This window comes from Lotus japonicus, chromosome 4, assembly GCF_012489685.1.
Source record: "Lotus japonicus ecotype B-129 chromosome 4, LjGifu_v1.2".
Taxonomy (NCBI): domain Eukaryota; kingdom Viridiplantae; phylum Streptophyta; class Magnoliopsida; order Fabales; family Fabaceae; genus Lotus; species Lotus japonicus.
The window spans coordinates 48,256,943-48,314,335 of NC_080044.1; the positions used below are offsets into that span (position 1 = coordinate 48,256,943).

Here is a 57,393-nt window from a genome sequence, read left to right on the forward strand (position 1 = left end):
AAAATGAAACTGATGTCAATCAACCACCCAGTACACACCTAAGAAAAAACTAAAAGGAAAATAAGAATGATCCAGCTTCCTAGGCAAAATAGGTTGTAAAAAAATTCTAATTTCAATAAACCACTTAACTCATTTTCAAGTCCAATACATTATGTGATAAATTAGTATTTATTAGTCTATTTAAAATTTAAATTATTCTTGCCTTTTGGTTCCTTTCTTTGAAGTTAGAATCCACACTCTTGATCTCTATATATAGATACAATAGTATGTGCATAAACATCAAAGCAAGAGCTAATATTTTGTCATGACTAAATAGCCAAATCAGATGTGGGCATGTAACCAAGCTCCCCCTGTGCTATGCTAATATTGGCATGAGTAAACCTCACATCTCCATTTCTAGGCATTGGCATCACCTTCCTCTTGGCCTTCACCTTCAGAAGCTTCTCCAATATGCTCACAAGCTCACTCACCGACATCGGTGAAGTGTAACCCATATTGAAAATCCTATACTGCGTAGGCCCCTTCTTCTTGCCGCCGGTACCGGTACTCTTCTTCGCCGTGTCCAGAGCCCCCAAAAATAATTGTCATATATTATTAAATATTTTTTTTTAATAATTTTACCTAAATTAAGTAAAATCTAGAACCCTAACTCTTCACTCTTCACTTTTCACTTTCTCACACTTCACAATCGTTCTTTTCTTATGCTATTTGATACTACAATAAATTTACCAAATTTTTCTGATTGTTTTGAATTTTTAGTATTTCATATTTATTTTTATTTTTATATAGCGATCCAATCAAGGACAATCATTAAAATAGGTGGGGTTATATTTGTCAAAACAAGTGTTTTCACATGGCCAATTATATGTAGCATTCTCTAGAGTCACGCACTGTAAAGGATTAAAAATTCTCATCAAGAAGTCGTTTGCAATGTCACATAAAGAAGATGTTTTTACAGGAAATGTGCAACGATACACTCTCAGTTTATTCTCAATCTAATTATTCCAATTGCAAAAAAAAAAAAAAAACATTTTCAGTGGCTACTTTTAGCACATACATGTAACTTCAACTCTCTCTAATAAATTATTCAATAGATATAAAAAAAACCATAAATCGAGCATTTAGGAAAACAAGTACAAAATATAAAAATAAAATAACAACTAAAAAAACTTTTAGTGAAAAAAAAAAAGACAAATTTATTATTTCATATATCTTCAATAAAGGTTTAATTGCAACTTTGGTCCCTGACGTTTACCAATTCCACAATTTTAGTCCCCCACCTAATTTAATTACACGGATGGTCCCTGACTTTGCTGCCCGTCTGCAATGTTGGTCCTGTCGTTTATTTGTTAACGGAGGAGGCTTACGTGGATGTCCAATTGGAGAGAGAAAGAAGGAATAAAGAGTGAGGGGGCAAGTGAGTTGCACGTGAGACCTGCAACAGTCATCTTCTACCCTCTTCCTCCTTAAAAAACCGAGCACCATGAGGAAGATGTTTCGAAGCTTGAGATTTAGCGAAAAAGGAAGAGATAAAGAACGAACGAGTTCCTAGAGGCGAGGAAGAAGGTTGAATCAATTGTTGGTCTCTTTCTCTCTCCACTTAACTTCCACATCAGCTAAGTGACCATCCACGTAAACCTCCTCCATTAACAAACAAACGATAGGACCAACGTTGCAGACTGCCAGCAAAGTCAGGGACCATTTGTGTAATTAAATTAGGTGGGGGACTAAAATCATGAAATTGGTAAATGTCAAGGACCAAAGTTGCAATTAAGCCTTCAATAAATTTAGTTCTTTTAATCCATAAAATATTTTTTAAAAAAACACACAGATTTAAAAATAATACATAAAAAACAAAAATGAATATCCCCGTGCATCGCACGGGTAAAAGTACTAGTATAAGCTTACTTTAGATGCTAATTGTTATTCTATTTGAATTAATAAAAAAACGAAAATAAATTAAAAACTAATATTATATTTTTAGATGATAAATAATTTGAACCAAATTAAAATATTTAAAGTGGTAATTATTTTAATATCATATATGTAGTGATGTATAAATAAGTAATGTTAAATGTAAAAAGAATTATACAAGTGTGTTATTTTATGTCATTTTACAATTTCAGCTTGCTAAACAGCTAGTTTTACCAAACTTTTTTTCTTTCAATAAAGTAGCTTTTCTGCTAGCTTATCAACTTTCAGCTTTCAGCTAGCTTCTTAGCTAGGCATGCCAACAACTAGTGAAGAAATGTTTGATAGCAATTGCAAAGAATGGAGTACTGCCAACAACTAGTGAAGAATGAATCGTAACCATAATGATGTCATAAACCATATTCGAATATAAAATGAGGATCTTACACTTAGACATTTTTTCATTCTTTACCTTCCATTCTCGACACGGTTGGTTTCGATAGCCACTTCCCTTAGCTCTTTGTTGGAGTAAAATTTCATGTCAACAGTGTAACGTCCCGATTTTTTCGAGGGTCACTTTAGTAACCTTCATCCAAACTAAATATGCTGACTAAACTTTTGGAGTCTAAAAATGCGAGTAGTCTTTTTTCCAAAACATGCTCTAGCGAATGCACAGTAATTTCCCAATGATATATAACTTTATATCCAAAAGTATAGGTACAATTGAGTCTTCAAAAGAAATATTAAAAGACTTCTTATGCCTGACAAACTCCTTTTGATCTCCATACATGTAGACCATAAAATAGCAAAACATCGAACCTACCCGTTCTCTAAATAAAAAACAACACAGACTCATATGATCATCCTACGAGCTTCAACCAACAACGGTAAGCTCTCTACCTAAAAGGCTCTAGCCTTACACAAGTCTCAACTTCTCCTCTGAGTGAGTCTCCCCGACGGTCGAACAATCAATCTCTAATAAGGTTGCAACAGGGTTCTCACATCAACAAACATGTAATCAATCCCACGAACGACTCACAGTGCACTTCACCGAACTCTGATACAAAGGCATGGTACTTCATCACATCATCATGGATCCTCCTCAATATCAGCACCATTGCGACTTCCCCAAGAGCATGGTAGTTGATCATGTCGTCACCCATCACTGGCAGTCGCCGGCCGCCCAACACAAGCAATACATACAATGGCGTGCGAGGGTCAACTTCCAGAATATATATATATATATATATATATATATATATATATATATATATATAATAGGTCACACAATATACACACAAGCACATACTTATATGTACTCATACTATATGGTATATTTACAAGTCAACCTATTCACGTTTACTCACGTCGATCTATCGATCGCGTGGCCTACATAAACTATATAAGGGTCATCCATGACAAACCTCTCGAACACACATAACAATTAAATCACATTTAGTTTATCTCAAGCATATCAAAACTCATAGCACATATCACATCCTCACCAAGCCCAATCGACAACCTAAGGTTAGTCTATATGCTCGTACAAATGTAATGTCACACATGCACATCAAATGATACAGATATAAACACCATTTCCATATGAGGTAGGCGGGACAACACTTTGTCGGTCCGATACCCACTCCAATATTGACCTCTGACTAGTGAATGCCACTTAGTTGAGAACCGCTCCATTATCAACATAGTTGATAACCTCTCCATTATCAACATCTGAAGGTATGACTAGTCCATCGTCCTCAGAAGACAGGCATGGTCACTCCACCATCCTGACAAAATGTATGCATGCATGATATGAATCATGGTTAGCCAAACAAACAGGAACGCCCTCTCCAGTGTTCGTGTTTACTGCTAACAAAATAGTCAAACTAGGACACCAATCTGGGTCCATCACCAACGGTTGCACTCCGCTCCAAGTGACCGAAGTTTACACTACGAAAGGTCACTCCACTCTAAGTAACTGTGTCGTCGAGTCTCGTCTTTCTTTCCTCTAAGTCATCAAATAAAGTCCCCCTTTGAAATTCTCTTTTCTAAAAAGGATTGAAGTCCCCTTTGAAAATATCCTTCTCATTCTTTAAAAGTTTTGCAATGCAAATAAAATCTTTTAATTTACTAAATATGTGTACAATTTGATAATTTATTTTAGATGAAGTTTGTAAGACCCTAACCTTTACTATGTAATGCTTAAGTGATTTATTCAATAAAAATGAAGTTTGTAGTGAAATTTGACTTTATTGCTAATCTGCCTGTGACCTTGTATGAATTTTTGAGAGGTCTTAACGACCTTTTCTGGAGAATCTTCCTTCATAAGAGTTGCCGCTCTCTGAGTCAGCTAAATTCTCTAATTGGTTTCGTGTCAAACCGATATCTGTAGCCCAAGATAATTGAATTTTTGTGAGCGAAGGTCTGGCTGTACAGTGCCAGCGATTTTTGTTGAAAATAATAATTTTTTAATTTCGAATTTACCTTTGATTTTAGAGAAAGGGGGAGGGTTTTATTTGGGTTCCAGGTCTGATTACTTGGAAATTAGTGGGTCAAGAGAGTTGACTTGGATCGGGCTTGAAAGAAAAAAAAAAGAAGCCCTAGCCCTTGAAGAGGGGGAGGCCGCGGGCTTAAGAGGGTTTTGGGGCCGGGGGGGGGGGGGGAAGGGTTTTCTTTTCACACAAGTCTGAAGATAGAAACCCTTGTGCACCTCTGCAACACGTAAAACAGAAGAGAGTAAGTGAGAGAAGTCTCCTTCTTGCATCCTTGCCGCCGCCGCTTGGACCCTTGCCACCGCCGGCCGTGTACGTGCGAGAGAGAGAGAAGGGAACGCGAGCGAGAAAGAGAAGAAGGGAGACGCGTGGGAGAGGAAGGGAAAAACCAGAATTCTACTCTTCATCTTCATCCTTATTTCAAGCCTAAAGACCAAGGTAAGGGCTGGTCTAGGAGGGGTAGGTTGTTAGGGAGTCTTGACATGAATTGCCATGCATGAATCTATGATTATGGTGGTTTTGCATGAGGATTTGAGTTTGTGATGTTTGCTGTATTTTTGCAACATGATTCCATGCTCCACTATTTTCTAAACTATTTACTTGATTGGGATCTTGATGACATGTGAAAATTACTTGCGTGCTTGCTAAATTGCCATGCAAAAATTGTACGCCATAACATGATGGTTGAGATGTGATGAGATCTGGATTTTTGATGATGAATATGTGTGGTATGTTACTGTAAAATGGTTTAGGAGACCTGAACTTGAATTTTTAGAATTTAAATTTGAGGCAGAAGTGACCCTGCCAGTTTTCTGTACTGGACAGCGAACTTCGTGGCCTATTGTCACCTAGTTCTGGTCTTCAAATGAAACAGTGTTAAACTAGAACGTTGTAGGATTTTAAATTAGCTTTCCATACATGTGTATAATGTAACTTTTGGTTGAGAAATGAGTTCTGGAGATCGTTTTTAGCGATCGCTGTATCTGCTGTTTTTTTTTTCAGAAAACGAATGTGACCCTTGATATCAGAAATCTTGTGTCTATCTGTTATTTAGTTGGGTGTTCTTCTGAATTTTGAATATCTAACTTACTGGTACTGTTTTTGATGTGATTTGTTACTGGCTTGAATATTCTGAGAAGGTTGCTCATCCAGATGTAATTCCTTCTACCATTGATTATATTTCTTGTCGTTTATGTTTTATCCGACGTTGAACTGTTAAGACTCTAGGTTGACTTTAGAGCCTTTAACAAAGAGAATGAGATTAATCGCTTGCAAGTGAAATGGGAATTAATGGAACATAGGTCTAGGTGAGACTATGTGTAATTCAGGTTCCCTCTAATACGATTGTCCTGCACGATGCTGGAACAAGAGGTTTGACAACCCCTTAACAGTAAAACATAACTTAACAACAGAAACAATAACACACAGTAATTGTTAACCATGTTCAGTGAAATACTTTCACCTACGTCTGGAGGGTTTGCACCCAAAGAAAGGAAATCCACTATCTCAAGATTCAGGAATTACAGACACTCATGAACAACTCAGTTCATAGTTCACTTCCTAATCTACCTAGTATATTTCTACTTAGAATCTCAACCTAAGTATGAGAACCCCTCTCACTTTCTCTCAATCACTGCCACAGTGATTGGTGAACACAATGAACAATCAGAGTTTGAACGCAATCAAACAACACAGAATCCTTCTTTGCTTTATAGAATCAGTGAGCAAAGAGGATTCACAACTAACAAAGGACAAAGTACAAACACAAATCCTAAAACACTTGATCTCTCTCTATTAGCTTCGGTGGTATTCATGTTTTAGGTCTTCATCCTTTTATAGACTTCAGCAGCGGTAGCATGGGCTTTAGGGTTAGCATGGGGTGAAGAAACAGATTGCAGCAACAACAATTCAAAACGCTATCTTGATAGATTTGGTTTCTTATTGCATAAGTAAAGATAGAAATCAATCTTTTAACAAAGATTGTTTCAACAAATAACAACCCAACAATTTAAAACCCTTATGGAATAGCTACTTGCTCCTCAAGTAACTCTAAATCTTCAGAGGGCCCACAACAGAAACACAAGCTGAGGACTGATGCCCTAGCTTCACGGAATCAGATGCCACGACATCTGCTTCGACAATCGGTTGTTTTGACAAAATGCATGGCAACATGTTCCAACACTATTTACCATGAGAACGATGGTGCCGTTAGAGACAAACGGTAAATTGCACGCGAGGGAGATTTTGTGGATCATTGCGGCTCCACGTGATTTGGTTGACTGCGGTCACCGTGAGACTTTTGTGGATCATTGCGGCTCCACCTGATTTATACATCTGCGGATGCAGGTGATTGGAACTCCACGAGACACAGCCACATCATCAGCCCTGAGTATCTGAGGATGCTGATTTAGAATGATCTCAGTAAGAAGTGAAGGAAATGAAACAGGCAGCTTCACAGCACAAGTATCAGCATGCTTCAATGTCTGCTCAAAAACAAAAGTTCCAAAATCAAAAGCAATAGACTTGCCTATTCTATAGATCAATTTGGCAAGCGTTGCACAAACACCAGAGGTATGATGAGTAGGAACCCAATTCACAGCACCAATCCTGTTAAGGATAGCATACTTCACACTCAGATTGCCAGTGGACAACAACTTCTTGCTCGACCACTTCTTCACATGACCTGCAGTAAGTTCCTTGGCAACATCATCCATGGACACTTCTTCATCAACAAATTCAATAGCACTTCTTCCAAGTGCTTGATTGATCACAGCAGGTGAGAACATCACACATTCAGCCCGCACAAAAACTTTCCTGAATTCATCACTATCAGGAAGTCCAACATCAACAGAGAGATTCACCAAGAACTCTCTCATAAGCTTCTCATATGACCGTCCAACATTCTGAATATTCTTCATCAGACCTTCTTTCTCAATAAGTGCAATAACATCTCTGCATTCAAGAACATCAGAGCCAACTTCCCTTTCCTTGGCCATTCTCCTCTTGCAAACAAACTTCAACTTCTGGACATTCTCTTCCAAATGAAAAGACACCCTATCAATAGGAACAACAAGAACATTTTGAGGGATACGCTTACCAGAAAATTTCCTTTTCTCAGAGGGTCGACGGTCCTGGACATCAACTTCAACATGTGACTCAGAGTCTTCAACTGGAATCTTCCTCTTTTTCTTCTCATTGGGAGTCTTTTCTTCCTTCTGCTTTCCCTTTCCCTTCACACTGGCCTGTCTAGACTTGTAAGTGATAGGTGAAGACTTGGATCTCTTTGGTGGAGTAGGAGTGACTTCAGGAGAAGAAACCCTTATTTTCTTCTTCATCCTCGCAGCAACACTATCAGCAAAGGACTCAGTCATAGGAACATCATCAGAATCATCATCATAGATGTCCTGAACAGGGGCTGGAGTCTGGATTGGCTCTTCAGAATTGGTATCCTCAGAGTTACCATTCTTTGGATCAGCATCATTTGAAGAGGATGAAACAGAGATATTAGGCTGGGTAGCATCGCCTGAATCTTCATGAGAAGTGGAATCCTTTCTAGGATTTTCTTGAGCAGAACTTTCCTTAGACCCAGATGTCTCAACATCGGGCACAACATCAGGGGGTGATTTCACAGGAGAATCTTCATCATTGATTTCCTCTCCGTCAGGAACTTCTTCAAGGATAGGAACATTCGTGGGTTCGTTGTTCTTGACCTGGGATTTGTAGACCTTACAAGTTGGGTTTCTTGATCTCATCTTCTTGGGAGCTTTCTCGGACACAGAAGATGGTAGAGAAGAACCACTCTTCAAACCCATACACTTGACTCCTTTAGCAGTTCTTTCAATCTTGGCCTTGACAGATTCCTTCTTTCCAGAACTTTGAGACATGATGAATCGAGAGCAAGCACAAACAGAGTACAGAACAATGAAAAAGAATTGCAAATGAGAGATGATGAGTCTTGAAAAAGATAGATGTACAAGAGGTTGAGAGAACACAATTTGCCCGTTGGAGGTAGTTATACGATGAGTGAACCATAAGGCAACCTTTTCTCTGCTGATGTCACAACGGCAGTTAATGATGACCAAGAATAAACTAGTCGTTAACGCACTAGGGCACGCTAATTGCTATGCATCAAAAAGACAAATCCCTAGACTTCCTCTTAATTTTTCAAAAGTGATTGCATCAAGGGGTTTTGTGAAAATATCAGCCAATTTCTTATCAGTTGTAACATGCTCCAAATTGACAATTTTATCCTCCACCAAGTCTCTAATAAAATGATGTCTAATGTCAATATGCTTGGTCCTGCTATGTTGTATGGGATTCTTAGAAATATTAATTGCACTGAGATTGTCGCAGTACAATGTCATGACATCCTGTTCAACATCATACTCCTTCAGCATTTGCTTCATCCACATGAGTTGTGTACAACTACTTCCTGCTGCAATATATTCTGCTTCAGCTGTAGACAATGAGACACAATTCTGCTTCTTGCTAAACCATGAAATCAAATTATTCCCTAGGAAGAAACATCCACCAGATGTGCTCTTTCTATCATCTGCACTACCTGCCCAATCTGCGTTACATAATCCAACTAAAGAGGAATTTGTATCATGAGTATAGAGAATACCATAGTCACTTGTGCCATTGATGTACTTGATAATCCTCTTGACTTGTAGCAGATGACTTGCTTTAGGACATGCTTGATATCTAGCACAAACTCCGACAACAAAGGTGATGTCTGGTCTGCTAGCAGTGAGATACAACAAGCTTCCAATCATGCTTCTATAGAGACTTTGATCAACATCTTCCTCTTGCTCATCCTTGAAAAGTTTGATGTGTGTAGCAGCAGCAGTTCTCTTGTGACCAGCCTTTTCAAGGCCAAACTTCTTGACTAACCCTTTAGCATACTTACTATGTGATATGAACATAGAATCCTCCATTTGTTTGACTTGTAGTCCTAGAAAATAATTCAATTCACCAACTAGGCTCATCTCAAATTCAGATTTCATTTGTCGGACGAAATGCTCCACCATTGAGTTCGACATTCCTCCAAAAACAATGTCATCCACATAAATCTGTGCTATCATGAGCTTTCCTTTGTCATTCTTCATAAACAGAGTTTTATCAATTCCTCCCTTACAGTAACCATTGCTTACAAAAAACTCAGTTAACCTTTCATACCAAGCCCTAGGTGCTTGCTTCAAGCCATACAAGGCTTTCCTCAGTTTGTACACATGATCTGGATGATGTGGATCTATAAACCCTTTAGGTTGTTCAACATAAACTTCTTCACTCAAATAGCCATTCAGAAAAGCACTCTTCACATCCATCTGGTAGAGTCTGAACTTCAAAAGACAAGCAACACCTAACAAGAGTCTTATAGATTCCAGTCTGGCTACTGGAGCAAAGGTCTCATCAAAATCAACTCCTTCTATCTGAGTATATCCTTGAGCAACTAGCCTTGCTTTATTCCTTGTGACTGTTCCAGTTTCATATGATTTGTTCTTGAAGATCCACTTAGTGCCAATGATGTTTACTTCTTCAGGTCTAGGCACTAACTCCCATACTTCATTTCTCCTGAACTGCTCAAGCTCCTCTTGCATAACATTTATCCAGTATTCATCAGTGAGAGCTTCATTGACATTCTTGGGTTCTATCTTAGAGATGAAACAACCATGAGCAATAAGACTTCTGGATCTGGTAGTCACCCCTTCTTGAAGATTACCAATGATGTTTTCTTGAGGGTGATTCTTCTGAACCCTAATTGATGGAGCTTTATTTGATGGGATATCTTTGTCTTCTTTTTCATCAGCACTTGTCTCTGAATCATTGTCGGGGGCGGTTGTTGGAGCATCGGCTGGAACATCTGCACCATCATCATCTTCATTCAAATTTGCTTCTTCCTTCTTGCTTGGTTCATCATCCACAGTCACATTCACAGATTCCATCATGGTCCTTGTGCGAGAGTCAAAAACTCTATAAGCTTTGCTGTTCATAGAATACCCCTTGAAAATTCCTTCATCACTTCTAGGATCAAGCTTCCTCTTAGGATCACGATCTGCAAGGATATAACATTTACTTCCAAATATGTGAAAGTATTTTACAGACGACTTTCTACCTTTCCATAGCTCATACTGTGTAGAGGATGTCCCTGCCCTGATGGTGACTATGTTATGTATGTAACAGGCAGTACTCATAGCTTCAGCCTAGAACTGGTGTGGAATCTTCTTAGCATGTAACATTACTCTAGCTGATTCCTGGAGAGTTCTATTTTTTCTTTCAACAATTCAATTCTGCTGTGGAGTGATGGGGGCAGAAAATTCATGGCTAATACCTTCTGTTCCACAGAACTCCAAGAATTTTGAATTCTCAAACTCCCTTCCATGATCACTTCTGATTCTTACAATCACACAGTCCTTCTCATTCTGAAGTCTCAAACATAGATTCTTGAATATTTCAAAAGTCTATGATTTTTCTCTCATAAATTCAACCCATGTATACCTTGAAAAATCATCTACGCAGACAAACAAATACCTTTTTCCTCCCAAGCTTTCAACCTGCATGGGACCCATGAGATCCATGTGTGGCACATTGGTTTGCTTATCAATCTGACATTCTCCACATAGCTTTCCTTCTCCCAAGCTCAAATTGGGCAATCCCCTTATTGCTTCCTCAGCAATAATCTTTTGCATGCTCCTGTAGTTGAGATGTCCTAGTCTTTGATGCCATACATTCACCTCATCTTCTTTAGTTAACAAACGTCTAGAAACATGAGCTTTTTCTTCTGATGTCCACATATAACAGTTGTCTTTTGATCTGACTCCTCTCATCACAACTTTCTCATCATCAGTGGTCACAACACATTCTATCTTATTGAACTTCACATCATACCCTTGATCACACAGTTGACTTATGCTGATTAGGTTGGTAGTTAAACCATTTACAAGTAACACATTGTTCAAGTTAGGAGATTCTGTGCTAACAAGCTTTCTTACTCCCTTGATCTTTCCTTTAGCTCCATCTCCAAAAGTAACATAGTTGGTGGAGTGACTTCTGATGTCTTGCAAGAAGCTCTTGTTTCCTGTCATGTGCTTTGAGTAGCCACTATCAAAATACCAATCTTCCTTTGATGATGCTCTGAAAGACGTGTAGGCTACCTGACATCTGACCTCACCCTTGGGCTTCCATTGCTTCCTCATCTGAATAGGCTTTTTATCGTGCATCTGAAGATAACCATATAACCTGTAACAGTAAGGCTTTATATGACCATTCTTACCACAGTAGTGACACTTCCAAGGTACAGTTTTGTCAAGCTTAAGCTGGGGTTTCACATGCTGAGGTACATGTCGAGGCAATGGATCTGGCAACTGATAATTTCTGGGCTTCTTGAATTCAGTTTGTTTTGCAGCAGACACAAATTTCTTTGAACCTTTCTGATTTTATTTGTTTGTTGTTCTATAGTCAAAGCCAATTCCCTTTCAAACTCCCTCCTTGCTTGCTAGTTTCTTTCAGAATTTCATCAAGCATATCAGAATCACTGTTTAACATTCTAACAGATTTATGAGTGGCTTCAAGTTTTCTTGTCAGAGTTGTCACTTCCTCTTGAAGTCCTGCATTAATCAACATTAGGTTAACCTTTTCCATAACATCAGCATTATTAAACTTACTTTGCCATTCCTCCAGATCTTCCTTCAGCTTAGTGCTGAGCTCTTTCAACCTTTCATTCTGAGAAACAAGTTGTTCTATCTCACTTTGCTTTTCTCTTACAAGTGTGCATGCTTCTTCCCACTTGTTGTGTAGCAGCTTGTAAGTTTCAGCCAATTCCTCATCAGAGATGTCCTCATCACTTGTCTTAGACTCACAGATAGTTCCAGAGAAAGCATTGACTTTGTTTGCAGATATCTCCTCCTCATCTTCAGTGTCTTCATCTGACCAAGTTACCATCATACCTTTCTTTTGCTTCTTTAGATAAGTGGCACATTCAGACCTGATGTGACCATATCCTTCACATTCATGACATTGAACTCCTTTGTTCTGAACAGGTCTTTCTTCTTCCTTGGTCTTCCTCTGTGAATTTGAAAACTTGGGTTTGTTGTCGAACTTCATGTCCTGGACATTAGGCCTGGTTCTTTTGTCAATCTTCCTCAAAGATCTGTTGAATTTTTTTGCTAGCATAGGCAGAGCCTCAGAAAGGTTTTCACCTTCACAGTCTTCATCATCACCTTCATCAGTGTTAGACACAAAAGCAATACTCTTATTCTTCTTCTCAGATTTTCCACTCAGTTTCAACTCAAATGTCTGCAAAGAGCCAATAAGTTCATCAACCTTCATGTTCTCAATGTCTTGAGCCTCCTCAATTGCAGTGACTTTCATAGCAAACTTCTGAGGAAGAGATCTCAAGATCTTCCTTACAAGCTTCTCATCTGACATAGGTTCTCCCAAAGCAAATGAAACATTAGACAAGTCACGGACACGCATGTGGAATTCTGAAATAGTCTCCTCTTCAGTCATCATCAAATTTTCAAATTGAGTAGTAAGCATTTGAAGCCTTGACATCCTCACTCGAGTAGTTCCTTCATGTGCAGTTTTCAGAATTTCCCAAGCATCCTTTGCCACAGTACAGGTATTGATCAGCCTAAACATATTCTTGTCAACTCCATTAAAGAAAGCATTTAGAGCCTTTGAATTTCCAAGAGCAGCTTCATCTTCAACACTGGTCCATTCCTCTTCAGGTTTCTCCACAATAGTGGTAGAGGTGCCTTCAACCTGGGACTTAGTAGGGTGCTTCCAACCCTTGACAATAGCTTTCCAAGTCTTGTTGTCAATTGACTTGAGAAAGGCTGTCATGCGAACCATCCAGTAGTCATAGTTAGTACCATCCAGAATGGGTGGCCTATTGACTGATCCTCCCTCCTTGTTATCCATGAGAACTTGAATCAAACTCCCTGAGCTCACCCAACCAGAACAGGGTGCCTGCTCTGATGCTAATTGTAATTCAGGTTCCCTCTGATACGATTGTCCTGCACGATGCTGGGACAAGAGTTTTGACAACCGCTTAACAGTAAAACAGAACTTAACAACAGAAACAATAACACACAGTAATTGTTAACCCAGTTCAGTGAAAAACTTTCACCTACGTCTGGAGGGTTTGCACCCAAAGAAAGGAAATCCACTATCTCAAGATTCAGGAATTACAGACACTCATGAACAACTCAGTTCATAGTTCACTTCCTAATCTACCCAGTGTATATCTACTTAGAATCTCAACCTAAGTATGAGAGCCCCTCTCACTTTCTCTCAATCACTGCCACAGTGATTGGTGAACACAATGAACAATCAGAGTTTGAACGCAATCAAACAACACAGAATCCTTCTTTGCTTTATAGAATCAGTGAGCAAAGATGATTCACAACTAACAAAGGACAAAGTACAAACACAAATCCTAAAACACTTGATCTCTCTCTATTAGCTTCGGTGGTCTTCATGTTTTAGGTCTTCATCCTTTTATAGACTTCAGCAGCGGTAGCATGGGCTTTAGGGTTAGCATGGGCTGAAGAAACAGATTGCAGCAACAGCAACTCAAAACGCAATCTTGATAGATTTGGTTTCTTATTGCACAAGTAAAGATAGAAATCAATCTTTTAACATAGATTGTTTCAACAAATAACAACCCAACAATTTAAAACCCTTATGGAATAGCTACTTGCTCCTCAAGTAACTCAAAAACATATCTTCAGTAAATCTTCAGAGGGCCCACAACAGAAACACAAGCTGAGGACTGATGCCCTAGCTTCACGGAATCAGATGCCACGACATCTGCTTCGACAATCGGTTGTATTGACAAAATGCATGGCAACATGTTCCAACACTATGTACCATGAGAACGATGGTGCCATTAGAGACAAACGGTGACTTGCACGCGAGGGAGATTTTGTGGATCATTGCGGCTCCACGTGATTTGGTTGACTGCGGTCACCAAGAGATTTTTGTGGATCATTGCGGCTCCACGTGATTTGGTTGACTGCGGTCACCGTGAGACTTTTGTGGATCATTGCGGCTCCACGTGATTTATACATCTGCGGATATATGTGATTGGCCAAGGAGTTTTGGTGGGTTGTGTGTTGTGAGGATGCATTAGTTTAACTGACTAATTGTTATAAAAATTAATTCCATGAACGAATGATTAAATGTGTATTATGATATGGATTATGTTTATGTTGTTTGCGACCTGGCCCTTGCGCTACTTGTTTATTTGTTATTTGTGGGGGGGGGGGAGGGGTAGATGGTCGTGAGAATATCAGCGAAGACGCATTCCTGGGAGATGAAGCTCTACAATGAGAAGCGGGACCAGGCCTGGACGTCCGACACGTCCGGGGTTCGCCGTGTGTATGTCGGCGACATTAGACTTATCGGAGAAGACAAACAGGGCAATCCAATGGAAGTTCAGACCATTACGGGAAGGATCATTATGCCGTATCCACCACCACGGTTTTCCTATCCCGATGACGTTGGTTCACAAGCTGATTCGGTTGAGTCGGATCCATCAGAAGAGGTAGACGTTGAGGTTCAAGCACCAGCAGAGTCGGTTGTAGCTCCAATTCTGGTGCCAGTGGAGGAACCAGAACTTGATGACGACATTGCAGAAGATGGCCAAAAACCTGAGCCGCCGGTGAAAAAGCGTCGCTGGAGTGAGGTTCCGTCGGAAGCCGATGTCCTGGAGATCTCAGGTGATGAGGAAGACTAGACGGGATTGCTACTTTTTGGTTTTCCGGGAAGAGATGTCGAGTTTATTTATTTTCATTCTGTTGAACCTTCTAGTATGTTTTAAATACTTTTATTTCTGTTGTAACCCATTTTGAGGATTTGAAAATGTGGTATTTCACACAAGGGTGTGGTCACCGTACTATGCTTTAATTACAATGTTTCATTTTGGTTAAGTTGTTCATCCGTTTTATTCCGCCGTTTATTATTGGTATTTTCACATCCGAAGTTAACAGGTTTCATCTAAAAAGAATCTTTGTCACTAAGAAGGTTTAATGAATTAAGCGACGAAAATTCTTTACGAAAATACACGTGATTAGTTACTGTGTGACACTCGAGAAATCGGGGCGTTACAAAGTTTATAAGTAAATCATGACTAAGTTTGTTCTTTTTCAAAAACGTTGGAAAGTTAAATAAAAGTCCCACACTGTATAACTCTTTTAGAGAAAAACCTCTTGATCCAAAACCCCAATAGATCTAAAGCATAGTTAGAGTCTCCTCTAATCGACACTCGGAAAAACCCTCCGGTTACACAAGCGATAGGCCGTCAATAGATAATCAAATATCACAATGAAAGTACAAACATCATCACAACAAGCCATTATATCAAATAGCAAGCATCAAAGTGGTTTCACAACAATCATATAGCATATATACAATGATATAAATAGCCTAAGAGAATAACCCTCTCAACAAGCATATGTTCAGAAGCGAAGTGCCCTAACCTTTAAAGCTTATATTCAGGTTTTCGTCACTCAAATCAAGCACCAACTTGCTCCTTGCACTTGGATAAAGCTAAGTGTATCCTGAGTTCCTTTTTCCTAGTATGTATTTTCTATTTGAACTCCTAATGATCGAAAGATGTAATCATTACTCTAAGGTGTTTTTAATTTCTTTTATTTTCCTCCTATTTAATTACTACTCTGCATTCAGTTTTGTGTTTCCGTTTTCTTTCATTTGCAGCTTCAAACTCCTTTATATAGCCATGAGAAAAACTTTCAAGCAGCTGGATCATGCTTAATCCAAAGTCTTAGGCTTGCTGCACCTGTCCTCTATTTTCTGCGAGCCACCAGTCTGCTTCCTTCTTTCACTTTATTTTTCTCAACAACTCATGGTTACTACCTGCACGTGCAACTTGTTCTTTTCTTCTGTTTCCTTACATGCTCAGGTTTACACACCTCATGCTTAACTTAGGCTTAGTCATTCGTTTAGAATCTGTGATTGTAAATATTTCTTACACGTTCAGTTCTTTTTCATCCTTGTCATGCATGCTTACAAAGCTGGAAGATTGCAATTGTGATAGGATAGCAGCTTAGTCATGTTGTTGGCAGAGTAGACTCTGCACCCTCCTTCTTATCTTCTTTCTTTCTTTCTTTTTTGTTTAGAGAATAGAAATCATAATTTTAAGGTGATAGGTTATATATTCTCAAAGGGTATAGTTTTATTTAGGTAGTGTAGGATTTAACTCATAGAGCTATAGAAAAAATATAAGAAAGATGAATCATTATCCTAAAAATTATGAGATATTCTATAATATAATTTAAGATCACTTTGAGCAAGTTTAAGTGATCAAGGGTAGAAGTGTTAACAAGTTAGATATATAGATATATATCTATTCTTACACTTCTCTGTACGTATTCTTCTTCTTCTCTTTTTTTATTTTATTTTCTATTCTTGGTCCCTTACTTCTTATCATTTTCTAGTCTTACACAAATAGAATTGGTCCCTTACGTGACCTCTTTCTTCTTCTATATTTTATTATTATTATTTTATTTAGGAAGATAAATTTAATAATAATACTAATAATAACATATTCATTTATCACCAAATCAAATATACATCCTCATAAGAATGTATAAGAAATTAAATTCTCGCTGTAACGTAAGTTGGGGTTTGGTGACCTACCAACGACGAAGAGCCGTTTCTAAACTTTTCGGGAAAAGTGAACTAATCTAACCATGTCGTTCTGAAACACATCATGGAAAGATAATTTCATTTGATTTGAGTCAGAAACATATATTCTTATATAACACACAACGCAAAATAAATAAATAAACTAGTTAATTAATCGTATAAACTATCAGGGTCTTACAAACAGCTTGTGATTCACAGGAAGCAACAAGTTGCTAACAATGATGCTTGCTACAGAGAGAAAGTACATTTGCATATCATAAGAAATATTTGATTTTTCTTGAGTATGTAAGAAGTGAAAGAAGTCCTGTTGATCTTCTTGCTAAAGGATTGACCAAGAAAGTTGTATTGGATACGTCGAAGAGGATGAACCTTAAGTCTTAATAAATAGAAAAGTATGGTGGATACCCATTTGTATGTCAAACTAAGCCATATGATTACTCTTATGCATTACATTTTCATCCTTATGACGTGTGGCAATGCTACTTTGAAGAGATAGTGGTGCTATTAAGAAGCACTTATGTATCAATTGTAAAGTGCTTTGAGACACACTCGATGTACTTAAAGAGATACATTGTCATTTAAGTTGACGGTGCATAAGCACTTATATATATATATATATATATTATAATGTGCTTTTGAGATGCACTTGAAGCTTTTGAAAGAGATGCATAACCAATTATGGTGGTGCTTTTGAGACGCACTTGATGTGTTTGAAGAGATACAATGATTTTAGATATGCTGTTGAGAAGCACATGATATACTTATTTGAGAAAGTGCTTTTGAGACGCACTTGATATATTTTCAAATAAATTATAAATAAAGTTTATTCAGAATTGTGAAAGTGCCTTGTGAGACGCACTTAGATGCTTATTAGACGCATTTTATAATTATGTGAGCAAATATGTGAGTGAGATGATAAAAGCTGTTGTCTATGAAAAACTTGAGAAATCTTTCTAACACAATCACATGTATCCCTATGTATCCCTAGGTTTTGAAATGACTTTACTTTTATCGCTGAGTCTCTACATTTTAAAGTTATGGTGTGTGCAGTGGGGGTTCCAACCAAGTAAAACTAGTTCAAGATTAGTTCACGCTTTTTACAAAAGTTGTTGCCTCACTTCACTACGTCTTAATTCAATCTTTTGGACATTAACACTTAAGCACAAATATTAACTTTCTTTGCCCAGAAAAATTCTCAATCACTTACATGTCATTAGTGGGGCTGGGGGGGGGGGATTGTAAGATAAATGACATTTAAGTGATTTCCACCGTTACAAGGTTTTAAGGCATTTGTAATTTGTATTATTATTTTGATTGATTAGTACGTTGAAGAGGGGCTTACTCTCATTTTAATGGCTTTAAAATACCATCTTTATGCTGCTTTGATGGCTATTGACGAGGAAGGATGTAGCACAGCTATTTGAGAAGCCTTGGTACACTTTGGTCAATTGGGGAAAAAAGGATGAGATATATAAATATATTAGGTTTTACCTGTTAACGGGGTGGAAGAATGGGGTTGGTAGAGATCGAATAAATTCAAAGATCTTTCTTTTCATTTTGAGATTCTGAGCAATGTTGTAGAGACTCTGGCATAAATTACAAGATAAAATTTGGCAATGTTCTAGACAAGAATATTTTGAAATGAAAACAAACTTGCATGAAATAACAAGATAAAATTTGGCTACACGAATAACATAACTTGCAAACTTTATTTGAATATAGTAATGGACGAAAGAGCAAGAGTTTCACAAGATTCATACTCTTTTCCTTTGGAATTGCTTATAGTCATTGTGTTCGACTGAAAGCTATTAGAGTAATTGAATCGTGAACCCCGATTACGATGTGAAACCTTCTATTTATAGACCTATAAGACTAACTTGCTTCCAAAGGCTAAATGCTAGTTCTATAACAAGTGTCCTCTAATCGCCTCCGGCTTATACACGTGTTCTTCAAGTTTTGAACTTCTGATAACTGACTTTGGCCAGGTCGAATTCTAAAACTTGAGAAATTCGAATCATGAAGCTATTGAACCATGTTCGTCACACCTATCTTTATACATAGTAAAATTAAACCTCTATAAACCAAAATTTTCGATCCTTATATAAACAAGCCGAAATTATCAAAAATGCGAAGCCAACAAGACCTCAAGCTAAATTATTCCAAGTCCCAAGTTTACGGGTGCAACATAAGCCAAGATGACATTTGCCGGGCAGCAGAGGTTATAGATATTGAGGTGGGAGCACTACCTTTCAATTATATTGGAGCTTCGCTTTGTGATAACCCTAGAAGAAAAAGGTTTTGGCGCCCCATTATTGAGAAGTTGGTAACCCAGATACCCGAGGTTTACTTCACGTCTCTGAGGAGCTTTGCATCAAGCGTTGGGAACGAAGTTGAGATTGAGTTCCGCTTATCATCCACAGACGGATGGGCAAACCGAAAGGACTATTCAATCCTTGGAGGATTTGCTACGGGCTTGTTGTAAGATCAAGATTTGGTCATGTGGTACAACTCTATGTTTTGATGATAACAAGTATTTATTAGTGGATGAACAACTATGGTACTCTAACGTTTGTCTTGAGTGTTTTGACAAACATGTTCTGATTCTGATACTAGAAGATCAGAAGATCTGAGGATCAGAAGATCTAAAGACCAGAGGCTCTGAAGGTCCAGAAGCTCTGAAGGTCCAGAAGCTAAGAAGTGAAGACTCTGAAGTCCAAGAGTAAGCTGACTCTGAAGACCAAGTACTTTCTACTCTGAGGTCCAAAAGCAGAAGTTACGAAGGTCAGAGGATCCAAGCTTCCCTCTGACTCTGATCACCAAGCTTCACAAGTTCCAACATGAAGCGTCGTCAGATCAGAAGTCAATGGTTAAAGGCAAATGTCTCTATCAAGTAGTACAAGAGCAATGTACTATTCTGACAAGCCTACCTACCAAGGTTCAGCCACAACAGGTTCTGGAAGTTCCAGAAATGCCCTCCAACGGTCACATTCTCTCAACAGAAATATCCTTTGCACCTTGGACTATTTCAGGCTGAAGAAAAGAAGAAAGTGAAGGTATGAAAAACGGTAGAAAGGGGGGGTTTGAATAACGTTTTCAGAACAAAACTTCCACTTAAGATTTAAAGTAAATCTTTTCGGTTTCTCTGAGATAGATGGTGCACCGGATAAAGATAGAGAGAAGAGAGAAAAACCAAGAGCTGCAATACAAGAAAAGATTCAAGCCTCTACTTTCTTCATCTATTCTTATTTGGTTTACACTCAGCTTATTTAGAAGCAAACCTTTGTAAACACCAACCTCAAACAGTTGTTTGATTTTCCTTAAGGGACCGGGTAGGTCAGTATCCTTAAGAAGACTAAGAGAGTGAATCTTAGTGGTGATTCCTTTAGGAGATCAAGGTTGATCGGATCCTAGAGAAGACTAAGAGAGTGAATCTTAGTGATAGCTAAGTCAGTGTATTGTTAGTCACTTGTAGGTTTCAAGTGCAGTTGTAACAATTATCTGATTAGTGGATTGCCTTCATTCTAAGAAGGAAGAAATCACCTTAACGGGTGGACTGGATTAGCTTGAGGGATTTATCAAGTGAACCAGGATAAAATACTTGTGTGCTTTTCTCTCCTCTCTATCTTTATCCGCTGCACCATCTATCTTAGAGAAATCGAAAAGATTTACTTTAAATCTTAAGTGGAAGTTTTGTTCTGAAAACGTTATTCAAACCCCCCCTTTCTACCGTTTTTCATACCTTCAATTGGTATCAGAGCGCAAGTTCTGATTACCACACTTAACAGTGTTCAGTAGATCCGGGCCAGTGTGAAAAACTCATGGATTCCACCACTACTACAAGCAAATATCAATACAGTGCAAGACCACCTATCTTTGATGGTCAGAGATTTGATTTCTGGAAAGATAGAATCAAAAGCTTCTTTCTTGGCTTTGATCCTGATCTCTGGGATTTTGTTGTTGATGGTTACACCCCTCCTGTCGATGAACATGGTGTAAAGATCCCAAGGGAGAAGATGAGTGAAGATCAAAAGAAGGAGTTCAGAGATCATCACCGATCAAGAGCTATTCTGCAAAGTGCCATTTCATATGAAGAATATGAGAAAATTACTGATCGTGATTCCGCCAAGGGCATCTTTGAATCCTTGAAGATGTCTCATGAAGGAAACAAGAAAGTGAAAGAATCAAAGGCACTGTCTTTGATCCAGAAATATGAATCCTTCTAAATGGAACCTGACGAATCCATTGAGGATATGTTTTCCAGATTCCAGTTGATTATTGCTGGAATAAGACCCCTCAGCAATAGCTACACTACTGCGGATCATGTCATGAGGATCCTTAGAGGTCTTCCGGAAAGCTGGATGCCTTTAGTGACTTCAATAGAGCTTACAAGAGATGTTGAGCATATGAGTTTAGAAGAACTCATCAGCATACTGAAGTGTCATGAACTAAAGCGTGCTGAACATCAGGATCAGAAGAAGAAGTCTATAGCCTTGAAATCCAAATCTGAAAAGGCTAAGGCTCTCCAAGCAGAAGCAGAAGAATCTGAAGAAGCCTCTGAAGATTCTGATGAAGATGAGCTGACTCTGATATCCAGAAAGCTCAACTGCATCTGGAAGCACAGGCAGAGCAAATTCAAAGGCTCATCAAAGGACGAAAAGTCAAAGAAGCATTTCAAACCAAAGAAAAGTCTGATGGTGACTTTTGATGAATCAGAATCAGAGGATGTTGACTCTGATGGTGAAGTCCAAGGACTCATGGCTATTGTCAAAGACAAAGGAGCAGAGTCAAAGGAAGCTGTTGACTCTGACTCAGAATCAGAAGGAGATCCAGACTCTGACGATGAAAATGAGGTATTTGATTCTTTCTCAACTTCTGAACTTAAAGATGCTTTGTCTGAAATTATGGATAAATATAACTCTCTCTTGACTAAGCATAAAAGGTTGAAAAAGAATTTCTCTGCTGCCTCTGAAACTTTTGTTGAACATGAGAAAATCATATCTGATTTGAAAAATGATAACCATGCTTTAGTTAATTTTAACTCTGTGCTTAATAATCAAATTGATAAGTTAGTAGAAGTTATTGCCTGCGATGCCTCTGATAGTAAGCATGAATCTAAGTATGAAAAATCTTTTCAAAGATTCCTGGCTAAAAGCGTAGATAGAAGCTTGATGGCTTCATTGATCTATGGCGTGAGCAGAAATGGAATGCGTGGCATTGGGTATTCTAAACCAATTAGAAATGAGCCCTCTGTGTCTAAAGCTAAATCTTTGTATGAATGCTTTGTTCCCTCTGGTACCATATTGCCTGACCCTGTACCTGCTGAAGCTGCTAAACCTCCTCTTTTAAAGGGATCTTTCTTCATGTCTAAATATCATGCAAAAATTCCTGTATATTATCCTGTTGAAAGACCCAAAGTTGTCAGAACTTCTGGGCTAACTAACAAGAAAGGACCCAGAAAGTGGGTACCTAGGGATAAGATTATATATGTTGCAGATATCTTCAGTAGGTCCATCGAAACTCCAACCATGGAACCTGGACAGTGGATGCAAGCAACACATGACGGGAGAAAGGCATATGTCCCAAGATCCAAAACTTGAACCTGAAGGTGAAGTTAATCTTGGAGGCATCAGTAGAGTAAGATTTGGTCAAGTCAAAGCTAGCTGAAAAAGCTTGCAGAGATGAGCATGACCGTTTCAGAAAGAAACAAAGACTCAGAACTTGTCGAACCAGAAGCAACAACATCAGAAGATATGCTAATCAGAAGCCAAGTATCCCTTGGTATTCCTTCTGAGGGGGAGTATTTCGTCTTATGCTCTTACTATTTTTTTCCACCTTCATTCTTTTTGCTTATGACAAAAAGGGGGAGAACTTATAGTATCTTGACAACTCCTATTTTATTTAGCTCAGAATCTAGATATTACTAACATTGATATTAAGTATTAAATTCAGGGGGAGCTTAGCTCAGAATCAAGCACGAGTCTTGGATTCAGAAGGAGCAAGATAAACTATACACATCAGGATAAGTTTTAACTCTGATACCTTATACTCTGAGTGTATTCAGTTTATTTGTTTAGAGTTGTTCATCAAAATACATGGTTTTGTCATCATCAAAAAGGGGGAGATTGTAAGATCAAGATTTGGTCATGTGGTACAACTCTATGTTTTGATGATAACAAGTATTTATTTGTGGATGAACAACTATGATACTCTAATGTTTGTCTTGAGTGTTTTGACAAACAGGTTCTGATTCTGACACCAGAAGATATATTCGTCAGAAGATCAGAAGATCAGAGGATCTGAGGATCAGAGGATCAGAAGATCAGAGGATCAGAAGATCTGAAGATCAGAGGATCAGAAGACCAGAGGATCAGAAGATCTGAGGATCAGAAGATCTGAAGACCAGAAGCTCTGAGGGACCAGAGGCTCTGAAGGTTCAGAAGCTCTGAAGTTCCAGAAGCAGAAGTTACGAAGGTCAGAGGATCCAAGCATCCCTCTGACTCTGATCACCAAGCTTCACAAGTTCCAACACGAAGCATAACTCTGATCAGAAGTCAATGGTTAAAGGCAAATGTCTCTATCTAGAAGTACAAGAGCAGTGTACTATTCTGAAAAGCCTACCTACCAAGGTTCAGCCACAGCAGGTTCTGGAAGTTCCAGAAATGCCCTCCAACGGTCATATTCTCTCAACAGAAATATCCTTTGCACCTTGGACTATAAAAGGCTGAAGAAAAGAAGAAAGAAAAAGAGCAAGAGAGAAAAACCAAGAGCTGCAATACAAGAAAAGATTCAAGCCTCTACTTTCTTCATCTGTTCTTATTTAGTTTACACTTAGCTTATTCAGAAGCAAACCTTTGTAAACACCAACCTCAAACAGTTGTTTGATTTTCCTTAAGGGACCGGGTAGGTCAGTATCCTTAAGAAGACTAGGATCTGTGTATCTTAGTGGTGATTCCTTAAGGGACCAGTTAGGTCAGTATCCTTGAGAAGACTAAGAGAGTGAATCTTAGTGTTTACTAGTTCATTGTATTGTTAGTCACTGAGCAGGTTGCTAGTGCAGTTGTAACAAACTCTGAATAGTGGATTGCCTTCATTCTAAGAAGGAAGAAATCACCTTAACGGGTGGACTGGATTAACTTGAGGGATTTATCAAGTGAACCAGGATAAAATACTTGTGTGCTTCTCTCTTCTCTCAATCTTTATCCGCAGCACCATCTATCTCAGATAAACAGAAAAGATTTACTTTAAATCTTAGGGGGAAAGTTTTAATATTCAAAACTCTATTCAACCCCCCCTTCTAGTCGTTTTTCACACCTTCAATTGTGTGCTAGATCATCAGGGAAGCTGGGACGAGTTGTTGCCGCTGATTGAGTTCACCAACAACAACAGTTTTCATGCAAGCATAGGGATGACACCTTACAAAGCTTTGTATGGTCGGAGGTGTCGTACGCCCTTGTGTTGGCATCAAGACGGAGAGAACTTGGTCATTGGACCTGAGTTGGTTCAGCAAACTACAGAGGAAGTGAAGAAAATCCAAGAAAAGATGAGGATCTCGCAGAGTCGTCAGAAGAGTTAGGCTGACAACAGGAGAAAATTGCTGGAATTTCAAGCTGGAGATCATGTCTTCTTGTGGGTTACCCCGATGACAGGCATCGGAAGGGCGATCAAGCCCAAGAAGCTTACTCCAAAGTTCATTGGACCGTACCAGATTATGGAACGTGTTGGGCCAGTGGCATATAGGATTGCGTTGCCGCCATTCCTATCCAATATTCATGATGTACTTCATGTGTCGCAGTTGCGAAAGTACATGGCTGATGATTTTCATGTTCTCGAACCTGACGACATTCAGCTGAAGGATGATCTGACGATGGTGATGTCGCCCATCAAGATCGTCGACAAGAGTACCAAACGCTTGAGAAACAAGGAAGTGTCCTTGGTGAAAGTGATTTGGAATCAAGCGACGGGTGATGCTACCTGGGAGCTTGAGAGTAAGATGCGGAAGTCACATCCTGAGTTAATTGTAGAACCCTAGTTTCGAGGTCGAAATTATTTTTAAGGAGGGTGGTATTGTAAGACCCTAACCTTACATATGCATTGCTTAAGTGATTTATTGAATAAAAGTGAAGTTTCTAGTGAAGTTTGATTTGATTGCTAAGAATTTTTGAGAGGTTTTAACGACCTTATCTGGAGAAGCTTCCTTCATGAGAGTTGTAGCTCTCTGAGTTAGCTAAATTCTCTTGTTGGTTTCAGGTCATGCTGACCTCTGTAGCCCGAGATATTCATGTTTTAGTGACGGAAGGTCAGGCTGTGCTGTGCTAGCAATTTTGCTAGAAGGAACTTTCTTAATTCCGAATTTATTTCTTTAAAATCAAGGGAAGGAGTTTTCTTTGATTTATTTTATCCTCTTAATCAGTAATTAGGAGGGTAATTAGTTGTGCTTGGGCCAAGTTATGAAGGGAGAAGAGAAAAGGAAAACCTAGCCCATGATGTATGCTAGCCGATTTTACTTAGGGAAGGAGAGGAGTGTTTGTTGACTTGGTTAGCTTGAGTTAAGGGGATTATTGGAGGTTATGTCTCCTAGTTAAATGCTAATCAGAATTGTGGAAGGAATAAAGGAGAAAATGATGAGCAATCAATGCCTTGTCCCTTTTCAAATTGAAATTTTTTGTGAAGGCTTGGTGAAGAGGTGTGTGTGGCCGCGGGTTGGGGACAAAAAGGGGAAAGGGTTTTCAGTTTTTGAGAGATCAAAAGGGCTGAGTTAGAAACACATTCCCACACCTTCATTCTCATCACAAATTCAGAAAAAGAAAAAAAGAAAGAAAGAGTGAGAGAGAGATAGAGGAGAGGCGGCTAGAGAAGAAGAAGAAGAAGAAGAAGAAGAAGAAGAAGGAGAGAAACCAAGAGAGATCAAGGGAAAGGAAGAGGATTCGATTCCAGAGCAAGGGAGAAGGGATCATCTTCTCTAAACCATTCAAACTCATTCCTTTCCATCCTTCACAAAGGCTAAGGTAAGGGCTGGTCTAGGTTGGGTAGTTTAACTAGGATATTTGACATGTTTTGCCATGAGAAGAGCCATGACTTTGATGTCTTTTGCATGAGTTTTTGTGATGATGATGCTTGGTGGATTTTCTACCTTGGAATACCATGTATACAAACCTCTATTCGTTGTTCATGTCGTGATCTATGATTTTATGTGGATTTGCTATGACAACTTGCTAATTTGGCTTGTTTTTCACTTGTCATAACATGATGCTTGATACATGATCTTTGTTGTGAAATTCTGGAATTTTGATGATGAGTATATGATGTTTGTTACTGGAAAATGGTCTAGGAGGCCTGAACTTGAATTTTCGGAATTTAAATTTGAGGCAGAAGTGACTCTGCCAGTTTTCTGTACTGGACAACGAACTTCATGGCACATTATCACCTAGTTCTGGTCTTCAAATGCAAACGTGATAAACTAGAAAGTTGTAGGTTTTTAAATTATCTTTCCAGGAATGTGTAGAACGTAAATTTTGGTTGAGAAATGACTTCTGGAGATCGTCTTAGTGATCGTTGTACCTGCTGTTTTTTTTCCAGAAAACAATTGTGACCCTTGATTTCAGAAAACTTGTATCTATCTGTTATTTAGTTGGGTGTTCTTCGGAATTTTGAATATCTAACTTACTGGTACTGTTTGGATGTCATTTGTTACTGGCTGGAATATTGTGTAAAGGGTCGCTCATCTAGCTGTAATTCCCGTTGTGACTGTGATGATTTTGTCGTACTTTTATTCGACGAATGTTGTAAGACTCTAGGATGATGTTAGTGCCTTAACAAAGAGAATGAGATTAATCGCTTGCTAGTGAATGAGTAATAATGGAACATAGGTCTAGGTGAGACTATGTACCATGAGAACGATGGTGCCGTTAGAGACAAACGGTAACTTGCACGCGAGGGAGATTTTTGTGGATCATTGGGGCTCCATGTGATAAGGTTGACTGCGGTCTCGTTGAGATTTTTGTGGATCATTGCGGCTCCACGTGATAAGGCTGACTGCGGTCTCCTTGAGATTTTTGTGGATCATTGCGGCTCCACGTGAACTGTGCTTCTGCGGATGTACGAGAATGGCCATGGTGTTTTGGTGGGTTGTGTGATGTGAGGATTCGTTAGCTTAACTGACTAACTGTTATGAAAATAATTCTATTTGCAAATGATTAATGTATATTGTGAAATGGTTTATAATATGTTGTTCTTGCGACCTGACCCTTGCACTACTTGTCTATTTGTTATTTGTGGGGGGGGGGGGGTAGATGGTCGTGAAGATAACGGCGACGACCCATTCTTGGGAGCTGATACTCCGTGACGAGCCACTACCGGATGACGACTACAGTTCTGATGAAGAGGAAGAAGATAAAGAGGAAGAGGCCAAGGAATAGGGTTGGGTTAAGAGACATCCATTTTCTCTTTGGGTTGAGAGTACCGAGTTCGGGAAGCATTGAACAATTATTTTGTTTTCATTTGGATAAATAAAGTTGATGTAATTTACTTTGGTTTTAGACGTATGTTTCATGCTTATTTTATTTAATTCAAAAGTTTTGGGATGATGTTTACTTCCGCGAGATTTGTAAAAGTTAATCTTTCAAGAGTTTCACAATTAATGAACCTTTGTCATTAATCATAGATTAATAATTGAATCGACGAAAATTCTTTACGAAAATTGGTGATTTGGTTACTGTGTGACACTCGGGAAATCGGGGCGTTACAAGTCATACTTAAACGTTTTCTTAAAAGAACTTATATTCTTTTCAAAAAACAAAGTTTTAAAACGTAAATTTCAAGTACACAATTCAAACCCCCCTTTCTTGTGTTACTTATTTGCATCTCAATTGGTATCAGAGCTTAGTCTCTAGAAATAACATCTTAAACAGGTGTAGAGTAAAGATCCATGGCAGAAGATCTAGCAATAGCTACGGGCTCATCCACCAACAAGCCTCCATTCTTTGATGGAACTGAATATCCCTACTAGAAGACCCACATGCAACTATTCATTGAGTCCTCAAACTACAAACTATGGGACATCATTGAAAATGGCAACATCGTTCACAAAGATGATGCTGGAGAACCCATAAAGAAAGATCAACTAACAGAAGCACAACGCAAAGATTGTCAACTCAACGCTAACGCAAAGTTGTTTCTTCTATGTGCACTGAGCAAAACTCAGCTGGACAAAGTTGATGGACTAGCAACAGCCGAAGAAGTCTAGGAAGCTCTAGGGCTTGCCTATGAAGGTACAACAAATGTCAGACAAGGCAAAGTGAACTTACTTGTGGCTGAATATGAAACCTTCAAGATGAAAGAAAATGAAAGCTTTGATGACATGTTTGGAAGATTCCAAACCGTCGTTAATGGACTGAGGAATCTTGATCTCAAGTATGAAAATGTTGATCAAATCACGAAGATCCTAAGATGCCTTCCTAGGCGATGGAGACCCAAAGTCACCGCCATTCAAGAAGCTAAAGATCTTAGCACACTAAGATTGGAAGATTTCCTTGGATCTCTAAAGGTTCATGAAATAGAACTTGCCCATGACGAAGGACTAAAGAAGCAAAAGAACACTGCGTTCAAAGACAATAGTTCCAAAGCCAGTCAAGCAAAGGAACAATCGGAAGAAGAAGAATCCTCTGAAGAATTGTCAGATGATGAACAAGCACTCTTCAACAGAAAGTTCAAGAGGATGTGGATTAAACAACAAAGAGGAAAAGGTACATCAAAGAAAGACAACAAACGAGAATCAAGTCTGAAAAAAAAAATTTCACTCACAAAGGTGAAAGCGGCTCAAATGCAGACAAAAGGAACATTACGTGCTTTGAATGCAAAAAGTCGGGCCACATCAAGCCGGATTGTCCAAGACTAGCTAAAAAGTCAATCAAGAATCCATACTACAAGAAAAATAAAGCCTTAGCAACTGGATGGGATGACTCCGAGGACGGTTCAGAAGATGACGATGATGAAGATGCACACTTTGCACTCATGGCATCTGCAGACAGTTCAGACGATGGTGAGGACGATGAGGTAAAACCGGAAAACCTTAAAGAAGAATTCAATGAATTACTTGAACACTCATATGCCTTATCTGAAAAATACAAAGCTTTAAAGAAACAGTTTGCTAAGCTTCAACTAGAACATGAAAAGGTTTTGTCTGAAAAGAACCACATAGTTAAAGAAAATACTGCCTTAAAGGAACAAGATTCTGCTAAAGAAGTAGTTGCCTTAAAGAAAAAATTTAAAATATTAATTGACGATTTATCTACTTTCACCATTGGTCATGATAATCTAGTTAAACTGTGTGGCAACAGTCGTGAACTGTACGATAAGAGCGGATTAGGTTTTGATAGTGAATCACCCTCATCTAGTGAAACCATGTCCGATATATCTTTTACATCTTCTGATTCTGGTCAAACTAAATTTGTTGTGAACTTCATAATTGAGCGAGATGAAAGGAAAACCTCTTATGAAAAGAAGGTTCCTCCGAAGTATGTCACTAACCCTTCAGGACCAAAGAAAATCAGGGTACCTAAAAAGTTATTCATCTCTGTTGCAGACTTACTCAACAGAACAAAGGAAACACCAACAATGGTACCTGGACAGTGGATGCTCGCGGCACATGATGGGAGAAAAGTCTATGTTCCAAAAAATCCGAACTGAAAAGGATGGTGGCTCAGTCACGTTTGGAGGGAACCAAAAAGGACTCATTGTCGGAGAAGGTAATGTTGGTAAGGAACCACTTCCTGTGATTAATAATGTTTTGTTGGTTAAAGGATTAAAACACAATCTACTTAGCATAAGTCAATTTTGTGATAGTGGGTTCACTGTTTCCTTTAATAAAGTGAAGTGTAGTGTCACTGATACCGATGACAAGATCATCTTTGAAGCTCAGAGACAAGGGAATCTATATAAGACGAACTTGGAAAATCTAGCAAATCAAAATGTAACTTGTCTAGTATCATCAGAAGACAATACTTGGCTTTGGCATAGGAAGCTAGGGCATGCTTCCTTAAGGACTGAAGGTGCGAAAAACACTTGAAAGGGGGGGGGGTTTGAATAGAGTTTTTGAACAAAAGTTTCCCCTTTTGACGTTTTGACAAACTTAAAGATAAGAACTGGGTGCTAGCGAATATGAAGTAGAGCACACAAGTATTTTATCCTGGTTCACTTGAGATAAAAGCTCAAGTTAATCCAGTCCACCCGTGAAGGTGATTTCTTCCTTCTTCTGATGAAGGCAATTCACTAAAATCAATGAATGTTACAACTGCACTTGCAACCTGCAAAGTGACTAACAGTACACTGATTTTCTCACTAGTATACTCTCAAGAAGCTGATCTACCGATCCTCTCAAGACTAGCTAAACACTGAACCAAACTTGATTCAGTCCTCTCAAGATCCGACCAAACTTGGTCTCTTAAGGAACTTTACAAAGTGTTTGTAAAAGGTTGTGGGTTTACAAGAAATGCTTCTGAAAAGCTAATGGTAAACTCAGATGTTCAAGAACAGTGAAGAAATATTGCTAAGAGATCGGTTAGAATGAATTCAAGAATATCAGCAAAGTTTCTTAGCTTCTTTCTTCTATGTTCAGTCCTTATATACTCCAAGGAATATGGTGTAGCCGTTGCTAGGGTTTTACCCGTTGGAGTGGCAATCTTGTAATATCAGACTGCTAGGCTGAACGTGGTAGGTGGCGGGCAGGCTATGACTGTACGATGTGTACTTTGACAGCGACCTGTCCTTTCACCAGCTGACTTATGATCTAGAGTGCTTCAGATGGATATTGGTGAAGCTTCTGATCAGAGTCAGACGGAAGCTTGGATCCTCTGACCTTGCAACTTCTGCTTTTGGGCAAGTTCCTCAGAACTTCTGAACGCCAGAGCTAGAATAGCTTGGGTCTTCAGAGCCAACTTCTTGCAGGTCTTCAGAACTTGAGTCTTCTACTTCAGGACCGTTCCTTCTGGAACATCTGGTCTCCATAACTTCTGACTCTGGTCCATCAGTACCTCTTGAGAGCTTCTATCTTCAGAACATCTGAAGAATTTGCCACTGTTTTGAACGAACATGGTGAGCTTTAGAACTCTCTTTTGGTTACTCTTGGGTCTTCATCTTCTGATGGAATTGGCTTGGGTCAGAATTAGAACCTGTTTGTCACAACTATAATGGACAAACGTTAGAGTACCATAATTGTTCTTCCTCAAAAACCTTAATTGTAATCATCAAAATATAGAGATGCAACCACTGATCAAATCTTGATCTAACAATCTCCCCCTTCTTGATGATGACAAAACAAGTATTTTGATGAACAATTCTTAGTCAATAAACTGAATACACAAGAGAGAAGAGATCAGAGTTAAACTTATCCTTGTGTAACGGTTTATGTTGCTCCTTCTGAATCTAGGATTGCACCTGATTCTGAGCTGGGGTCTCCCCCTGACTCCCCCTGAATCTATGACTTGATGAGATGATGAAGAGTCTAGATTCGGAGTCTTGTGAGGTGATCAGAAGATACGCATAGAAGAATGTATACTCATCAGAAATTGATGGTTCAGAACTTGCGTAGATCACATGGAAACATAGAGTATTGTCCAGATGTATTGAGATAGGGCGTCAGAGGCAAAATGTATTCCTTGTTTAGGACGCTTGGCAATACCTATGTGCTATAAGTATTTGATACTTATTCTCCTCAACTGGTTTTATATTATATAAATAAAATTAAAAGTTTATCAAAAACCATTTTATGTACTCTCCCTTTTTGTCATAAGTAAAAAGAGTGAAAAACAAAAACAATAACAACAAAGAATTAACTTAGATAAAACGCATGTTATTATTAATGAACGGAAATGAGTACAGAGGATAAGAAAATACTAGGAGAAAAATTCCTAGACACATAAGAAGGCACGAGATTCCTTCATTGAAAGAAGCTGAAGGTGCAAAGGACGAATGTCCTGATCAATGGAAGCTAACTGGGCAGCCAGTTCTTCCTTCAGAATCTCACTCTTATTGATGGTAGGAGTGGAGGCAGCAGCTTGAAGCACTTCACCTACTTCTTCTTGATCTTCTCGTTCCCTCTTTTCATGCTCAATGAGCAGACAAATGCTCTCGAATTGAACTTCAAGATCCTTCCGGCGAGAGGCCAGGCGAAGGAGTTCTTTCAGAACTTCCTGAAGAGTATGCAGACAGTGGGTCTGATTCGATGTCAGCCAGCAGTCCAGCAAATACTCAATTTTCCCAAGAGTTTGGGAGATTTGAGTGAGTGAAAGATTGACACTCTAGGGAAAGGTCCGGTCAAATACCAGAGCCTTAAGTTCATAAATCAAATCAACAGAAGACATTTTGATTTGAGGAGAGAAAGGAATGAATTGAATTTTGATGGAGAAGAAGGAAAGCAATAGATTATAAAGAAGAGAAGTAACAGAAAAAACATGCATAAAACTCATCGAACATAAATGCATGTGAGTTACTAAGAGATGTGGACGGTGCATTAAATAAGTTGTAGCAGAAACACATAAGAAAATAAAACATGGTCAAACATAGAATAAGTTCACAGACAGATAAGATGAATAAATATGCATGAAGGATAGATGGGAGGGGTTCAAGACTTTGAAGAAGATGGTAGATTCTCAATCAGATACTTCATCATATTCTCCATTCTGCTTGTAGATTCCCGAATCTGCTGACCTTGTTCATTCTGAATGATGCCTTGTTGCTCAACCATCTGAAACAGCCTCTGCTGATCATCTTGTATCCTATCAATTATGGCGGCCAGGAGAGCAACTTCCGGATGTGGAGCTGGTCTTGGAGCTTGAACAGGAATAGGAACTTCAGCAGCAACTGGAATAGGTTCTTCCATCTGAACCTCATCAACCTCTGCAGCCTCATGAATGATAATCTCTTCAGCACTGTCCTCTGCAACCTCTGCTGGAATCATCTCAGCATCTTCTGAGGTACGTTCAGAGACAACATATGTTCTTGCAGCCATTGCTCTTCTCATGGGTTCACAAACCCTGTGTAACACCCTCTGCCTCTGCTCATAAGCTCTCTCTGAGGCATCATGAACTCTCTGACGCTTCTCTCTGCTAAGCTGCTTCTCAAGCTCATAAGCTCTACTTTCTGACCATCTTCCGAAGGCAGGCCACATACCATCAACCAAAGATGCATCAAATTGATTATCAGTTACCTGATATAGCCATTGCAGTCTTCTGGTTGCTTCATCAGAGAACTCCTGAATGAGTTGAGTAAGACTTTGTGGTCTGAAGGAGGGTGCCAAATCCATGATTGGCTGAGGAGTGTTGGTTGCGTTAGAGCTTGATGCATTAGAACTTTCAGTTCTCATTTGCCCTGAAGGTGCAGATTCATTCACATGAGCCTTCTCTTGTCCTGAATGATCTGAGTCGTCCATATGCTCAATCTCAGGAATGGTCTTTTGTCTTTGCCTGGATGTACCTGTCTTCTCAGGCGAGGTGAAACTCAGATCTCTTAAGTTTACTGTGGAGTAGTGAGACAAGGACACATAAGAGGACTCAGCAGCAGCATCTGGGAACACATCTTCAAAATAGGAGGCTTCCTGCTGGATAGGTAGCACATTGAAAGGAGGTTCTAGAATCTGAACATCCTCATCTCCTTCGTCTTCCACAGCAGGAATCTCACCAGATTCAGTTACCAGAAGGGTTCTTGAGGTGGATGGAGGCTTAGGTGTGAATTGTTGAACCAAGTCCCTCAAGGTGGCCTCACTCTGAGCGATACCCTTAATGAATGAATTAAAGAGAGGTACAGACTCAGTGGTGGTAGATGTGGAAGAGGTTTGAATTGGGATGGATGGAATGGAAGTGGTAGCAGTTTGGATATTTAAGTGGGGAGCTTGTGTTTCGGCTTGAGATATGGTTTGTGTGTGAGGTTCTATTTGAGGTGGAACTGTTTGGATTGAGGTTGGCAGGGATGTAGATATAGGTACAGGTTGTTCAGGAATAACTACTAAAGCAGAATCTAAATTAATGCTTTCAGTAAGTTCCTTACTTGAATCTCCGAGGATGGTAGATCTGGTGAGTCTGGCAGTCCTTGCAGGATCAGAAGCTATCTTTGATCTCCTTTCCCTTTGTACCTCTGAAGCACTCTCAGATGCTTGCTTTGGTTCTGGCTCCTTCTTCTAAAGTGGACCCTTCAGAGGCAGTTTCTTCCTCTTGCCTATGGGCGCTTCATCAGAATCGGTGGATTCTTCAGCTTCTGGAGATTCCCTTATAACTTGGAGCACATGCCCAATAATCTCACTATCATCCTGCTCAACTTCCTCCTCAACTTGAATTACCTAAACTCTTTGCCTCTTGATCAGGGGAATATCATCATCTTCAGTTTCCTCACCAGAAGATTCTTCCATGACAGCTTTCCTCTTGACATTCCTTCTGAGTGAACCTTCTTCAGAGTTAGAGTGAACAGCTCCTCCTCTGTTGGTGTCATCTTCTTCTTCTTGAGTTCCAATGGAGGAAGTCATAGAGCTCTCAGAGCTATCAGACTGAGATTTCTAAGGTGACTCCACTAGAGTTCTTTCAGGAGAGGGTTCTGGATTTGGTTCCCTGATGACCACAGATTTTGATGCAGCTTTCATCTTCTTGGTTTCCTCTATCAGAATCCCTTTGCCCTTGGGATCTGAAGGCTTGCTGCTAATTGTGCTCTTGGACTTCCTTGTTGGTACCTCAGGAGGACTATCAGGAAGTCTTTTGATAAATTCCTCGAGAGTGATTGGATCTCCTTCACTTCTGAGCATTCTCACATATTCCAGAATGCTGGCTGGATTATCCATCTTAGACCAGAGAGGATAGTCATCAACAGGGTGGTTCTTCTGATGAACTTCTTCAGATGATTCTTCTTCAGGTTCAACTTGAACTTTGTCAATGATCTGCATTCTCTTCAACTTAGTCCCATTGAGAGCATCTCCAATGGACATAGCCAGATCCTCATGAAGTCCTAGGTCAGACAGAGTCTTGACCAGTTTGTTCTGAGTGAAAATATCTGAGAGCAGCCTGCCATAAGGAATGTAGGAGATAGACCTCTTGGTCTCAATTGCAGTAGTTCTTGACTTCTCAACACATTCCTTTAGATAGTTGAAGAGTAGAAATGGAAGACATACAGGCTCACCCTTAGAGATATAGTACATGATTACCTTTTGAGTTGCATTGAGGTAATCAGTTCCTCCTGTTCTAGGGTGAATGCAGTAGATGAAAATCTTCTGCCAGATCTTCATTGTTGGCTTCAATTCCTTTATGGTATACTTTGTCTTCTCCAAAGACCAATTGTCATAAATGACCTTATTTACTAATTTCCTCATTCCAAGAACATTAGCATCCACATTCTTGATTCTCTTGCCCTGTTGGAACTCCATTCCCAACAATTTTGCAATGGATTCCTCGGAGATAACAATTTTTCTATCCAACACATGAGAAACGACGTAGTAGTCCTTGCATACAGCATTCTTCCAGAATTCCACAACTAGTTTGTAATAAATAGGGCCATAAAGTCGATTGAAATAGCCAGACCAACCTTGCAGATTGACTTGATCCCTGATGTCAAACCCATATTTAGCCAGGTTGTCGAAGTCTACTCTTGACTCGTTGCACACAACCAGTTCTTCAATCTTCTTGACGCAGGTGACCGCATTGGCCGCGTTCAGAATTTGCTGAGCTTCTTCAAATCTTTGCTTCTCTTGCTCTTCGACAGTCAGTTTGGAAGAAGCAGTAACATTTGCCTTCGATTTCCTTGATTTGCCCATGATTCTCAGGAATGCGAGATTTAGGGTTCAGAGAGAAAGAAAATATTGGAGGGAGAAGAGTGAATGAAATGCAATGCACACAAGAGTTTTGAAAACCGTTTGAGTAAGTGTGTGGATTAGATCGTGTGTGAGATCGTGCGTATAGTGGTTTTAATAGTAACCGTTGAGATTTTAAGAAGCATAAGGCAAAAAGCAAGATCAACGGTTTGTAAAATAATTAGTCAGAAAATAGCACAGTAGAGGAGAGTAGGTATCATCATTATAGCAGATACACTACGCGACACAAGGAACTATGTCACAAAAGAAGTGTCACGTGTATTGTTGTCTACCACAGAAGTTTAACCGGTGGGTTAAGTGCTTCTGATCGAGTACCTTCTGAATAGGTAACATCTGATGACTTCAGAAGCACCATGGTCAGAGGTTCTGAAAATACCTTACTCTGGACAAAAGTCCATGTTCAGATTTTCAAGAATAAATAAAAACCGATCTTCTGCCAAGGGTTTAGTGAAGATATCTGCCCATTGATGGTCAGTATCAACATACTCTAATGATAGAGTGCCCTTCTGAACATGATCTCGAATATAATGATACTTTACCTCTATGTGCTTTGCTCTTGAGTGTAGGATGAGATTTTTGCTGAGGGAGATGGCAGCTGTGTTGTCACAGAAGATTGGAATCTTCTTCAGAAACAAACCATAGTCCTCCAGATGATTCTTCATCCATATGGTTTGTGTGCAGCAAGTGGCAGCTGAGACATATTCTGCTTCTGCAGTTGATAAAGCAATTGTGTTCTGTCTCTTGCTTGACCAAGTGACAAGATTTGCTCCAAGGAAATGGCAACTTCCTGAGGTGCTTTTCCTTTCCACTCTGTCTCCAGTAAAGTCAGCATCACAAAAACCTGAAAGTGTATACTCTGATGTTTTTCTATACATCAAGCCAAGGTTAGTGGTTCCCTTCAGAGATTTGAGGATCCTCTTAACAGCTGTTAAGTGAGTCTCTCTAGGATCTGATTGAAATCTAGCACAGAGATGCACACTAAACAATATATCAGGTCTGGAAGCTGTTAAATAAAGAAGAGAGCATATCATTCCACGATAGAGCTTATGACAAACCTTAGAGGAAACTTCCTCTTTCTCAAGAATGCATGTAGGATGCATTGGAGTCTTTGAGATGTTGCAGTCACTCATATTGAACTTCTTCAGAAGTTCCAAGGTGTACTTCTTCTGATGGATATAAGTGACTCCTGATCGTTGATCAATTTGAATTCCCAGAAAGTACTTGAGCTCTCCCATCATGCTCATCTCAAATTCAGCTTGCATCATCTTAGAGAATTCCTTGCAGAGAGAGGGATTAGCAGAACCAAATATAATATCATCAACATAAATCTGAACTATAAGAATATCATCCTTATAGGTTCTGCAGAAAAGAGTGTTGTCACCTTTACCCCTTACAAACTCATTCTTCAGAAGAAATGAGCTAAGCCTTTCATACCAAGCTTTGGGAGCTTGTTTCAGTCCATAGAGCGACTTCTTGAGCTTGTATACATGCTCTGGATGCTTGTCATTTTCAAAGCCAGGAGGTTGCTTGACATACACTTCCTCTGAAATGTAGCCATTTAGGAAGGCACTTTTGACATCCATCTGATGAAGAATTATGTTGTCATTCACTAAGAATGAGATCATTAGCCTTATAGCTTCAAGCCTTGCCACAAGAGCAAAGGTCTCAGTGTAATCAATCCCCTCTTGTTGACATGGAAACCTTCGGGTTTAGGCATTAAAGACCAAACATCATTCTTGGTAAACTGATCTAGCTCTTCTTGCATTGCCAGAATCCAGCCTTTATCTTCAAGAGCTTCATCAACTGATTTGGGCTCAATGAGAGATACAAGTCCCTTCAGACTCAGAAGAGTCTCTTCTGAAGATTTGAGCATGGACCTCGTTCTGACAGGAGCATCTTTGTTGCCAAGAATCAGTTCTTCTGGATGAGAGGCAGCTATTCTCTTCTTCTTCTAAGGTTGATCAGAAGTTGTTGGAGCATCTTCTGATGCTTCTGCCTCTGGAGCAGCATCCTCTGGGCTGTTCTTTGGTTGATCTGCTTCCGATGGATTAATGCTGAGATCTGCAAATCTTTCAAACAGCTTTGACTTTTCTGAGCCAAGCTTGTCATCAAATCTAATTTGGATAGATTCCTCAACAGTTTGAGGGACAATATTATAAATTCTAAACCCTTTAGATCTTTCAGAATAACCAAGAAAATAACATTTTAAAGCTTTAGAATCGAATTTACCCAATTGCTCCTTTGTGTTGAGCATGTAGCAAGTACTCCCAAAGGGATGAAAGTAAGAGATATCAGGTTGTCTTCCTTTGCACAGCTCATAAGGAGTCTTCTCCAGAATTGGTCTGATGGAGATTCTGTTCTCGATATAGCATGCAGTGTTGATTGCTTCTGCCCAGAAGTGCTTGGCCATACTTGATTCTTGCATCATGGTGTGAGCCATCTCCTGAAGAGTTCTATTCTTTCTTTCAACAACTCCATTTTGTTGAGGAGTGCGAGGACAAGAGAAGTTGTGAGAGATCCCTTGAGAGTTGAACAATTCTTCAAAAGCTTTGTTCTCAAATTCTCCACCATGATCACTTCTGACAGTAATCACTGAAGTTTGGAACTCCTTCTGAACTTGAGGTAATTGGCGCTCAGGCACTCAACAGGAGCGTCACGCGCCAATTCCTCTCTAGCATGATGTAAACATCGAACCAATTCGCGCTCAACACGAGTGCCTGAGCGCTCTCTACATGCTAGAAAGCCTCTTGACCTTCTTCTTAACTCCTCTTTAAGCCTCCCTTCAATTCTCCAAGTCTTTGACCTTCTTCCTTCATCAGTTTCAGACCTGGTAACTTAAACACAAAGCAAGGGAAATATCCAGGAGCTCCAAGAGTTTATTAGCAAAGAGAACCCTCAATTAAAATAGAAAAGATATGCAAGTCCTAAACTTACTTAAAATGCAAGAAAGGTCCCTATAAAACTACAAAATTACCAAAACAAAGTAAATACACAAATAAAGATAAAAATGCACGAGAGTGCATGAAACACTACATGAGACTCAACAAAAAAACTCAAAACAAACTAAGAAATGACCCTAAAAACACTACTAAAATAGGGTCTGAAGGTATGAAAAACGGTAGAAAGGGGGGGTTTGAATAGCGTTTTCAGAATAAAACTTCCACCTTAAGATTTTAACAAATCTTTCGAGACACAAGTAAAGTGCTTAAGATAAGAGATAAGAAAAACACACAAGGATTTTATCCTAGTTCACTTGATGAATCACTCAGGCTAGTCCAGTCCACCCGTGAAGGTGATTTCTTCCTTCTTAGAATGAAGGCAATCCACTTATCAGATAATTGTTACAACTGCACTTGAAATCTACAAGTGACTAACAATACACTGACTTAGCTCACACTAAGATTCACTCTCTTAGTCTTCTCTAGGATCCGATCAACCTTGATCTCCTAAAGGTAAACTAAACAACTGTTTAGAGAATATTGTTTACAAAGAAATTGCTTCTTAAAAGCTTGTAGTAAACTCAATGAATTCAATGAAGAAAGAATGCTTAGAAGATTTGAATATAGCTTGCGCGTATGAGTTTCTTCCAACCGCATCTTTCAGTCTTCAGCCTCTATATATACTCCAAGGATTAGGGTTTGAACGTTGCATGGGAATGCTACCGTTGGAGGGCAGATCTGGAATTTCCAGCTTCTGCTGTGGCTGAGAACGTTAGGTTAGGTCGTCAGGATAGTACATTTGCTTTTGTACTTTGGATAGTGACTTGACCTTAAAACCTTGTTGACTTCTGATCAGAGGAATGCTTCGTGTTGGAACTTGTGAAGCTTGTTGATCAGAGTTAGAGGGAAGCATGGATCCTCTGACCGTTGTACCTTCTGATTCTGAACTCAGAGGAGAAGTACTTGGTCTTCAGAGCCAGTTTGCTTCTGGACTTCAGAGTCTTCACTTTTCAGCTTCTGGATCTTCAGAGTATTCTACACCATCAGAACTTCTGAGCCTTCAGAGTGTCTGGGTTGTCAGAACGTCTGGATCTTCAGAACTTCAAGTGAACTGAGTCCTTATCAGAGCTTGATTAACTTCAGATCTTCTGAAGCTTTTCTACTGTTCAGATTGAACATAGAGATTGCGAAAGCGTTGCTAGGGTAACTCTTAAGCAAAATGCTTCTGATTTGTGTGAGATTATATTAAGGTCAGAGCCTGTTAAGAGCACACTCAGAAAACACGTTAGAGTACCATAATTGTTCATACTAAAATGTTAACTTGTAATCATCAAAACATAGAGTTGTACTACTCGATCAAAACTTGATCTTACAGGGTCATCACACCACTATACTCAACGACAGCTCGCCCTCGAGCGTAAAAAATACTCGCTTGCCCTCAAGCACAAGAAATGCTCCCAAAACAAGTGCTCTCAACAAGGAATACTTCACACAAAACAGGGGGACAAAGCAACCACAACTGGTTCCAAGAGAAAGATCCAACAACCTACTTCATGCAACTTTTAGACAAAGGAGAGTGTAGAGTCCATCATGAGAAGCATATAGATCTAAAATTCCTAGGATGAGATAAATATTTAGTGCACTGAGAACACAAGCAGTTCACAGGTTCTAGATATCATTCACTCAAGAGCAACAGAGATCAAACATGCACAAATTCAATGAGACTTCAAAGGGTTGAAATGTTGGCTTGGTGAAGTACAAGGTGGTTGGTACCTAAGGAAGTCTAAAGCTTCAAGCATCTTGAGTGTGGTCCTATTAGTAACCCCGGAGCTTTCAACAACAAACTTCTTAAGCACAAGTCTCTTGACCCCTTTTTCAACTTTCTTTTCTTCTATTTTTTTCTTTTTGCAACTCGAACTTGATTAGGAGTCTTTTTTCTTTTTCTTTTTCTTCTTTTTTACACTTGGGACAAGAGACATTTCCAACTTTAATTACTAGCTCCAACACAATGCAAGGACCAACACTCCCCAAAATCCAACCTATCATCCATCCCAATCATTTAGCTAACAAAGAAATCTTCAATAGGCTCAAAAGGGACAACTAGGGACAAATGTTCAAGCCAACAAACTTTGAAGCTCATAAACCTACAGGTCTCAAGAATTGTGCAAGTATCACAAAACATGCAAAGAGTGAAATCAATACAGAACCAAGAAGTACGAGTGAGTCAGGATCCTCCAGCGAAATTTTATGTTGAAGGGTCAAAGATGGACCCTTATGGACTCACACCAACTCTATCCTTAAGAAACACTCGGAAGACCGAAGTCTCAATCTCTCTTCCCCAAAGCATGCAATCACTCATCCCCCCAAAAAAAAAAAAACACAAGTATTCACAAAAACATTTTAAAAACAGCACAAGTATGAAAGCATAACTACGGGCAAAAACACGTGAGTATAGGGAAGTAAAGACCCAAAACGACTCTAACTAAACAATGCATGATCAAAAGAAAAATAAAAGCTACAAAGGAAAAATATGCAAAAATGCATGAGCTTAACTAAGGGAAAGAGTCGACCTCCTTTACAAGTTACCATGGAGGCCTTAGATACACCTCCTACTCCAGAATTCAGGCTCTCATTCCCTGTAAAATGCAACAAACAAAAAAGAAAAATAAAACAAGACTTGGGTTGTCTCCCAAGCAGCCCTAAGTTATAGTCCTAGGTGGACTCTCCTTCCTTTGGTGTTAGGAAGGAAATTCCTTACCATCAATCTTTCTTCCACATGTGCAAGGTTTCTACCTTGCACAAAACCTTTGGAACATCTCCTCCCAAGAGAGGGTATCATCTAAACCATCGTACCAAATCCTTGCTCCCCCCTTCAAGGAATGAGGGAAGAGCTTAATCTTGAGCTCATCACTAGTCACACCTTCCATCTTTACAAGTTGACTAGCTTGAGTGAATCGGGTCATGTGGTCTTGGAAATTCTCATCTTTAGACCCCCTATACTTGTTTTCACTAACAAGCTTGATGAGAGCTTGGCTAAGCTCAACATCTTTTTCACTGAAGACCTGGACAAGCCTTTGATCATATCACAATCAAAATCCTCATGAAGGTTTGTTTGCGAATTAGGATTGAAAACCGCAAATCTTACCTTGTCCTTACCAACTCGAAGGATGAGCTGACCCTTATCAACATCAATCTTAGCCCTACCAGTGGCTAAGAAAGGTCGGCCTAGAATGAGAGGAATCTTTGCATCCTCCTCCATGTCCAGCACCACAAAGTCCACAGTGAACACATACTTGCCCACCTTCACGATAACATCTTCCACAATCCCATATGGTGTTTTTAGGGATCGGTCCGCCATTTGTAAGGAGAGCATGGTCGGGGTGACCTCTCCTAAGTTCAGCCTTCTAAACATACTAAGCGGCATGAAGTTGATGCTCGCTCCCAAATCACACAAGGCTTCAACAACAGTCAACCCCTCAATCTCCACTGGGATAGTAAAACTCCCAGGATCCCTTCTCTTCTTAGGCATTTTTCTTTGCAAAATGGCACTACACTACTCGGTGTAACGCCCCGATTTCTCGAGGGTCACTTTAGTAACCTTGTTCCAAAAACGTGTGTAAATTTTTGTTGAAATAAAACTTTTCAATAACATTGCTTACAAATAAAAAGTAGTAACATGAGAAATAGGCTGAATAATTCATTTTATTAATAAAAGCTTTGGAAGCGTACAATGATTCTTTCAAATTACAACATAATGATTAAACTAGTGTTTGACAGCCCCTGAGCCAACACCACAAGAAGGTCTCTAGGTTAGGTTCAAACCCTATAAATAAACTCAGCCCACCCCCAAGTACAGACTCTATTATCACCCTCAATACCCGACTCATTGGTCGCGTGACCTCCAAGGCCTCCTCCGGCGCTCGCATCATATCGTCTCGCATCCTCTGCTCTCGCCAATCCCATAGCTGAACCATAAGTCGCGCAGTCGATGTCTCGAGCCTTGCCGTCGTCCACATCAAGCAGAGATAGGGTCGCATCTCGACTGATCACACGCATGCTTGTTGTCTAGGCGTTAAGCGCCCCAAACAACAAACAGCAAACAAGCAAACAAGCAAGGCTCAACTTCTAAAACACACACATCATAAGTAGGGTATACTACCCTATCAATCACGAGTTCTTCACTATGCTACCATTCACAAATATGGGAACTATATTAAGTTCTAAGGTTCACAAGTATAGGGAACTATCTCATAATTCTAAGTTTCACAAGTATAGGGAACTATCTCATAGTTTATTGTTAGTCAATGCTCGTGCACATGCATGCAGACGCTTTGGATATCCATAAGCCAATCCCTCATGGAAAGGCAGGACGAACACGAATCCATGATCGGGGTTGGATACCTCCAACACACCGCTGCCCAACAGCTTGATGATCGGGGTTAGACCTCTCCAACGCACTGCCGTTTCACGTTCGTCCTTTGTTCAGGTTCATCCCCTGAACGTCACCACTGACTAGCCCAGTCCAGGTCACCAGCCGTGGCCAACCAAGCCCAGTCTAGGTCACTTGGCCCACAAATGCATGACATGCAAGTCAGTCATCAACACTAGGCCCTAAGCCCATCACGTTCATCTCTTATGAACAACATATCATCGCATAATAACTTGCATGCATAGCAATAAATATAGCTAACACCCTAGGCATATAGGCATGTTCATAATAACACTAGCTAGCATTTATTGCATCATCATATAGCATATCTAGCACATACATCATCAATAGTCCTAGCATCATGCTTGCTAACAATCACAATCACAAACAATTTATCTAGGCCGAGGCCGAAGTGCCCTTACCTTAGTCACAGCAGAACACGTCCTAGGACTTTGGATTTGGCGGGGTCACGCTCGCTCCGAACTTCCTAGTCATGTGGACAGAGTAACGGTACGAATTAGAAGTCGTTTAGCGATAATATATCCCTTCCCCGTCGTTTATAAAATACTATCTTAAAAACCTCGAAAAATCAAAACTTTATCTTTCATAAGATCAAAACCTCTTTTCTAAAATAATTGTTTGAAGATCATAAGAACGTTATAAGAACATCATGAATTTCTTAAGAAAAACCCCCAAAATCATAAATATTCCTAAGCAACTCGATCAAGATCATTCTCTTCTGGTTTTTGGCAGATCAGCTTAAGCTGCAACCACAGAGCATATTGAGAATGGCCTTGCTCAAGGCTTAGAAACTAAAGCAATAAAAATAAAGAAAGACAAGAGAGGGAGGAGAAGCTCACAGCTAAGGAGAGAAGATAGAAAATGAGCTTGATGTGAAGAAAATGAGAGGGAGGAGCTCTCTATTTATAGTGAAAGGTGAGAGCAAAGCATTAATTGCTTTTCTTCCTCTCTAAGTGAGGCCCATGGCCGCCCCTTTCTTCAGCCCAACCCAGGGTTTCTAGAGCTTTCGAAGCTCCGCACATTTAGCCCTCAAATTTAGGTTTATTTCCTAATTAAACCCCAGAAAAATTAGCATTTAAATCCCTAATTATTTAAAATAATTAAATCTGAATCACAAGGGTTTCTAATCAGATTTGGAGAGATCCCTTAGGTTGTGTTTGGATGGGGGAATATTTGAGGGGAATGTAATTTTAGAGGGTATTTCAAATCTCTTCAATTAAAATACCTTGTTTGGATATCTAATGTGGAGAATTCTCAAATTACTAGTAATTAAATGAGGTATTTTACTCAATAGGATTTAGGGTAATTGAAATCACCTCAAAATAGGAGGAATTTCAAATTCTTCATCTCTCCCTTAACCCTATCTAAATTCAGTAAAAAAAATTAATCTCGGCTAAAAACCCTAAAATCGGCCATAAACTCGAAAGTCAACCAAAAACTCAAAAATCGGCCCAAAACCCTAAAAATTGGCCTGACACTCAAAAATCGGCCGAAAACAGAAAGATGGTCCAAAACCCTAAAAATCGATCCGACTCTCAAAAATCAGCTGAAAACTCGAAAGTCAGCACAAAACCCTAAAAATTTGCCGATAACCCTAAGAATCGGCCGAAAACGTGAAAGTCGGCATGAAACTCAAAAATCGACCCAAAACCCTAAACTCGGCTGAAAACTCAAAATTCGGCCGAAAACTCTAAAATCGGCCCAAAACCCTAAAAATCAGCCAAAAACTCAAAAATCAGCACAAAACCCTAAAAATCGGTCTGAGTTTTCGGCCGATTTTTTCGAGTCGGGCCGATTTTTAGGGTTTTCAGACGGCTTTTGAGTTTTCGGCCGATATTTGAAAGTCAGGTCGATTTTTAGGGTTATGGGCCGATTTTTGAGTTTCGAGTCGACTTTCACGTTTTCGGCCTATTTTTAGGGATTTCTTGTCGTTTTAGGGTTTTGGGCCGCTTTTTAGGGTTTTGTGTCGACTTTTGAGTTTTCGGCTGATTATTGAGAGTCGGGCCGATTTTTAGGGTTTTTGACTGATTTTTAGGTTTTCGGCCGATTTTTGGATTTTCGGCCGACTTTCGGTTTTTCAGCCACTTTTTAGGCTTTTATGTCGACTTTTAAGGTTTCGGTCTATTTTTGAGAGTCAGGCTGATTTTTAGGGTTTTCGACTAATTATAATAAGATAAAAACAATTAAATTAAGGAAATTCATTTATATTACCCAAACAAAGAATTTTACAATTGATCGAATTTCAACATTTTATCCAAACAATAAAATTTGAAATTCAAGGGAATTCAATTGAATCATTTGGATTCCCTAGCATTTAAAATCCCTTGAATTTCTACAATCCCTCATCCAAACACAACCTTAAAGTTTTAAAAATTTAGAAATCAATCCCACATCAATTAGAAAGTCAAAGAATCAAATCCCTAATTTCTCTCCATCATGAAACCTAGCTAGAAAAGGAAATTTTTGCAAAAGTCTTCTTTTTCCTTCCTCCACAAGTCTTGGCCGACCACACACTCTCCATGCTCAGATTTTCACCAAAAATTTTTAAAATAATAATTTAAATAAAAACCCCAAAATAATTAATGCATTAAATGCACCATTTCCCTCCTAAATGCACCCAAAACTTCAATTTTAAAATCAAAAATCCTCATCAATAATTTTTGGCTCCAAAAATTCGTGCACCAGCTCCATGATGCCTCAAAAATATTTTCAGAATTAATTTTGATATTAAACCATAGGTTGAAATTATTTAAATGCATTTTATTTAAATAAAACCTCATTTTATTTAAATAAAACCTTCAAAAATAAAACCAAGGAATATTCTCTCCTAGAATATTCTTAAAATCATGCCCAGCACCTCCCCATAAGGTGCGGCCCACGAAATCGTCCTCGTCGACTCGATTTGCCAACTCATCGCTGCTGTCGGGTCAATTTTGACCTAAAAGTCGCCGTCGCCGAACCCTAGCAATATTATAGTCAAAATGCGCGTATCGTCACGCTCATCAACGTCTAGAGGTTTCTAGGACTTAATATTTCTTCTAACAATTAATCACCTTTTTAAAAGGCATAATATCACATATAGCACAAACAATTCACAGAATATTATTTAATATTATTATTAAAATAGTATGCCCTAAAACCGGGTCTTACACTCAGTCATCATGATAGTTTCATCAACCTCACTCAACTTCCTTCTTTTACTTAGGATATTCTTCATGAACTTAGCGTAGATTGGCATTTGATCCAAGGCTTCAGAAAAAGGAATATTGATGTGGAGTTTCTTAAAAACCTCCAAAAACTTAGAAAACTGTTTATCCAGATTTTTCTTAACCAAAGCCTTGGGGAATGGAATCTTGCTAAGTTCAGGAGAAGGAGTGCTTACAACTCTAGCTTTCACAGGTTCACTCACTCCCTTCTCCGTAGCACCCTCATATTCTTCCTCTACTTCCTCATTTTTCTCTCCCTCAACTTGTTTTTTTGACTCATGTAACATTCTCCCACTCCTAGTGGTAACAACAGCAGAATTTTCTTGTTTAGACAAAATTAAAGAATCGGGAGAAAACTTACCTTGAGGTATCTCGGTCATTTGCTTGGCCAGCTGACCAAATTGACTTTCCAAGTTCTTTATAGCTGCCTCTTGTTTCTTATAGTTGCTCACCGTGCAGTTGATAAAGCTCTCCAATAGTTCCTCTAAGCTCTTCTTGCCACCATTTTCACCAACTTGCTCTTGGTCTTGGTGAGATAGTCCATAGATTTGATCTTGGAAACCTTGACTAGTCATGGTACAAAAATCACTAACTTGAGGCCCTCCAATAGCCACACACTCCACTTTGGCTACTGTAGCACCGACCAAATTCGACGCCTGAATGTGATTTTGAATCTCTGCCATTCGTTCGGAGAGTTGCTTGTTGGAGGCCAAGAGCTTGTCATAAGCTTCAACTTCAAACATACTCCTTCGAGTTTGACGATCATTTTCAGAGTTCGTGGCTCTCGCTGCCATCTTTTCTATTAAGTCATACCCCGCTTGTGGGGGAAGAGCATGGAACTCCCCACTTGAAGCCGCATCTAGGCCAAACCTCCAAGAGTATTGTAGACCATTGTTGGTCAATTCGCAAGTGTACGAATACCTCCGGGTTTTAAAATATCAAACCACAGGGATTGTGAGTGAGAATTGTTGATTTAAGCCTAAAGTTTTCAAGTTTCTAAAGCAATAAAATTCAGAAATTGGTTTTGGTAGTTTGTGACAAAAGTTTTGCAAAAGAGCAATGTTGATAATGTTGTAAATGACAATTGATAGAAAATTGCCTTGGGTTGTTGATCATCTAAACCACTTTAGTCCACCTATCCTATGCATGTGACACCTTGATTTATCTCTTGTTGCTATAGCCTATGTACTTACTAGTTGATTCCTCACAAAAGTAATTCTCTCAAACTGAAAGTTAAGCCCAATTCCTTGTGTACTTAAACATTCATACGAGGTTTATAAGCATGTATATTCAGGCCAACAAAACCCTCCCCTCACTCTAAACTAAACATGCATAAAGGAATTGAAATTCAAGATTAAATCAAGAACTCATGCATATGGCTAGTGAATTCATGCAGAAAATGTAATGAAAACCTGATAAAAATACAAGTTGGAAGCCTCCCTAGGCCCCAAAGTTCTCCTCAGCTCTCAAACTTAATCCAAAATGAGTAAAAATGTCTCCTCCCCCAAAGAAATTGGCCTAAGCCTTATTTATAGCCACAAAATACGAGTTTGGGAGCTCAGGCGCCAATTCAGAGCGCCTGAGCGCCAATTGCATGCCCAAAACATGCTCTCTAGAGCTAATTGGCGCCTAGGCGCTCAAGCTCGCTTGGAAAAGACTTTTTGGCTTCTGTAACTCCTCCTTCAATCCTCTTTAAGTCCTCCTTCAATTCCATGCTTCTTGGCCTTCTATTACCTTCAGTTTCTGCTCTCCAAACCTAACCAACAAGTCAAGGGAAGAATCTAGAAGCTCAAAGAGCTCATTAGCACAAGAGGTCCTTCATTTAACACAACAAAACCATGCAAGTCCTAAACTTACTTAAAATGCAAGAAAAGTCCCTATAAAACTACAAAATTACCAAAAAAAGTAAAGACTCAAGAAAAGATAAAAATGCATGATAATGCATGAAACACTACATGAGACTCAACAAAAAGACTCAAAACAAAGAAAGAAATGACCCTAAAAACACTACTAACATAGGGTCATCACACCACTATACTCAACGGCAGCTCGCCCTCGAGCGTAAATAACACTCGCTTGCACTCAAGCGCAAGAAATGCTCCCAAACAAGTGCTCTCAACAAGGAATACTACAAGAAAAACAGGGGGGCAAAGGAATCACAGCTAGTTCCAAGAGAAGGACCCGACAACCTACTTCATGCATCTTTTGAAAAGAGAAGAGTGTAGAGTCCGTTCATGAGAAGCATATAGAACTAAAAATCCTAGGATGAGATGGTGATTTAGTGCACTGAGCACACAAGCAAGTTCATAGGTCCTGAATGTCATTCACTCATTAGCAACAAAGATCAAACTTGCAAATATTCAAAGAGACTTTCAAAAGGGTTGAAACATTGGCTAGGTAAAGCATGGTGGTGGTTGGTCCCTAAGGAAAAACTAGGCTTTCAAGCACATTGAGTGTGGTCCTCTTCTAATAACCCCGGAGCTTTTCCCAACAAACATTTTTTACAAGTCTCTTGCACCCCCTTTTTCAAACTTTCTTTTTCTTTCTTTCAATTCCAACTTTTGTTTAGGAGTTCTTTTCTCTTTTTTTTTTAATAACTTTTAACTTGGGGCAAGAGACTATTTCACACTTTTTTCCAGCTCCAATCAAATGAAACAAGGACCAACACTCCCCAATATTCCAACCAAACATCCGTCCCAACCACTTGGCTACAATAAATTCTCCAATAAGGCTCAAGTGGGACAACTAAGGGTAATGTTCAACCAACAAATTCAGAATCTCAAGAAATCCTACAAGTCCCAAGAATAAAGCAAGAATCACTAAGCATGTTATGAGTGAAATTAACGCAGAACCAAGAATTGCAAGTGAGTCAGGATCCTTCAGGGAATTTTTATGGTGAAGGGTCAAAGATAGACCCTTAATGGACTCACCTCGACTCCTTTCTCAAGAAACACTCAGAAGACCGAAGTCTCCTCCTCTCTTCCCCAAACATGCAATCACTCAACCCCAAAGACAGCAACAAGTATTCACAAAAGCATTTTCAAAAACAACACATGTAAGGAAACAAAACTATAGCTAAAAGCATGTGAGTATAGGGAAGTAAAAGACCCAAGAAAAATAAAACTAACTAAACAATGCATGATAAAAAGAAAAACAAAATCTACAAATTGAAAAATATGCTAAAGATGCATGCCCTAAACTAAGAGTAGGAATACCTCAACATAGTCACTCCATGGGGTCATGGTCACCCCTTCCGTCACCATAATCCGGATGAACACCAGCGTCATGCATCAAGCTCAAATCTATCATCCCCTGCTCCAAGGTATTGAAATCCATGGGGCCATTGTACCTGGGGTCTGATGTGCTACCTCCCCTCCAATGGAGATCAAGATCCCTGTGTAGGCGATCTTGCCTCAAAAACATCCGCCCGAAAGCGGCCTCCATCCAAGCCGGAGAAGGGTCAGCACGTGGTGGAGTAACAATCTCATTCACCACCTCAACATTTTCTTCTTCCTCCTCTTCTTCTTCTTCTTCTTCTTCTTCATCCGCTGGCTCCTCAGGATCCTCTTCCTCTTCCTCCTCTTGAGGCATTCTTGCCATCCATTCTTGGTAAAGCTGAGTGATCCTCTCCCTACTGAGTATAGGTGCAACTAGCAACCTCTTCTCAATAACATGGACTGGCCTCCTAGCTCTGTCCCTCACTGCATGAATCAAAGTGCAAATCAAGTGAGGAAAGATGGGCCGATGCTTGTCTTTACTCCCGTTGTAGAGGGAATAAATCCGACCAGCAATGATAGTGGCCACGTCCATAGGATGGCCTCTCACAATGCAATAGATGGCAACAATTGTAACCTCTCTAACTTCAGATTTGTTAGAGCTAGGAATGAGGGAATCCTGCAAAAATTCAGCCCAAACTCTAGCCAGCGGTGTCATATCCTTCCTCCGCACAAAAATGATCTCATCATCAACTGCTTCCCAGTCCCGCCCAGGCCTAACAATCACTGCCTTCATGTCTTCCAAGATCTCCGGTGACTTCTCCTTTAAGAGCTCATGATAGGTGGCCTTCTCGGTGAAGAACTCCTTCTCTTGGTCCTCCGTGAGGAGACCAAGATGCCTGCGAATGACTACTGGATTGTAATCAATCACATCTCCCCTGAACCAAGATGAATTCACCGGTGGCCTGGGCCTGTCCTCTTGATTGTCTCAGTAGGTGTTCGCGTAGAACTCCCTAACCATGACCTCACAAGCAAACGGAATGGGGTTGACCCAATTCTTCCACCTCCTAATCTCCATGGCTTCTTCCATGCCCAAGAGGTCTCTCTTTCCCTCCCGATAAAGAACTCCCCGCTCCTTCACACACTCCTTGTGTGCTAGGTGAGATCGGTAAAACTCCTCCTTAATCGCTGATAGGAAGCGGGAGCGATCAAAGCTCCGGGAGGTGGAGGAAGAAGCTGCAGCTCTTGTGTTGGTTCTTGCTCTTTTTACAGGCATCTGCAAAATTGTTAGTACATACACAAGCCCCAAACGTTAGAGATGTTAGTTCAATAATAAAAAGAAATGAAAGAAGAAACTTTGTACAAAAATAAAAATTAAACTTCCTAAGAGCACCCAACAAGCCTCTTAGTGACTTTGGCAAAGGAGAAAAGATCACCACTAAAGCACTTGCCAAAAATCGACTAAGAGAACCCATTGAGTCATTCTAACAAACACCTTGTAAGCAACAACTAAACCACACTAAACCACAAAATCCTAACTACCCATTTCTCACAAATTTACAACCCCTTTCTAAATAAGCACAAAATCAACCCACTATGAACAGAAACAACCCACACCCAACTTGCATAAACAACAAATCACTCACCCAAACCCCAAATGAAGCATGCATTGCAAAACCCATGAACTATGATGAAGGGAAGTGGAAGATGGAACTTACCTTGACTTGAGAGTGAGTGGGTGCAAGTGGAATGAGCTTGATGCAATGCAAAACTTGGAAGCAATTGGAAGAGTCAAAGTGTGTGCAAGTTAGAAATGAGAGGTAGAAATGGGGTATGGAGAGAGTGGGGTGCATTTTTATGAGAGAAATGAGAGTTAAGAGTGGGAAAATGAAAGGTTGGGGTTTTAAAACCCAAAATGTGGGCAAAAACACGTACAGGAGCGCTCGAGGGGAGCGCTCAGGCGCTCAAGCCAGTTCCAGAGGCAGTGCCTCTGTCACTAATTGGCGCCTAGGCGCTCGTGAATTGGCTCCTAGGCGCATAGCACAACTTTTTTCAAAAATTTTTACTTTTTTTTTTTTTTTTTTTGAAATTAACCAACTAAAATACTACAAAATTAAAAGATAGAAAATAGAAAAATAAAAAGAATGGGTTGTCTCCCATTTAGCCCTAGGTTATAGTCCTAGGTGGACTCTCCTTCCGATGGTGTTAGGAAGGAAATTCCTTACCATTGATCAATTCTCCATGAGTGCAAGGTAAAAACCTTGCACAAAACCTCTGGAGTAAATCCTCCCATGAGGCAATGTCCTCTTTCTTATCAAACCAAGCCCTAGCTTCCCTTGTCAAAGAATGAGGGAAGAGTTTAATCTTCACTTCATCACTTGAAACACCCTCAATCTTAGCAAGGGAGCTAGCTTGGGTAAACTTCACCATGTGAGCATGTAAGTTCTCGTACTTGGTCCCCCCATACTTGTTACCACTAACAAGCTTGATGAGAGCCGGATGGAACTCATCAACTTTTTCATTAGCCTTGGGGGACTCTTCTGGAACCTTCGACTTGCTTCTAATCACATCACAAACAAAATTGTTATCATTGTTAGTCTCAATCATAGGATTAAAAACAGAAAACCGTACCTTTTCCTTACCAACACGGAGAATGAGGTGACCCTTGTCAACGTCAATCTTAGCTCTACCAGTAGCTAAGAAAGGTCGACCAAGAATGAGAGGAATCTTCTCTACCTCCTCCATATCAAGCACAACAAAATCCACGGGGAACACATACTTGTCTACCCTCACCATGACATCCTCCACAATCCCGTAAGGAGTCTTGAGGGATCGATCCGCCATTTGCAAGGATAGCATGGTTGGGGTAACCTCTCCTAGGTTCAGGCTCTCAAACATGGTGAGCGGCATCAAATTGATGATCGCTCCTAGATCACACAAGGCTTCCACATCCGCCATGCCTTCAATTTCCACCGGAATTGTGAAACTTCCGGGGTCCCTTCTTTTCTTTGGCATCTTCCGCTGCAAAATGGCACTACATTCCTCCATCATCAACACCGTCTCATCTACTCCCTTCAACCTTCTTCTCTTATGTAAAATATCCTTCATAAACTTAGCATATATAGGCACTTGTTCCAAAGCATCGGCAAAAGGAATACTAATGTGGAGCTTTTTGAAAACATCAACAAATTTTGAAAACTTTTTATCTAACCTCTTCTTAGCCAATGCTTTAGGGAACGGAACCTTGCTAGTTTCAGGAGTAAGATCAACTTCCTCTCTCACCTTAATAGGCACAACTACTTCTCCTTCCACTATCTCCTCTCTCTTTTCTCCCTCTGTTTCTTTCTTCAATTCATTCATCACTCTCCCACTTCTAGTGGCTACAACAAAGACATTTTCTTGCTTAGGATTGGGGATAGTGTCGGAAGGAAACTTACCTTGAGGTCTCTCGGCTATTTGCTTGGCCAGCTGGCCAAATTGATTATCAAGATTCTTGATAGCCGCCTCTTGATTCTTGTAATTATTCTCCGTCCGGTTGATGAAAGTTTCCACCAACTCTTCTAAGCTCTTCTTGGAACCACTCCCTTCACCTTCTCCTCGCTCTTGAGGTTGTCTTGAGCTTTGGCCTTGGAATCCTTGGCTAGGAAATTGCCTTTGAAAGCCATTTCCTTGCCAACTATTACCTTGCCCCTAAGAAAAATTAGGGCGATTCCTCCATCCTGGATTGTAAGTATTTGAAAATTGGTCATTCCGAGCTTGACCCATGGCCTTCACTTCCTCCTCCGATCTAGTCTCTGTGCATTCTTCGCTGTCATGTGGTCCTCCACAAGTCACACACTCCAATTTGGCAACTCGACCACCAATCTTGGTAGTCTTCATTTGATTTTGAATCTCATTCATTTGCTTGGAGAGTTGCTTGTTGGAGGCCATGAGCTGATCATAAGCCTCAACCTCTAGGACTCCTCTTCGAGCTTGGCTTTCATTACTTGAGTTCATAGCTCTTATAGCCATTTTTTCAATCAACTCATACCCCACTCGTGGAAGTAAGGCATCGAACTCACCGTTTGAAACCGCATCCAAGCCAAACCTCGAAGAATATTGGAGACCATCATAGAACTTTGCTACTTGTTCAGCTTGGGTAAGGTTGTGTTGAGGACACCTCCTCAAGAGTTTTTTGAACCTTTCCCAAGCTTCATAAAGATTCTCATCGGTGGATTGAGCAAAAGTCATGATGTCGTTCTTGAGCTTTCTCAAGAAGGCTCTTGGAACAAACCTTGTGGTGAATTTCTCAGCCAAATCTTCCCAAGATGTGATGCTACCTTGGGGCTGTGAATTCAACCATTCTTCAGCAGTGTCCCTCAGAGAAAAAGGGAACAAACTCAAGCGGATGGTGTCCGCTGAAACATTCTGAGCTCGATAAGTGTTGCAGTTGCGGATAAACCGCTCCATGTGTGCATGAGGATCTTCAAGAGCACCTCCACCATACTGATTTTGGCTCACCTAATTAATAAATGCCGGCCTCAACTCAAAATTTCCCGTTCCATCGGGGGAAACTATGCTGCCCGGATAATCGTAGCTCATGGCAGCCGAGGTGAGGTCTCTAAGAGAACGATTGGCATTCTCTGCTTCTTGCTCTTGAAGTCTTTGAGCAATAGCCTCATTCACTCTTTCTTCAATGTGGGCTTGCAATTCCTCCTCCGTCATATGGACAGCCATGGCGGCTATCTCAGCAGCTCTTTGTTGATCTCGACGACGATGGAGAGTACGCTCTGGCTCCGGATCAAACACCAATGGATCCGTGCCAAGTCTACCGTGCATAAACTGAAATCACAAAAAAAAAAGAAAAGGTTAGTAACACCTATTCAATGCAATGTAAATAGTGCAAACGAACAAACTCTTTAACTTAAACCGAAAACCACAAACAATCCCCGGCAACGGCGCCAAAAACTTGTTGGTCAATTCGCAAGTGTACGAATACCTCCGGGTTTTAAAATATTGAACCATAGGGATCGTGAGTGAGAATTGTTGATTTAAGCCTAAAGTTTGCAAGTTTCTAAAGCAATAAAATTCAGAAATTGGTTTTGGTTGTTTGTGACAAAAGTTTTGCAAAAGAGCAATGTTGATAATGTTGTAAATGACAATTGATAGAAAATTGCCTTGAGTTGTTGATCATCTAATCCACTTTAGTCCACCTATCCTATGCATGTGACACCTTGATTTATCTCTTGTTGCTATAGCCTACGTACTTACTAGTTGATTCCTCACAAAAGTAATTCTCTCAAACTGAAAGTTAAGCCCAATTCCTTGTGTACTTAAACATTCATAAGAGGTTTATAAGCATGTATATTCAGGCCAACAAAACCCTCCCCTCACTCTACGCCTAGAAGCAAGTATAGAAGGATCTATATCAATTCATGTCCCTAAATCATAACAAACTTCCATTTGATTATAATCTAGCCTATAACAAAGGTGCACCAAAACTAAACATGCATAAAGGAATTGAAATTCAAGATTAAATCAAGAACTCATGCATAGAGATAGGATTTAACAAACTAAAACTTCATAGAATCTCTTAACCCAAAGCAAAAAAAGAAACTAGCCACTCATGGCTAGTGAATTCATGCAGAAAATGTAATGAAAACCTGAGAAAAATACAGGTTGGAAGCCTCCCTTGGCCCCAAAGTTCTCCTCAGCTCTCAAACTTAATACCAAAATGAGTAAAAATGTCTCCTCCCCCACAGAAATTGGCCTAAGCCTTATTTATAGCCACAAAATACGAGTCTGGGCGCTCAAGCGCCAATTCAGAGCGCCTGAGCGCCAATTGCATGCCCAAAACATGCTCTCTGGAGCTAATTGGCGCCTAGGCGCCAATTCCCAGCGCCTGGGCGCCAATTCCTTGACCCTCTGAAAAATGCACTAGCGCCTAGGCGCCAATTCCCAGCGCCGAGGCGCTCAAGCTCGCTTGGAAAAGACTTTTTGGCTTCTGTAACTCCTCCTTCAATTCCATGCTTCTTGGCCTTCTAGTACCTTCAGTTTCTGCTCTCCAAACCTAACCAACAAGTCAAGGGAAGAATGTAGAAGCTCAAAGAGCTCATTAGCACAAGAAGTCCTTCATTTAACACCACAAAACCATGCAAGTCCTAAACTTACTTAAAATGCAAGAAAAGTCCCTATAAAACTACAAAATTACCAAAACAAAGTAAAGACTCAAGAAAAGATAAAAATGCATGATAATGCATGAAACACTACATGAGACTCAACAAAAAGACTCAAAACAAAGAAAGAAATGACCCTAAAAACACTACTAAAATAGGGTCATCAACCATCATAAAACGTTGCAACCAATTCAGCTTGGGTGAGATTGTGTTGAGGGCATTTTCTCAAGAGCTTCTTAAAGCGCTCCCAAGCTTCATAGAGATTATCTTCAGCGGTTTGCACAAAATTCATGATGTCTGTTTTCAATTTCCTCAAAAGGGCTCTTGGGAAGAACCTTGTTGTGAACTTTTCTGCCATGTCTTCTGATGACCCTATTTTAGTAGTGTTTTTAGGGTCATTTCTTTGTTTGTTTTGAGTCTTTTTCTTGAGTCTCATGTAGTGTTTCATGCATACTCATGCATTTTTATCTTTCTTTGAGTCTTTATTTTGTTTTGGTAATTTTGTAGTTTTATAGGGACCTTTCTTGCATTTTAAGTAAAGTTTATGACTTGCATGATTTTCTTATGTTATATGAGGGTCCTTTTTGCTAACAAAGCTCTTTGAGCTTCTGGATATTTTCCTTGGCTTGTTGGTTAAGTTTGCAGATCAGGAACTGAAGGGAAAAGAAGGCCAAGGAGCATGGAATTGAAGAAGAACTTAAAGAGGCTTGAAGAGGAGTTACAAGAAGCCAAAAAGTCTTTTCCAAGCGAGCTTGAGCGCCTAGGCGCTAGTTATGTTTGTTCAGGGTCCTGGAATTGGCGCCCAGGCGCTGGGAATTGGCGCCTAGGCGCCAATTGCCTTCCAGAGTCAGGTTTCTGCCATGGAATTGGCGCTCAGGCGCTCTGTATTGGCGCCTGAGCGCCCAGACTCGTTTATTTTGTGTATAAATAAGGCTTAGGCCAATTTCTTTGGGAGTTAGTCATTTTTACTCATTTTTGGATTAAGTTCGAGAGCTGAGGAGAACCTTGGGGCTGTAGGAAGGCTTCCAACTTGTATTTTTCTCAGGTTCTTATTACATTTTCTGTATGAATTCACTAGCCATGAGTGGCTAGTTCCCTTTTTAGCTTTGGGTTAAGAGATTCTATGAAGTTTTAGTTTGTTAAATCCTATCTCTATGCATGAGTTCTTGATTTAATCTTGTATTTCAATTCCATTATGCATGTTTAGCTTTGGTGCACCCTTGCTATAGGCTAGATTATAATCAAATGGAAGTTTATTATGATTTAGGGACATGAATTGGAATAGATCCTTCTATACTTGCTTCTAGGAATAGAGTGAGGGTAGGGTTTTGTTGGCCTGAATATATTTGCTTAAAAACCTCTTATGAATGATTAAGTACACAAGGAATTGGGCTTAACTTTCAATTTGAGAGAATTACTTTTGTGAGGAATCAACTAGTAAGTACATAGGCTAAAGCAACAAGAGAGAAATCAAGATGTCACATGCATAGGATAGGTGGACTAAAGTGGATT

General features: G+C 39.7%; 1 protein-coding gene and 2 non-coding genes across 3 annotated transcripts; all 3 read left to right on the forward strand.

Moving 5' to 3' along the window:
• The first annotated feature begins 24,783 nt into the window (after positions 1–24,783).
• On the forward strand, positions 24,784–29,759 carry LOC130712865 (uncharacterized). The gene is made up of 3 exons (XM_057562680.1): positions 24,784–24,942; positions 28,618–28,816; positions 28,900–29,759. The coding sequence occupies exons 1-3, from the start codon at positions 24,784–24,786 to the stop codon at positions 29,757–29,759; spliced, it is 1,218 nt and encodes a 405-aa protein (XP_057418663.1).
• Positions 29,760–53,867: 24,108 nt separating this feature from the next.
• LOC130716374 (small nucleolar RNA R71) lies at positions 53,868–53,974 on the forward strand. Its single transcript, XR_009011991.1, has one exon. It is a non-coding gene; the product is annotated as a small nucleolar RNA R71 (small nucleolar RNA).
• Positions 53,975–56,084: 2,110 nt separating this feature from the next.
• LOC130716461 (small nucleolar RNA R71) lies at positions 56,085–56,191 on the forward strand. The gene has a single exon (XR_009012072.1). It is a non-coding gene; the product is annotated as a small nucleolar RNA R71 (small nucleolar RNA).
• The last annotated feature ends 1,202 nt before the right edge of the window (positions 56,192–57,393 follow it).

Bases quoted from the DNA above. Each gene is read 5' to 3' on its own strand.
- LOC130712865 (XM_057562680.1), top strand. From the start codon at position 24,784: ATGGAACGTGTTGGGCCAGTGGCATATAGGATTGCGTTGCCGCCATTC. The intron at 24,943-28,617 runs GTGATGTCGCCC...GGATCTCTAAAG, and splicing joins TGAAGGATGATCTGACGATG to GTTCATGAAATAGAACTTGC. The intron at 28,817-28,899 runs GTACATCAAAGA...GCTCAAATGCAG, and splicing joins TAAACAACAAAGAGGAAAAG to ACAAAAGGAACATTACGTGC.